The sequence below is a fragment of the Schistocerca nitens genome, chromosome 2, assembly GCF_023898315.1.
Source record: "Schistocerca nitens isolate TAMUIC-IGC-003100 chromosome 2, iqSchNite1.1, whole genome shotgun sequence".
Classification (NCBI taxonomy): Eukaryota; Metazoa; Arthropoda; class Insecta; order Orthoptera; family Acrididae; genus Schistocerca; species Schistocerca nitens.
The window spans coordinates 15,969,118-16,041,206 of NC_064615.1; positions in this window are offsets into that span (position 1 = coordinate 15,969,118).

The window sequence follows — 72,089 nt, forward strand, 5'->3', positions numbered from 1 at the left end:
TAGAACTACTTAAATCTAACTAACCTAAGGACATCACACACACGCATGCCCGAGGTAGGATTCGAGCCTGCGATCGTAGCAGACTCGAGGTGCTGGAACATCCACCAAACAATCCAGACCTGGCTCCAAGGGATTTTCACATGTTTGGACCCTTAACGGAAGCACTACAGGGAAGAAGATTTGAAAGTGATGAAGACGTCATTGCTGTGGTGCAAAATTGGTTACAGATGCAACCGATAAACGTATTTTCTGATGAAATAAAAAAACTCGTAAAACGTCAGGTAAACTGCATTGAAGTCCAGGAAGGTTACGTAGAACGAATAACGCGTGTTTCAGTTTGCTATCATCAGAATAAGTACAGCGTTTCACAAATGTGCCTTTACTTTTTGAATTCCCCTCGTATACCTGTATGTAGATGGTTTTGCAAATAAGCTTTACCTATAATGTACTTTTAAAGATATAACAAGGGATGGCTTTTCTGATAGTGCATACGCGTGAATAGTGAGTTTCGGCATTAACATCTATTTATAAGTAACTGTTTAACCATGGGTAACGCCACGGTCCAAGCTAGAAACATATATAATTATACTAACCCCGTAAGACATCCCCCCCACTGGTAGAAGCACAAATCGCACACTGCCCTCGACACACGTCGGATGAGGATATATTTTATTATAATCGTGCCCGACATTGGTGAGATGTTTCTGTTGCTCCATTACGGCCAGGGAACATCAGCTGGTACGTACTTTTCAATTCGATAAATTTTACCAACAGCCGTACACTGTAAGATATTTTATTTTATTTCGAAAGCAACCAGTTTCGGCAATTTATTTTGCCATCTTCAGTCCCCATGCGCTTTTTTCTAATTAACGAGCTCATCGTATAGCGCCATAAAACTGGATATCGTAATCTCAATCGTTGTGCATCTGATTCATACGAAAGCGTGACATCAGCTGCTGTTTCGTTGACTGGAAAAAAAGCGTATGGGGACTGAAGATGGCAAAATGAATTGCCGAAACTGGATGCTTTCGAAATAAAATAAAATATTTTTAAGTGTACGGCTGTTGGTAAAATTTATTGAACTGAAAAGCTAGTGAGATGTTGTGTTTCAGTTACCTCTCTCCACTGGCGTTCGTTTTCCCTATCCAGGAAGAATTCGAAAACTAGCTATTTTACTAGGGCGTGCTGAAACCGAAATTCCAAAACTCTTAAATTTTTTTTAAGTAAAGCAAACGTTATTAGCATTCTACAACTTTATTCTTCATATCTACATATTTGCAGCCCTCTGCGACTAGACGGCTCCGAATTGTAGCGTGGAACATGGCGGCGTGTACCGTGACCGTGTCAATGAGTGAGGAACAGCGTGCGGCATTCGAGTTTCGAATTAGAAAAGTTTGTTTACACATGGGACACCCTCTCCTTGACCATAACGCTGTCAGATCAGACACGAGCGTTGCGACTTCTGTAACAATGCTGCGCCTTGGGTTCACCATCGTCGATCACCTTCCATACAGTTCTCACTTGACCCCATCCGGTTTTCAGCTGTTTCCAAACCTTCGAGGACCTCGCTTTGACAGTGACGAAACGGTTCAGGCAGAGGTGAGTTTGTGGCTCCGACAACAGACGTGCTGCAGTGACATTATCAAGAAACTGGTCTCTCGTTGGCAGAAACTTGTTCGCAGCCAGCGTAACCATGTTCAGAAATAAACATGAAGACATGAGAAATAACGGTGCAGGATGCTAGTAGCGTTTGCTTTCTCTAAATAGCTTTAAGAGTTTTCCCATAAGAAATTAGGAGGGACTACTTTTCAGCACGCACTCGTAGTACGAATAATTAGTGTATGGTATAAACGGTGCTTCAAAAATGTATTGTTGCAGAGGTGTAACAATCGGGAATACAAATGTCCTGAATTAGCTTTGTTTGCTCTGCGCTGAAAACCCAATGACGACCTTAGTGTTGTAATGTCCTGCAAAAATTGTTGAATATGCTATATGCAGAGTGTTGTGAGCGTCCACTGTGCGACATGGCAGAGAGTGAAGGTACGTCCGCTGCTTGAGCAGATTACGGAATCTGGTCGTACAAGCAGAATACAACAACAGCGTTTTCAACTTGTAATCCTCCAGACGTATACGGTTGCAAATATCAGGTTGCTACACTAATGCTTATAAATGAAGGATAATGCTGATACATGGTGAAACAACGCTTTGGTGGGCGGTTTGTGGGTTTAAATCACCTCGGGGTATGACCATGCAGTGCATTTGACCTGCGGCCGTCGCACGGTGGTGCTGGCAGCAGTCCACATACGCAGAGGATGTTAGAGTATGATGCAGGGAGTAAGTGTGCAGACGTTTTAAGAAGTGCTAATGGTGACTGTGAGTTGAAAATGGCTCACATATTGACGACATTATCAGGGTTGGAATACTAGGGCGACTGGAGGCTGGTCAAACACAGCGGGTCATAGAACAGGCCCTCCGTATGCCACAGAGTGTGATCTCAAGATTATGGCAACGATTCCAGCAGACAGGAAACGTGTCCAGGCGCTACAGTACGGGACGTCCACAGTGTACAACACCACAAGAAGACCGATATCTCACCATCAGTGCCCTCAGACAGCCACGGAGTACGGCAGGTAGCTTTGCTCGGGGCCTTAGCGCAGCCATTGGAACAGTTGTCTCCAGACACATAGTCTGCAGACGACTGAACAGCTATGGTTTATTCGCCCGGAGACCTGCAAGGTGCATTCTACTGACCCCTGCTCACAGGAGAGCCCGTAAAGCCGGGTGTCAAGAACACAGTAAATGGTCATTGGAACAGTGGTCCCAGGTTATGTTCACGGACGAGTACCGGTATAGTCTGAATTCTCGCCGCGTTTTCATCTGGCGTAAATCAGGAACCAGATAACAACCCCTTAATGTCCTTGAAAGGGACCTGTATGGAGGTTGCGGTTTGATGGTGTGGGGTGGAATTATGATTGGTGCACGTACACCCCTGCATGTCTTTGACAGAGGAACTGTAACAGGTCAGGTGTATCGGGACGTTATTTTGCACCAGTATGTCCGCCTTTCAGGGGTGGAGTAGGTCCCACATTCCTCCTGGATGATAACGCACGGCCCCCACCGAGCTGCCATCATGGAGGATTACCTTGAAACAGAAGATATCAGGGGAATGGAGTGGCCTGCCTGTTCTCCAGACCTAAAACCCATCGAGCACGTCAGGGATGCTCTCGGTCGACGTATTGCTGCACGTCTTCAAACGTTACGACGCTTCAGGAGCTCCGACAGGCACTGGTGCAAGAATGGGAGGCTATACCCCAGCAGCTGCTCGACCACTGATCCAGAGTATGCCAACCCATTGTGCGGCCTGTGTACGTGTGCATGGTGATCATATCCCATATTGATGTCGGGGTACATGCGCGGGGAACAGTGGCGTTTTGCAGCACTTGTGTTTCGGTACGGTATCCTCAACTTATCACCATTACCGTGGACTTACAGATCTGTGTCGTGGGTGTTCCCTGTGTGCCTATGCTATTAGCGTCAGTTTTGTGTAGTACCACATTCTGCAATTATCCTTAATTTATGAGCATGAGTGTAGATTGCCTTTGTTATTGGTTTTATTTAAGATTTATGATTTTGCTAATACTCTTTATTTTACTTTGTTGTTTGATTTTGGTTCTTATTATTTTATGTTTCAATAATATTGGCTAGGATGTTGCTCCATTATTTAACCACTCTGGTTGGTCTTCAGTCTTTGTTAAAGACCAAGTTTCTCTTCCCGAGTGGAAATCACCCGCCTTCGGCTACTCACATACCATAAACGTCATTGGCCGACAAGTACTCGAAGCGTAAACAAAACAAGTTCACTGAAGTCGGATTGCTTCGCGCTGCTGCAAATTGTGGGGTGAACGACCTCAGAAGCCATTCGCATCTTGGCTGAGAGTTAGGGAGCGGCGGTTTAATTGCCTGTAATTAAGAGCTGGCAGCTGATGCGCGCCGCAGAACCCCTCCTATCCCCCCCGCCCCCCCTCCCCCCCAGCTCCCTTTGCTCGCTACTCCACTCCACCTCCACCCTCAGGGTCGCGCGCTGCACTTCAGTTACCCCATCCCCTGGCGCGCTCTCTTCAAACACTTTATGCCACCCTTCGGATCTCTGGGGGCAAAGCGGAATGCAATTTGCTGGCGTATTTACAATTAACGCAGGCCGCGGAAAAAGAAATCTCGCTTCTGACGAGTGTCCCTTTAACTGGTAATGAAAACACTGCCGGACGCCGTCCCCTTGGTGGCTGGCGCACAAAAGCCGCCCCGCTCTCCGTTCAAGACTTGATGAGAGGGTCACAGAGGAGAAAAAATTTTCTTTTATTTTTAAAATCCTTTGGTTCACGCTCGACTTTTTAATTAAAGGACTTAATCGAAGCGACGCCTATTTGCGGCAGGCGACCGGAACGTTTATATTTGTTATTTCGGCAGAGAATTACACGTATGGACAATAAAAAGTATGTGAGGTTAATTCTTCATATACCAGAATAACGACAAAAAGTGAAGTCACAGTGCTTGATGTCCCTGGTAATTCCAGATGCGAGGGTTGGTCAGTTATATGCAAGACTTCTTAACACACAGCTTGGAGACGTTGTGGCTGTTCCACCGGCTTTTATTTCTGCGTTTGTTGTCCTCGGTGTCGTCGTGCTGCGTTGCTCCACTGGCTGAAAAATGGGTTGTGGATTCCGACACTGACCACTGCAAATAATGTAGCCTACAGGTGCACATTTGCGTTTAACCATACTTTAACTTCACTTTACACAACCCCCAATAATACACAGTTATATGACCAGGCAGTATTGTATAACTTTCGATAAGCCTCATTAATGGTCTTCAGGCGAAACTCCACATACTGCTACAATAGTTTACTGTTGAACATCTACGAGCATACGATGTCAAAGTTAGCGCTATGCGTGAAGCGTTCAATGAATTCGAAAGTAAAGTTCTATGTACCGACTGGACAGAAAATCCTAGGAAGTTCTGGTCTTACGTTAAATCAGTTAGTGGCTCGAAACGGCATATCCAGACACTCCGGGATGATGATGGCATTGAAACAGAGGATGACACGCGTAAAGCTGATATACTAAACAACTTTTTCCAAAGCTGTTTCACAGAGGAAGACCGCACTGCAGTTCCTTCTCTAAATCCTCGCACAAACGAAAAAATGGTTGACATCGAAATGAGTGTAGAAAGGAATAGAAAAGCAACCGAAATCACTCAACAGAGGAAAGTCCACTGGACCTGATGGGATACCAATTCGATTCTACACAGAGTACGCGAAAGAACTTGCCTCCCTTCTAACAGCCGTGTACCGCAAGTCGCTAGAGGAACGGAAGGTTCCAAATGATTGGAAAAGAGCACAGGTAGTCCCAGTCTTCAAGAAGGGTCGTCGAGCAGATGCGGAAAGCAATAGACCTATATCTCTGACGTCGATCTGTTGTAGAATTTTAGAACATGTTTCGCGTATCATGTCGTTTATGGAAACCCAGAATACACTCTGTAGGAATCAACATGGATTCCGGAAACAGCGATCGTGAGAGACCCAACTCGCTTTATTTGTTCATGAGACACAGAAAATATTAGATACAGGCTCCCAAGTAGATGCCATTTTCCTTGACTTCCGGAAGGCGTTCGTTGCAGTTCCGCACTGTCGCCTGATAAACAAAGTAAAAGCGTACGGAATATCAGACCAGCTGTGTGGCTGGATTGAACAGTTTTTAGCAAACAGAACACAGCATGTTGTTCTCAATGGAGAGACGTCTACAGACGTTAAAGTAATCTCTGGCGTGCCACAGGGGAGTGTTATGGGACCATTTCTTTTCACAATATATATAAATGACCTAGTAGATGGCGTCGGAAGTTCCATGCGGCTTTTCGCCGATGATGCTGTAGTATACAGACAAGTTGCAGCATTAGAAAATTGCAGCGAAATGCAGGAAGATCTGCAGCGGATAGGCACTTGGTGCAGGGAGTGGCAACTGACCCTTAACACAGACAAATGTAATATATTGCGAATACATAGAAAGAAGGATCCTTTATTGTGTGATTATATGAAAGCGGAACAAACACTGGTAGCAGTTACTTCTGTAAAATATCTGGGAGTGTGCGTGCGGAACGATTTGAAGTGGAATGATCATATAAAATTAATTGTTGGTAAGGCGGGTACCAGGTTGAGATTCATTGGGAGAGTCCTTAGAAAATGTAGTCCATCAACAAAGGAGGTGGCTTACAAAACACTCGTTCGACGTATACTTGAGTATTGCTCATCAGTGTGGGATCCGTACCAGGTCGGGTTGACGGAGGAGATAGAGAAGATCCAAAGAAGAGCGGCGCGTTTCGTCACAGGGTTATTTGCTAAGCGTGATAGCGTTACAGAGATGTTTAGCAAACTCAAGTGGCAGACTCTGCAAGAGAGGCGCTCTGCATCGCGGTGTAGCTTGCTGTCCAGGTTTTGAGAGGGTGCGTTTCTGGATGAGGTATCGAATATATTGCTTCCCCCTACTTATACCTCCAGAGGAGATCACGAATGTAAAATTAGAGAGATTCGAGCTCGCACGGAGGCTTTCCGGCAGTCGTTCTTCCCGATAACCATACGCGACTGGAACAGGAAAGGGAGGTAATGACAGTGGCACGTAAAGTGCCCTCCGCGACACACCGTTGGGTGGCTTGCAGAGTATAAATGTAGATGTAGTAAAAACGTAGCCACAAAGTTCACAGTTCTTAAAGAATAATCAGGCACGTATGGAAACGGTCTCTGTCATTGTTTTCACACACCGCCTAGTGGCGTAACACATGATCTTCGATCATTTTTGTCGTTCCAATCAACACAGGTTCTTCGTCTGTATCTCGGCCGTGGACTGACCGTTTCGTGACCAAAAATTGAGCCCTTATATATTACCACAATAATCGGTACTGAAACTGCACATTGTTTGAAGATAAATTTACAGAAATTACAATCAAAGTTAACTCATTAAATTAACTGATTACATCGAAAAATTGGTTCTTTTTAGTAGTTTCTTCTATTACGAGGATTATGCCAAATTATTTGTTTAAATCATAAAGATAACAAATATACTTACGCAAACAATACTTATGACAAAACTGTTAATTACTTTGGAATTAATTCAGGGCTGGTTTTGCTAACATGTTTTCGAATATAGCGAAATAGATACTGTAAGATTACTATCATTTCGTCTTCCAAACGTTCATAATCAGTGCAGAATTTACATTTTTTATATGTCAAGAATAGAATTTACGTTACGAAACAATTACTGATTTCTCCCTATGAGAGATACTCCCTAAGAAGGATACTAACTAGGAATTGTCAAAATAAATTTGAAAATCAGTCACATACAGAAAACTAAACGCAAAATTAGATCTGCTGTTATATTCTTTAAAACTGAGGTCCAATCTTTCTCTTTTATGAAATTGCGGATTATATTCACGTATGCTGATGGTAAATAGTTAAAAGTAACAAAAGGAATTTAAGGAGACAGATGACAAAACAAGAGGGGAATTAAAAATATCCCATCTTTCCAGAATGAGATTTTCACTCTGCAGCGGAGTGTGCGCTGATATGAAACTTCCTAGCAGATTAAAACTATGTGCCCGACCGAGACTCGAACTCGGGACCTTTGCCTTTCGCGGGCGGGTGCTCTAACATCTGAGCTACCCATGCACGACTCAAGACCCCTCCTCACAGCTTTACTTCTGCCAGTACCTCGTCTCCTACCTTCCAAACTTTACAGCAGCTCTCCTGCGAACCTTGCAGAACTAGCACTCCTGAAAGAAAGGATATTGCGGGGACACGGCTTAGCCACAGCCGCAATATCCTTTCTTTCAGGAGTGCTAGTTCTGCAAGGTTCGCAGGAGATCTGCTGTAAAGTTTGGAAGGTAGGAGACGAGGTACTGCAAGAATTAAAGCTGTGAGTACCGGGCGTGAGTCGTGCTCTGGTAGCTCAGTTGGTAGAGCACTTGCCCGCGAAAGGCAAAGGTCCCGAGTTCGAGTCTCGGTCGGGCACACAGTTTTAATCTGCCAGGAAGTTTCAAAGTAATTAATATTTACAAATCTTTAGCATAGTGCAGCGCTTCAGAAACCGTGAATTGTTCAGAAATTAAGAAATTCAGTCGTCAGTTGCGGTTCTTAATTTCTTCTAATTAACATTTCAGTTAAGCTGAAAACTTAAATATTTCACTGTGCTTCTGACTCACCAAACACGCGCTTACTGGACCATATTATCACATCAGAAACTGACCACAGACTAACTAGCCTTGGCCCAGTCCGAGGGTGTCCCACAGATATAACAGGAAGTGACCAGAGAGGTAGCTTCCTTTACCAGCTTTAGAAGGAACGGACAGAACCACACCAAGGAGACAAACCTCTTTGCCTTAGGAATCGTACCTACCTACTCAGACGTTGGTACTGCTGTTCTCTAGGAGACATGCTACTACCGAGCATGTGACTACAAATACTCTCACTCATTCATCCTTTCACACCAGAAGGAAAGGAGATGACAATATCTTAAGAACATCATATACACTACGTAAAGGAGGCGGATGTGGATTTCATAGTAAATTCTGTGTGGTAATAATTACATATAAAATGTGTTTGAAAGTGTTGTATGACGAGTTTTTCGTGTTTACATGTCGATATAACATATTCCACTGATCAGTCTCCTCCGAGATAAATGTAGAAATACCACAGTAAATTTAGAGGTGCAAATGTGTGACGTAAATAACAATAAATCTAGCAAAATAGCATGAAAGGAATCTAACAGAGACCTTTCAAGTTTATAGATATGAAGAGCGCTTTCAGAAATTATGTCTCCACTTATTAAGCTGGCAAGACATCTGAAATGTTATTAATTATTTGTTACTCGGAAGAGAACTTCGTATGTCTAACGTATCTCCGATCGGAGGATATGGTTCTGCAAGGAAATACAGAAGTGGTACAATACTGCGTCAAACAACAAAACACAAACAGTGCTTGCGTCCATCTATTGACGTCCCTTACTGACGCAGGGTGGCTAATTTGGTCCCCGATGAATCTTTTAACGTGGCATGCCCCGTACAACCTAAACAAGGAAGGTCGCTAGTGGAGGCAGCTGTTTCGTGCGAAGGGAAAGCGCTCTGTCATGTTTACGTGAGTAAAACAACGACTGAATCGGTCAGTCAAGTTTAACGCTGCGCCCTCGTAGTCAGTACGCCACCTCTCATTGTGACTTGAAACAAACGATAGTTTTCCGGATTACACTTTATGGCGCTTTCTTCTGAGTTATGTCTGCTTACTATATTTGTCTTCTTATTGTAAGATGCTATATAGGGCTATCATTAAAGTGTCATCGGGCTCTAAGAAGGAATCAGTGACGCGCTGACTTAAAACAACATTGCTTACAGACTAAAATGGTTTTCGTTCTGATACTCAAAAGGGGCTCTTTTCCTCCTTTGGATACTTACCCGTTTTTGTTCAAATGTTCAAACGTGTGTGAAATCCCATGGGACGTAACCGCTAAGGTCGTCAGTGCCTAAGCTTAACCTAAATTATCCTAAGGACAAACACACACACACACATGCCCGAGGGAGGACTCGAACCTCCGCCGGGACCAGCTGCAGAGTCCATGACTACAGCGCCTTAGACCTTACCCATTTTTTAAATTTAGTTTTGTGTGCTGATCAGGTATTTCAACGGAAAGAGATATTAATAGGCGTCAAACCTAACATACACTGCCTGACAAAAAAAAAAAAAAAAAAAAAAAAAAAAATGAAGCACTCACAACGAGAGGAGAAGATGAAATAAAACCTCATTGGTTGAGAGATTATGTGATGTTAGAAACTAGAGTGAAATTTACAATTTACTTTAAGAACAGAAAGCAGAAGGTAATTCTCCGCAATATTGAGAGTGGTAGTGATGTTCACTCGCAATGGGGCACTGTTAAGTGGGGCGTTCCCCAAGGGTCGGTGCTGGGGCCATGCTTATTTATATAAATGATATGCCTTCTAGTATTACAGGTGATTCAAAAATGTTTCTGTTTGCTGATGACACCAGCTTGGTAGTGAAGGATCTTGTGTGTAATATTGAAACATTATCAAATAATGTGGTTCATGAAATAAGTTCGTGGCTTGTGGAAAACAATTTGATGCTAAATCACAGTAAGACTCAGTTTTTACGGTTTCTAACTCAACAAGAACCGATATTTTAATCAGACAGAATGGGCATATTATAAGCGAGACGGAACAGTTCAAGTTCCTAGGCGTTCGGATAGACAGTAAGCTGTTGTGCAAAGCCCATGTCCAGGATCTTGTTCAGAAACTAAATGCTGCTTTATTTACCATTAGAACAGTATCTGAAATAAGTGACAGTTCAACACGAAAAGTAGTCTACTTCGCATATTTTCATACGCTTATGTCGTATGGTATTATTTTTTGGGGTAATTCTTCTGATTCAAAAAGGGTATTTTTGGCTCAAAAACGGGCTGTTCGAGCTATATGTGGTGTAAGTTCGAGAACCTCTTGTCGACCCCTATTCAATAGTCTGGGAATTCTGACATTGCCCTCACAGTATATAGTTTCTTTAATGTGGTTTGTTGTCAGCAATATTAGCCTATTCCCAAGAGTTAGCAGCTTTCACTCAGTTAATACTAGGCAGAAATCAAATCTGTATGTGGAATGCACTTCCTTGACTCTTGTGCAGGAAGGAGTGCAGTATTCTGCTGCATCCATTTTCAATAAGCTACCACAAGAACTCAAAAATCTTAGCAGTAGCCCAAAGTCTTTTAAGTCTAAACTGAAGAGTTTCCTCATGGCTCACTCCTTGTATTCTGTCGAGGAGCTCCTGGAAGAGCTAGAAAATTAAGCAAATTCCATTGTTACATTGTTGATTTTCTTTATTTAAACGTGCGACTTGTCGCCTGAATATGTTTTTTATGTTTCATTTTATCTGTTTCTGCTATCGTGTTATAATTTCATGTATTGACTCGTTCCATGACTATGGAGATTTCTCCTTAATTTGGTCCCACGGTACAATAAATAAATAGAGAATTTTGTAGTATGAACCCAGTTATGTGTATGACGCCGCACCCTCTCTGACGTGATTGAAATCCAGTTGAGAAGGCTCTTATGAGGCCGCTGTATCGTACCCTGAGTCGTCACTTGTCATTGATATCTCGGATAATGACGCTGTGGAAGTGTTGACGTCCAATCTGGTTCCATAGGTGATCTCTTGGGGACAGACCTCTGGATCTTGCTAGCCACCAGAGTACATCAACATCACATAGAAAGATCACTAAGACACGTGTAGGTTGTGGGCAAACATTATCCAATTGAAGAGTGACACCAGAATACCGTCCCACAAGGGCAAACACATCAGGAAGCATGCCGGTCGTGACACACCGTTGTTCCATCAGTGTTTCCGCAGTGTATGCCAGCCATGACTTTAAGCCATGCCCAGAGGCTCCTCACGCCGTGGCGCCAAGAGTAAAACTGCGGCGCATCTCCAAAACAATCGACGAAAGGGACCTCTTAAATGGTCGCCGCCATACTTGCCGACGATGGTCATCCGAACTAGAGCAGAAACCGCGATTCATCACTTAACGCAATGGGACGCCATTCATCATTATTCCATGTTTCCCGGTCGCGGCATCACTCCAGACGCAGCCATTTGTGGTGTGGTGTTACGAGCCGGCTACACGTAAAGTTCTTTCTCTAGTCTTCGACCAATGGTGCGGGATGACACTGACGGTTGCAGAAAGCCCATTACTTATTCTCGAATGGCAGGCGCAGACGGGAATGGGTTACGGTGTGTTCTGTGCAGAATTCGGCGAGCCTCACTTGTGATGATCAGACGTTGTCGGTCGGAAATTTGACGACGAGTGTTCCGGGCTATTATGTCATGGGCGAATGGATTTCACATACAAACCCAATGTATCGTCGCTATCTGTGGAGGACATTTTAAGGGGTATCGTAGCTTCTTTGACTGTCAGGTTTACACCCTGGTTCACGACTGACTGCATAAGAAATAAGTTTCCACGTGCTTCTGCCCAGTGACATGAAGTCACATGTGTTGAATACCAAACCGCAATTGGTCGTTGTCGATAGCTGTCTTCTGCTGTTGCTAACACCCCATGATGGAAGATTGGTACACATCATCTTCAACACAGGGGTTCATATCTCATGCAATTTCACTCTCTCTTCCTTCCTACCGAAATTGCTGGGGTATTGTACAATCTGTATGGCTTCTCTGTGTAGCCTTTCGGGGTATCCCCTTGCGGCTGCAAATACTTTCGTCTTATCAAAATGACTGTGGCGGTCTCCTGGCTGCAAATCATGTTCCTCAGCAGCTCCTCTGTCACTCTCATCCATTCTACAACTGTCCTTGTGCTCCTCTAGCCGTTTTTTGACAGTTCTTATTTGTAGTATCCATGTATACGTCCTTAAATCTACACGGAATTCTATAAATTTCCGCTTTCTTCTACGGTTTGGTAACATCCTTGGTCAATTTTAGATAATCTTGTATCTTCCGGGTGGATTTGTAGATTACCGAGATGTTCCGTTTTTCAAGATTTTTTCCTATGCAATCGGTAACATCCTCTTCGCTAAACTTAATCTTCGGGTTAATCAGTTTACCATGGAGAAGGACGTAAGTGGAAGAGTGAATTTTCTTGATGCACCAGTCTTTAGGAAAGAAAATGGTAACTCAGGGCACACAGTTTACTCAAAACGTATGCACACACACGGTTACCTAAAGCGGGATTCGAACCACTACCCACAACAGAAGCTAGGCGCCATAAAAATGTTGGCGGATAGAGCTAGGAATATCTGCGAAGCAGACGTGCTTGACGTGAAATAAAAGAATTTCACCAAAGCGTTGCTCAAGAACGATGATCCGTCCGCTGAGATAAAAATAGTGTTGAGACCACAGCGCAGAAATCGTAGCGATGCACAAGCACCTGTGAAATCGAAAGTATTCCTACCTTTCAATAAGAACGTCACCGACCAGGGAAAATCTTGAAGAAACGTAATCTACAAATCCAGCTGGAAGATACGAGATCACTGGTTAAGGATCCTAGCAACTACTGCAAAAAGAACAGTTGAAAGACGACTAGAAGAGGCTAAGGGCAACTGCAGAAGGGAGGACATTGAGAGGTGAGCTGTTGTGGAAAATGTTTTGCAGTCAAGAGACCACCACATTCATTTTGACAGGACTCAATGGCCGCCACAAGCGGATACCACGAAAGGCTATACAGAGAGACCACAGAGATTGTACAACAGCCCAGAAATTTCGGTAGGAAGGAAGAGGGTGTGAAACTGAATGACATTAGGATCAGTGAGTTGAAAATCTGTGCAAGTCTTCCATCATGGGGTGACAGAAAACGCGGACGACAGAAATTGACAACAGCCAGTTGCGTTCTTGCATTAAAAACAAGTGATGTCACGCTACTGCTTGTAAGCACGTGTAAACGGACTTTTGATGCAGCCAGTAGCGAGCCAGGATGTGCATCGGACACTCAAAGAAGCTACGTTACACCTTGAAAATTCCCTCCGCAGATGGCGACAAAATTTTGGGTTTAAATGCGAACGCCATTCCACGACGGCATAATAGCCCGGAATATTTTATTAATTGTGACATTTCCAGCCGTAAAAATTTACATTTTACAATTACGATTAATATACCTGTCCGCATGTTCCCATTCAATCCAAAATCGGGAGACTGTCACAGCCGAATGCCCCACAAATTTTCATATGGCACAATTTCACCAGCTGGCCTGAAGAAGAGGCAAAATGTTTTTCCTTTGAAACTTTCTCAGGTTCAAAAATGGTTCAAATGGCTCTGAACACTATGGGACTCAACTGCTGAGGTCATTAGTCCCCTAGAACTTAGAACTAGTTAAGCCTAACTAACCTAAGGACATCACAAACATCCATGCCCAAGGCAGGATTCGAACCTGCGACCGTAGCGGTCTTGCGGTTCCAGACTGCAGCGCCATTAACTGCAGGGCCACTTCGGCTGGCCTTTCTCAGGTACTACGTAAAACCCCACCCATCACTTATCTGGGTTTGGTGTGTTTTCACCCCAGGTAATTGACTGACAGATCAACAGAGAGTGCAAAACTGCCGCAATGTCGGATAATGCAAAGAAAGTAATATGGCCACATGGCCCTGTGACTCCTGATTGAACTGCGGTGGCAGTGTTGACGTTAATTGATTCATAATTGATCCCTTTTAATCAAAAGGGGTGCACATTGATGTTATATTCAGCTATTGAACACCAGATGCAAATGTTGACCATAAAATTAATTAAGAAAAGTGACTTGGGATTTCAACTACTTGATTGAAAACAGATGCATTCGATTAGCACAGGTTTATTTTTTACTCATGACCTTCAATCATCACATTACATGACTCTCCTAACAGGCAGTGGTAATAAATTGCGTTCGCATGGAGTAAAGCGCGATACCTCAAAAGTAATTCCTATCGACTGACCCAGGCATAATGCGACTTGCGAGAAGAATTCTACAATACACGGCCCATAAAAACCCTCATGGAAACTTTGCCAATGTGATCCAACAAATTAATCAGTGGCCAGAGAGGGCGCAATATCACCGAATACAGCGTGGCGGAGAGGCATCGTCGTGCAGACGTTGGCCGACCTCGTGGTGCTGCAAGGCTGCGCTCGTCTATTCACTCCTAGCTATCTAGCTCAGTATATAGCTGAACCAAAAACTTCCTATCTCTAAGCTCAATCGTTCCATTTGCTAAGTCCTAAACTGCAGAGATGCTCACTCTTTCCCAGGCAAGCTGAGTAAAGAACGCCATGTCCACTCCCTAGGCAAACTGGGAATGGAAGACCCTAGGGAGACTTCTCACAGTCCGCTCTTCGCCTCAGTTTCCCCTCCAGCAAAATTGCTTAGGCCAATTGCAGCGCAAGTCGCGTTAATTATGCGTCGCTTCCTAGTGCTGACAAATGTGTGCTTTGGGAAGTGAACAAATTCCCACAAAATTTCCCTTCCTCTCAACTTCTGCTATTTAGCTCCTCCCAGGCAACCCATCAAGGTTAGCGTCTGCACAAACACCAATTTTTCGGGATTCTGACTCCCAGGAGAGTACTTCTAATTCCTTGGTCCTATGTTCCCATCAGAGGCCGGCGTATTTCATTCTGTCGCTCTTCACCTGAATTACTTCAGGCTCTGCGGACCGTGAATTCAGTGTAAAGTTGCTCTAGTCACGAACACGCATATTTTGGCCTCTGTTGACCGCTCCACCGCAGCTTTGCGCGGCTTTCTCGCATGTTTCACTGAAAACGGGATGACGGACATTTATCAACAGGCGTACAAGTTCTCTGTCTGCTTCCCGGTACACCAGCAGAGGCTCAACCACTGACTCACTGTCACTCATCTTAAGGCAGCCGGAGGCCGTGCCCCGTTACCGCTTTCTCAGAGCTTGAGCCGCCCTAAGCTGCCTATTGTCGCTTCCCTTCGCTGCTCCCCTGCTGGCCGGCCACGGTCACTCCGTATACTTCCCTGGGATAAACTAGCCTCCAGTAAATTGACGCGTTTCCACAAAGTTTTTCATGTTGTGTGAATTACTTTAAAACCATCACCTGACATTAATTATTCCAATACATCCATACTGTACCCTCTACAAGATGCATTGTGCCTTTTCAGTTATTTTTGTTCAGCCCTGGTGTTCGCTCAACATGAGTTAGGTGATCATCTAAGGGGCATAGTTCTTGCCATCTTACAACTAATAACGCATTTCACGTAAGTATGCAGAATGTTCGTGTACTTCGTAGTAATCACTCAACATGTGACGCTGTTCACGTTCTTTATGTACCCTACAAGGTTTGATAACAATACTAAATACGAAAATAACTAATGCACAATGATGAACACTCTACCTCTATTGAAATGCAGCTATCATCGTTTGGACTCCCAACAACTTTGGATACTTGTTTGACATTACATTGACATCCAACCCTGTCTTCCAGCTGCTTCAATTTTTTTCTGAAGTAGTGTAAATACTTCTAATCCTGTACGTCTTTTACACAAAAATAACTTTCATTTGTCTTTTGCAACTGATATTTACCCCTCCATTTACTGATACATGTTTCATCTAACTGCCGGCCCTAGTGGCTGTGCGGTTCTAGGCGCTACAGTCTGGAACCGCGTGACTGCTACAGTCGCAGGTTCGAATCCTGCCTCGGGCATGGATGTTTGTGATGTCCTTAGGTTAGTTAGGTTTACGTAGTTCTAAGTTCTAGGGGACTGATGACCACAGAAGTTAAGTCCCATAGTGCTCAGAGCCATTTGAACCCTTTTTCATCTAACTGCATTATACATTTTCTGTGGGCAGGAAACATATGAGACATAAATGATTTTTAGGTTATCTTGATAATTTCATCAGTTAAAAGTACATGAATGTGATGGTAGAAACTGTCTCCGTAATACTGTCATAGATGCATCCATGGCGTGTTCTTCAGCATCGTCCTTAAGTAACCGAAACCTCATGCGTCACAAATTACAACTGAGTCTCACAATAAATGTTTAAAACAATCTGTAATTTATTCTTCGTCATTTCGTACTTCACATAAAAAACTTTGACACGTCTGCACTGCCATACCGGTTTACACTTCTTGTGCTTCCACGATCCGTATTTGATATCCAACCAGCGTCTTCTGTAATGTACTGTTTTAAAAACCACTTCTTTCACCTCATTTTGATCTGCCACTTTAGCAGAGCAATTATGTTGAAGTGTTGAGTGGTACTTAAGTAAATAAATTAGTGAAATCAAAGTGAACTAGAAATTAGAATATAAATGAAAAACTTGGTTTAGTTTAGAGAGTTACATACTGGCAAACAGCGGGCAAAACAGCAGAACAGAAGAGACAATGACCGTGAAGTCAGCAAGTTCCACATAAGCGGGCGCTGTCGATTCAGCCGTCAGGGCATCGCCAGACCGGGTCACGTGTTTCTCAGTTGTCACATGTGAGCAAAGGCCCTCGCCTACATTCCAAGAGCCAATGACCGACGTTAAGAAGATTCTTCGAGAAGCTTTTCAACGTGACAGAAGAGGTAATGACTGGCTCACGTGTTTCTCAGTCGTCATGTGTGATCAAAGGCCCTCGCCTACATTCCAAGAGCCAATGACCGACGTTAAGAAGATTCTTCGAGGAGTTTCTCAACGTGACAGAAGAGGCAATGACCGTGAAGTCGTTCACCTCCAGTAAATTGAAGTGAATAAATACGCGAGACGCAGTGGGCCAGACGGACGAAGACGGAGACGGAGTCGGAGACGGAGACGGAGACGAAGACGAAGATGGAGTCGGAGACGGAGACGAAGACGGAGTCGAAGACGAAGACGAAGACGGAGACGGGGACGGAGACGAAGACGAAGACGAGAGACGAAGGAAGAAAAGAACAGTAGCCATAGTTTTCAGTCAGTTTCGGTGCTGAAGACCGTCATGCAAGAAGAGTCTGCATCATGCACAGACGAAGCAAGTCCGCCGCTGTAATGGAATAGCAAGCAGCAGCCGCGGCGCCAGAAGACAGAAGTTAAAATGTATTTGAAGTCTGATTTTTATGTACCTGGGTGACTCGTGAGGACGGGAAGGAGACGGCCTCACCTCAGCAGTCACCTGTGAGCTGGAATGAAGACCTGACAGCCGAAGACTGGCAAGCGGGAGTCCGTGGTTCGAGTCCGGGACACTGGCCTTCCCCCGCCGCACCGCTCCGGTGGCCGACGCACAACACCCGCGGCCGCTTAGAGAAGAGAAACACTGGGACGCCACATCCAAGGCATTACCATCCAATGCACGACTTCGCTCGCAATAATTAAACGGGCCACCTCGCGCTGCGCATCTCCAGTCAACTGGGCGAGACGGCGACACGAGATACACACCGCTACGCGTAATCAGACGCCGCCGCCGCCGCTGCCGCAGCAAAAGACTTCACAAACGACACAGCTGCCGCTCTCCGAACCAGAACATCCCGTAAGATACAGTTGTACAAATCTTCAATAAAAGTTATCTTATGTAAAAATGATGTTTCATTCGACCTCATACCCGAGCCAAGGAAGAACCCACCCTGCCCACATGTTGTTAAGAGAGAAAAGTTAATTTATTTAATATTTTCACCCTGACAGAATGCTTTAGAATGCTCATCCTGACAATTGACAGCATCAAAAGAGAAAACCCAGTTAACATTTAGTGACAGAAGTGTCACATTTAGTATCACAATTGTTACAAAAGATATGTGACAATTTACTACTTATCTCTTCTTCAGTCCGTCCTCCAGATAGCAGACAGTTTCGGCTCCGCCCCGTCAGAGATTCGAGTCCTCCCTTGGGCATGGGTGTATGTGGATGTGTGTGGGTGTTGTCCATAGCGTAATTTAGTTTAAATTAGATTAAGTTGTGTGTAAGCTTAGGGACCGATGACCTCAGTAGTTTGGTCCCATAGGATCTTACGACAACTTTTTTTTTTTTCTGCAGACAGTTTTCGTTTCCTATAGTAGATCAATCCAGTGGGATAAAGGAGAAAGAGCCATGTTTAACTTATCGTCAACGTCACCGGTATCGTTAGAGGCGATACACTAGTTTGTACTAGACTGAGACAAAGAAATAGGCCATGCTCTTCTTTAAGAATTTATCCCAACATTAATGTAGAGCAGGGGTGCTCAACCTTTTTAAGATCTAGTACATGACGTTTATACGACTTAGAGATCTATTGACTTAAAAATTCATAAAGCTCTAAGCACGAAACAATAACGGAACCAAAATGAAGCATTTTATTTACACAAAAATTTTCTCTCCATCAAACGTTGTAGGCCTACTACTCAGTTTTCAAGATATTACACATGTGGGAAAAAATTAAAATATACACAATCAAAAGTGTTGAAAAAATCTTAGTGGTCTTCCGAATCATTAGCAATTTTATTATAATCTGGTGAATAATTTTTGAGAGTGAACCTTATAATGACTGGAACATAAAGATCAGTTAGTTTATTTCTACACTTGGGCTTCACTAGCTGTCTCATATAAGTAAGTCTATCCAAGGAAAACGATCAAACATGTTGTTTGTTGTTGTGGTCTTCAGTCCAGAGACTGGTTTGATGCAGCTTTCCATGCTACTCTATCCTGTGCAAGCTTCTTCATCTCCCAGTTGTTACTGCAACTTACATCCTTCTGAATCTGCTTAATGTATTCATCTCTTGGTCTCCCTATACGATTTTTACCCTTCACACTGCCCTCCAAGGGTAACTTTGTGATGCCTTGATGCCTCAGAACATGCCCTACCAACCGGTCCCTTCTTCTTGTCAAGTTGTGCCACAAACTCCTCTTCTCCCCTATTGTATTCAATGCCTCCTCATTAGTTACGCGATCTACCCATCTAATCTTCAGCATTCTTCTGTAGCACCACATTTCGAAAGCTTCTATTCTCTTCTTGTCCAAACTACTTATCGTCCATTTTTCACTTCCATACATGGCTACACTCCATACAAATACTTTCAGAAACGACTTCCTGACACTTAAATCTATACTCGATGTTAACAAATTTCTCTTCTTCAGAAACGCTTTCCTTGCCATTGCCAGTCTACATTTTATATCGTCTCTACTTCGACCATCATTAGTTATTTTGCTCCCCAAATAGCAAAACTCCTTTACTACTTTAAGTGTCTCATTTCCTAATCTAATTCCCGCAGCTTTACCCGACTACATTCCATGATCCTCGCTTTGCTTTTGTTGATGTTCATCTTATATCCTCCTTTGAAGACACTGTCCATTCCGTTCAACTGCTCTTCCAAGTCCTTTGCTGTGTCTGACAGAATTAAGATGTCTTAATCTTTCTTCTAAGATAAGGCGTAAGGTCAGTATTGCCTCATGTGTTCCAACATTTCTACGGAATCCAAACTGTTTTTCCCCGAGGTCGACTTCTACCAGTTTTTCCATTCGTCTATAAAGAATTTGCGTTAGTATTTTGCAGCTGTGACTTATTAAACTGATAGTTCGGTAATTTTCACATCTGTCAACATCTGCTTTCTTTGGGATTGGAATTATGATATTCTTCTTGAAGACTGAGGGTATTTCGCCTGTCTCATACATCTTGCTCACCAGATGGTAGAGTTTTGTCATGACTGGCTCTCCCACGGCCGTCAGTAGTTCTAATGGAATGATGTCTACTCCCTGGGACTTGTTTCGACTCAGGTCTTTCAGCACTCTGTCAAAACATACCATGCCACGACATTAGGGTAGGTATCTAGACTCACTAATTTCCCTAATTTCCAAAAGTTATTCCCATTTATTCTGACTTTAAGGAAAACTCATTTTGAAATAGAACTATTTCCTTTTCCAAGTTCAGTCCCGCAATAAGAGAAAAGAGTGCTCACGTTACTTGAGATACCTTCCACATTCACTTTTTTTTGGGAAGGTTGAGCAGTGAAAGCTGAAAACGGTTTCATTGCCTTGAAATCCGGAAACTGGTTCTATTCTTCCCACTTACCATACAAGTCTTCCCCCATGAACCATGGACCTTGCCGTTGGTGGGGAGGCTTGCGTGCCTCAGCGATACAGATGGCCGTACCGTAGGTGCAACCACAACGGAGGGGTATCTGTTGAGAAGCCAGACAAACATGTGGTTCCTGAAGAGGGGCAGCAGCCTTTTCCGTAGTTGCAGGGGCAACAATCTGGATGATTGACTGATCTGGCCTTGTAACATTAACCAAAACGGCCTTGCTGTGCTGGTACTGCGAACGGCTGAAAGCAAGGGGAAACTACAGCCGTAATTTTTCCCGAGGACATGCAGCTTTACTGTATGGTTAAATGATGATGGCGTCCTCTTGGGTAAAATATTCCGGAGGTAAAATAGTCCCCCATTCGGATCTCCGGGTGGGGACTACTCAAGAGGATGTCGTTATCAGGAGAAACAAAACTGGCATTCTACGGATCGGAGAGTGGAATGTCAGATCCCTTAATCGGGCAGGTATGTTAGAAAATTTAAAAAGGGAAATGGATAGCTTAAAGTTAGATATAGTGGGAATTAGTGAAGTTCGGTGGCAGGAGGAACAAGACTTTTGGTCAGGTGATTACAGGGTTATAAATACAAAATCAAATAGGGGTAATGCAGGAGTAGGCTTAATAATGAATAAAAAAATAGGAGTGCGGGTTAGCTACTACAAACAGCATAGTGAACGCATTATTGTGACCAAGATAGACACAAAGCCCATGCCTACTACAGTAGTACAAGTTTATATGCCAACTAGCTCTGCCGATGATGAAGAAATTGATGAAATGTATGACGAGATAAATAAATTATTCAGGTAGTGAAGGGAGACGAAAATTTAATAGTCATGGGCGACTGGAATTCGTCAGTAGGAAAAGGGAGAGAAGGAAACATAGTAGGTGAATATGGATTGGGGGGAAGAAATGAAAGAGAAAGCCGCCTTGTAGAATTTTGCACAGTGCATAACTTAATCATAGCTAACACTTGGTTCAAGAATCATAAAAGAAGGTTGTATACCTGGAAGAATCCTGGGGATACTAATAGGTATCAGATAGATTATATAATGATAAGACAGAGATTTAGGAACCAGGTTTTAAATTGTAAGACATTTCCAAGAGGCAGATGTGGACTCTGACCACAATCTATTGGTTATGAACTGTAGATTAAAACTGAAAAAACTGCAAAAAGGTGGGAATTTAAGGAGATGGGACCTGGATAAACTGAAAGAACCAGAGGTTGTAGAGAGTTTCAGGGAGAGCATAAGGGAACAATTGACAGGAATGGGGGAAAGAAATACAGTAGAAGAAGAATGGGTAGCTCTGAGGGATGAAGTAGTGAAGGCAGCAGAGGATCAAGTAGGTAAAAAGACAAGGGCTAAAAGAAATCCTTGGGTAACAGAAGAAATATTGAATTTAATTGATGAAAGGAGAAAATATAAAAATGCAGTAAATGAAGCAGGCAAAAGGGAATACAAACGTCTCAAAAATGAGATCGACAGAAAGTGCAAAATGGCTAAGCAGGGATGGCTAGAGGACAAATGTAAGGATGTAGAGGCTAGTCTCACTAGGGGTAAGATAGATACTGCCTACAGGAAAATTAAAGAGACCTTTGGAGAGAACAGAACCACTTGTATGAATATCAAGAGCTCAGATGGCAACCCAGTTCTAAGCAAAGAAGGGAAGGCAGAAAGGTGGAAGGAGTATATAGAGGGTTTATACAAGGGCGATGTACTTGAGCACAGTGTTATGGAAATGGAAGAGGATGTAGATGAAATGGGAGATAAGATACTGCGTGAAGAGTTTGACAGAGCACTGAAAGACCTGAGTCGAAACAAGGCCCCGGGAGTAGACAACATCCCATTAGAACTACTGATGGCCTTGGGAGAGCCAGTCATGACAAAACTCTACCATCTGATGAGCAAGATGTATGAGACAGGCGAAATACCCACAGACTTCAAGAAGAATATAATAATTCCAATAGCAAAGAAAGCAGGTGTTGACAGATGTGAAAATTACCGAACTATCAGTTTAATAAGTCACAGCTGCAAAATACTAACGCGAATTCTTTACAGACGAATGCAAAAACTGGTAGAAGCGGACCTCGGGGAAGATCAGTTTGGATTCCGTAGAAATGTTATAACACGTGAGGCAATACTAACCTTACGACTTATCTTAGAAGAAAGATTAAGAAAAGGCAAACCTACGTTCCCAGCATTTGTAGACTTAGAGAAAGCTTTTGACAACGTTCACTGGAATACTCTCTTTCAAATTCTGAAGGTGGCAGGGGTAAAATACAGGGAGGGAAAGGCTATTTACAATTTGTACAGAAACCAGATGGCAGTTATGAGTCGAGGGGCATGAAAGGGAAGCAGTGGTTAGGAAAGGAATGAGACTGGGTTGTAGCCTCTCCCCAATGTTATTCAATCTGTATATTGAGCAAGCAGTAAAGGAAACGAAAAATTCGGAGTAGGTATTAAAATTCATGGAGAAGAAGTAAAAACTTTGAGGTTCGCCGATGACATTGTAATTCTGTAAGAGACAGCAAAGGACTTGGAAGAGCAGTTGAACGGAATGGACAGTGTCTTGAAAGGAGGATATAAGATGAACATCAACAAAAGCAAAAAGAGGATAGTGGAATGTCGTCAAATTAAATCGGGTGATGCTGAGGGGATTAGATTAGGAAATGAGACACTTAAAGTAGTAAAGGAGTTTTGCTATTTAGGGAGTAAAATAACTGCTGATGGTCGAAGTAGAGAGGATATAAAATGTAGACTGGCATAGGCAAGGAAAGCGTTTCTGAAGAAGAGATATAGATTTAAGTGTCAGGAAGTCGTTTCTGAAAGTATTTGTGTGGAGTTTAGCCATGTATGGAAGTGAAACATGGACGATAACCAGTAATTAAAACTTCCGGGCTAAGAGGCCGTGGTCCAATAGTAGAAATACTTCTCCCTGACGTTTCGTTGCCAGCTGCGGGCAACATCATCTGAGGTGAGTCTACGACTGGCTGCTAGGCCGTGGAGGTCCTGTTTATATAGAGCGCGTAGAGGGAGCCACCACTCGTCACGTGTTGTCAACAGTAAAACTATCTCTGTCTGGCGTCATTACTCTCGATCGAAGGTAATCGATTGTCACATCTTTGGTACAGAGTCGAGAGTAATGACGCCAGCCAGAGATAGTTTTACTGTTGACAACACGTGACGAGTGGTGGCTCCCTCTACGCGCTCTATATAAACAGGACCTCCACGGCCTAGAAGCCAGTCGTAGACTCACCTCAGATGATGTTGCCCGCAGCTGGCAACGAAACGTCAGGGAGAAGTATTTCTACTATTGGACCACGGCCTCTTAGCCCAGAAGTTTTAATTACTGAAGACGCCGGCCGTGAAAGCCTACACGCTATGATGGACGATAACCAGTTTGGACAAGAAGAGAATAGAAGCTTTCGAAATGTGGTGCTACAGAAAAATGCTGAAGATAAGGTGGGTAGATCACGTAACTAATGAGGAGGTATTGAATAGGATTGGGGAGAAGAGAAGTTTGTGGCACAACTTGACTAGAAGAAGGGATCGGTTGGTAGGACATGTTTTGAGGCATCAAGGGATCACAAATTTAGCATTGGAGGGCAGCGTGGAGGGTAAAAATCGTAGAGGGAGACCAAGAGATCAATACACTAAGCAGATTCAGAAGGATGTAGGTTGCAGTAGGTACTGGGAGATGAAGAAGCTTGCACAGGATAGAGTAGCATGGAGAGCTGCATCAAACCAGTCTCAGGACTGAAGACCACAACAACAACAACCATACAAGTGGTATGTAGCTGCACTCATTTTTCATCAAAACATTGGTGCTCGGCGCCAGCGTTAAAGGCTGTGAAATACAAATGGAGAGGAAGGGGCGAGACAGTGTTGTCAGATTTACCGCTTACTGACACCGTGCAAATTACTCGTTGTCAACAGACTGGTATTTTACAAAAACAGCTCATTTAAATAGATTCCGGACAAAGCCTTAGGAGAACCACATCAAATCATAAAGCTTGGCGGTCGACCGGTCGATCGCGACCGACGGTTTCAGCTCCCCTGACGTAGGAAAAACATTTGAAAACCTGGATCTGAATGATGTTAATTACATTCGTTCCAAATATGAATCTGTCTTAAATACTACGCGACTTCGTTCGGTTTTAACATCTAGTACACCTTATTTCTTCTGTTGTCCGTCAGTTCTTATTTGTTACAATTTTAAAAATATCTAGTAGGTCTAATTTCTTCTTTCTACTGCTGTCTCTCAGTTCCTATTTTCATCAGATTCTTCTGTGCTTTGTTTGTCGTCGCACCTGATTGTGGATTAAGCAATACTTCTTCCAAATACACTGAAGAGCCAAAGAAACTGGTACATGCTGACATGCAAAGTCCATGGGTTCATGAGGTTGTCTCCATTCCTGTACACGTCTGCCCGTTCGATACAATTTGAAACGAGACTCGTCCTATAAGGCAACATGTTTCCACTCATCAACAGTCCAATGTCGGTGTTGACGTGCCCAGGCGAGGCGTATTTGTGTCGTCCCGCTCTTGCAAGATGTTTTTCTGGCTGCAGTGATGTCGGAGATTTGATGTTTTAACGGATTCCTAATACTCACGGTACAATCGTGAAAAGGTCGTACGTGAAAATTCCCATTTCATCGCTACCTCGGAGATGCTGTGTACCATCGCTCGTGCGCCGACTATAACACTACGTTCAAACTCTTGTTGTCTTGCACTGGTGTTGCCGCCTGCAGCGCCGTATTCAGCCTGTTTAGATACACTATGGGATCAAAAGTATCCGAACACCCCCAAAAACATACGTTTTTCATGCTAGATACATGCAGCCACCTACTGCCAGGTACTCCAAATTATCGATCTCAGTAGTGATTAGACATCGTGAGGCAGCAGAATAGGGCGATCCGCGGAACTCACGTTCTTCGAACGTGGCCAGGTTTTTGGGTGTCACTTGTGTCATACGTCTGTACGCGACATTTTCACACTCCTAAGCATCCCTACGTCCACTGTTTCCGATTTGATAGTGAAGTGGAAACGTGAAGGCGCATCCACAGCCCAAGAGAGTAGAGAACAACCTCATCTGTTGTCTGACAGAGACCGCCGACAGTTGAAGAGGGTCGTAATGTGTAATAGGCAGACATCTATCCGGACCATCACACTGGAATTCCAAACTGCGTCAGGATTCATTGCACGTACTATGACAGGCGGGAAGTGAGAAAACTTGGATTTCATGGTCGAGCGGCTGCTCATAAGTCACATCACGCCGGTAAATGCCAAAGGAGTGTAAACATTGGACGACTGAACAGTGGAAAAACGTTGTGTGGAAAGACGAATCACGGTACACAATGTGGCGATCCGATGGCAGGATGTGGGTGTGCCGAATGCCTGGTGAACGTCATCTAAATAACGGTTCAAATGGCTCTGATCACTATGGGACTTAACTTCTGAGGTCATCAGTCCCCTAGAACTTGGAACTACTTAAACCTAACTAACCTAAGGACATCACACACATCCATGCCCGAGGCAGGATTCGAATCCGCGACCGTAGCGGTCACGCGGTTCCAGACTGTAGCGGCTAGAACCCCTCGGCCACCCCGGCCGGCGAACGTCATCTGCCAGCGCGTCTAGTGCCAACAGAATAAAATTCGGAGGCAGTGGTGTTATGGTGTGGTCGTGTTTCTCATGGAGGGGGCTTGCACCCCTTGTTGTTTTGCGTGGCGCTATCACAGCACAGGCCTACATTAATGTTTTAAGCACCTTCTTGCTCTCTCAGGGATGGCGATTGCATCTTTCAACACGATCGAGCACCTGTTCATTATGCAGGACTTGTGGCGGAGTGGTTACACGACAATTACATCCCTGTAATGGACTGGCCTGCAGAGAGTCCTGACATGAACACCTCTGAGATGTTTCGGAAACCGGACTTCGTGCCAGGCCTCACCGACCGACATCGATACCTCTCCTCAGTGCAGCATTCCGTGAAGAATGGGCTGCCATTCCCCAAGAAACCTTCCAGCACCTGACTGAACTTATGCCTGCGAGAGTGGAACCTGTCATCAAGGCTAAGGGTGGGCCAACATAATATTGAATACCAGCATTACCGATGGAGGGCGCCACGAACTTATAAGCCATTTTCATCCAGATGTCCGAATACTTTTGATCACATAGTGTACCTTTGTATTTAAATATACGCATGCCTATACCATTTTCTTTGGTGCTTCGGTGTACAACGCCTCAGTACCCGAATGGTTCGGTAGCTCAGTGTGTTCGTCAGGGGACTGGAAACCCTCTCCAATAATTAAAAAGGTAGGTGAAGTTAGTATACGTGAAATTTGAAAGAAGTCATGCGATATCTTCATAGAACCGTTGACGATAAACGACGAAGAAACAGTGAGGAAGGTTGACGGTAAAAAACAGGAGAGGGAGGGGGAGAGACAGACAGGGAGAGAGAGAGAGAGAGAGGAAACGATTATCGTTGCTACCTTGGTTGCGGAAAAGCCCGGGTTCGAATCCCGATATCTCCTCAAACTTCTTATGAGGCGGGGAGCTCTCACCCTCTCATCGCTTGTGAAGCCAAATCAGGAGATATTTTAATAAAAAAAGCAGCGTCATCTTCAGGACTGCGTGCAATAACGGCTAGAGTGTTGGCGACAATGTGCTCACATGTTCCACGATCATAGATCGCTCTCGTTACTGCATAGGAGGTGGCAGTCGACCACTCGGAACAATGATAAGGCTAATCCATGAGTGATGTTTACGTAATTTACTTCTTCCATATGTTACTTTCGTCTCGTTAGAACACGATGTTATGTTGATACTGGTTACCTATATAATTGATTAATGACGAGTTCGCTGTCTGCACTCGTTTACGGACGATACGTATAGTACATAGCTTTTCCTACTAGGTGCTTACGTCATGTGTAGAGCAGTTGATTCTGCGGCAGTAAATCCACTGCAAAATGCTGACTTGGTTTTCAGAGGCAGTTTAAGTATCTAGTGCGGTTCGCAAGAATTAAACTAGTTTAGTGTGATTAAGAAACAGAACTGTTAAAAGTTAGTTTACTTACTTGTAGGATGAATTGCTGACGCACACATTGACAATTTAATTTAAAACGCCCTTTGTCTAGGATGGAGAACTTCGGTATTCTAAGGAAAACAATTCAGAGATATTTCTTTTTGGGCAACGCTAGTGCGTTACGTAAGAAAAACTTCAGTGTATTTTTAATGTTAATGGTTTGCGACGTGACGTGATTAATGCCCAGAAACTGCGATAAAAGTCAGGCAGCGCACAATCGGTATTCTGCACCATCATAAACGACCGCTGAAGTTAGTAGCTTTGCATTGCAAATCAGCTTCTAATCTCTGTTTGCCGTACATGGGGCAGTAACGGCAGTGTCTGCCAACTTGCGTTATTGCGCTTTCATACGCTGGTCTTTTTTTCACCCAGACTGTATTTACGGTAAGGCAGCTACGTGTTCCTCGGCGATAACCACCCCCTACACCAATTACAGGGCGAAACCCGGATTAGAGCGCTAACAATATATTCGGATGTGTAATTGAAATGTATAAGCTTCAGAGGACTACGAGCCGCTCGCACACGGAAACTCTAAATAATTGCGGAATGGCAATTTTGGCGATATCCCCAAATCTATGTGTGTGAGACTGAAGGCGAATATCCACATATGAAACAACGTTGTTTGCAAGCTACTATCCACGCTGCTGATGAATAGAATCACAACGTTATTTGAATTTAATTAAACCATCATTTTATCCCGGTTTTGAAAAGTTGTATAGTCATTATATGTTTGCCTCGGCAGCTTAGTAAGTGCCGTACCAGAAAACCAAACGTCCAAGCATCGAACCCCTGTCGGTGATAGAACTTTTCCTATCTTTTACCGTTTCTTTTACCTCAGACCTTATTTTATTAATGTATAAAATTTGAGTTTCATCCATGGTTTGAGAGCATCTTAAATTGTACGTTGTAACGGACCGCCTCTGACGACTCTAAATGCGTAATTTTGATCCTAGTGAGAATCATTCATATAGGAGAATGAATTAAAAAGTGTTGTCGAGCGGACAGGCCAAACAACAAATAGGGCATTTGCCTTGTGTTAAAGCGTGTGTAAAATAATTATATGAGGTAATGACGGCCCGCAGTATCCATAGATGCCAGGAGGTCGAGGAGACTCCGCTGCGGAACAAGAAACACGAAATGTTATATTGTACCCAGTCAGTCTTGCGTTTATTTACTTGGTAAACTGATGTATTACCTTATACTGCACCAAAGCAAAACGCTTATAGTAATTAAGGTTTTCTTACACCTGGACTACCAGTATGCAAGATAAAAAAATGGTTCAAATGGCTCTCAGCACTATGGGACTTAACATCTGAGATCATCAGTCCCCTAGAACTTAGAACTACTTAAACCTAACTAACCTAAGGACATCACACACGTCCATGCCCTAGGCAGGATTCGAACCTGCGACCGTATCGGTCCGCAATTCCAGACTGAAGCGCCTAGAACCGCTCGGCCACACTAGCCGGCAGTATGCAAGATAGATGGGTCTAACACAACGAGATGACAGAATTCATAGGATAGCAATATCCACATATACTGAACGAGATCTTCACTCTGCAGGGGAGTGTGCGCTGATATGGAACTTGCTGGCAGATTAAAACTGTATGCTGGACCGAGACCCGACCTCGGAACCTCTGCCTTTCGCAGGCAAGTGCTCTACCAACTGAGCTACCCAAGCACGACTCACGCCCCGTCCTCACAGCTTTACTTCCACCAGCACCTCGTCTCCTATCTACCAAACTTCACAGAAGTACTCCTGCGATCCTTGCAGAAATAGCACTCCTGGAAGAAAGGATATTGCGAAGACATTGCTTAGCCACAGCCTGGGGCATGTTTCCAGAATGAAATTTTCGGTCTGCAACAGTGTGTGCGCTGATATGAAACTTGCTGGCAGATTAAAACTGTGGACTGGATCAAGACTTAAGCTCGGGACCTTTGCCTTTCGCGGGCAAAGGTCCCGAGTTCGAGTCTCGGACCGGCACTCAGTCTTAATCTGCCAGCAAGTTTCATGCACATATACAGATGGCAGAAGTACCACGTACACAAGGTATAAAAGAGTGGTGCATTAGTGAAATTGTCATTTGTACTCAGGTGACTTATGTGAAAAGGTTTCCGGTGTGATTTTGGCCATACGACCAATTATTCCATTTCTGGAATCGTTAGGGAATTCAGTATTCCGCGATCCACAGTGTCAAGACTGTGTCGAGATTACAAAATTTCAGGCGTTAGTTCTCACTATGGACAATGCAGTGGCCGACGGCCTTCACAGGACGATCGAGAGTTTCCATATGCCTCTGGGTAGAGTTTTCTTTGTTAACACTGCATGATACAACAGAAATGAATGTGGGACGTGAACGATTGAATAGCTTAGGACAGTTTGCGAAATATGGCGTTGATGGGCTATAGCAGCAGACGATCGACTCAAGTACCTTTGCTGAACAGCACGACACCGCCTGCAGTGTCTCTTCTGGGCTCGTGACAATATCGGTTAGACCAGGGCTTAACAACTGGCTGGTTTTGAGCGCGAGTACTCGCGTCTGCTCAGGCGCGTGCTCGCGAGCAGGTGGATGGTCGCGGAGTAGGGAGGGAGGGGAGGGAGGAGAAATGCGCGCGCACGTTTCAATAGGGCCGCTGCGTGCCTATTGAATTCGCGCTGACTGTGTAACGTTCAAAGTACTACGATCAGCTCTAACAGTCACTTCGCTGGTTAAGAATCATGTCAAGTCACCGTTGTGTAACCCCAACCATGCTTTCGCAGTTCAACCCCCATTGGGAGGAATTTTATCTGTTTACAGAAAAAGATGGTGTTGAAAAATGTTTAGTATGTCACAAAACGCAGAATTCTTTTACGAAATTTAATTTGCAGCGACATTATATGTCGTACCACGCGAAAGACTACGGACGTGGAAAATGTCATGGACCAGATCGTGCACAGGAAGTTATTAAACTTAAAAGGAAGCTATCCGAAGAAGATCTGGACGACGAAGAAAAATCAACTGAGGCAGCTCTCAGAGTGAGTTACAAAATTGCTTTGCTTTTAGCAAAATCCCTGCGCCCCTTCACTGATGGCGATTTAATAAAATAATAATCAAAATATCCACGGGTGTACTGCCGGTCTACAGTGTCCAACGGTCACAATATTTCGGCGATCATACATGTCGCCATCATCAGGTGAACTGACGGACTGAGCTCCTGTGAACGTGCCGGCACGGAGATCCGTACACTATGGCTGCTCAGGTGGAACTGGGTTCGGTCGCGGCGGCGGAGGATTTAAATACCCTCCGCCCGCGGCGCGCTCACTCCGCCGTCCGCGCCCCGCGCCACGGTCGCGCGGTGGAACAGATTGCGACGGCGTCTGAGATGACGTCGGTGTGATGGCTCCGTCCGCCGTGGTCGTCACAACTATACATTTGCTCGATTTACTCTTGATTAACCCAATCGCTGGTTCCCAAGCCTTGCTAAGATTATAGCCACAGTCACGATTTATGAGGTCGTCATTGGTGCGAATTTCGATGGCCTCTCTAACAACGCTGTCCCAGTATCTCGATGTCTGTACCAGAATCCTCGTGCGTTCATACTCCATAGCGTGATTTTCCGACAAACAATGTTCAGCGACCGCCGACTTGCTCGGATACATCAGTCGAGTGTGCCTCTGGTGTTCACGGCATCGATCCTCGACGGTACGCATCGTCTGACCAATATACGACTTGCCACATTGACACGGAATCTGGTACATGCCGGCCTTCCTCAAACCGAGGTCATCTTTGGCGCTCCCCACCAGTGCACGAGTTTTATTCGGAGGACGAAACACCGTTCCGACCCGGTGTTTCTTCAAAATGCGGGCGATCTTTCCCGAGAGTGCGCCTGTATATGGGATAAACGCAGTGCCTACCTCCTCCCTCGTGATTTCATCCATATCCACAGGTTGTGCTGTAGTGGTTGGGCGGAGAGCACGTTGAATCTGCCACTCTGAGTACCCATTTTTTCGAAATACAGATCTCAGATGTTCCAATTCCTGCGGTAGACTCTCTGCGTCAGAGATAGTGCGCGCCCTATGTATTAGAGTTTTAAGTACCCCATTCCTCTGTGAAGGGTGGTGGCAGCTGTCTGCGTGCAAATGCAGATCAGTGTGCGTTGTCTTCCGATACACCCCATGACCTAGGGTGCCGTCAGGCCTTCTCTTGACCAAGACGTCAAGAAAAGGTAGGTTACCCTCCGTTTCAGTCTCCATAGTGAATTTGATGTTGGGGTGTATGGAGTTTAGATGTGTAAGGAAGTCAAGGAGTTTATCCATACCATGTGGCCAGATGACGAAAGTGTCGTCCACGTAACGGAAAAAGCAAGTAGGTTTCCATTCGGATGACGACAGGGCTTCCTCCTCGAAGTTCTCCATGTACAAATTCGCTACCACCGGTGAGAGTGGGCTACCCATGGCGACTCCCTCCGTCTGTTCGTAGTATTCTCCATTAAAAAGAAAATACGTGGAAGTCAAGACATGCCTAAAAAGTTCAGTGGTCTTCTCGTCAAACTTCTGACTAATCAATTCCAGTGACTCTCGCAGGGGTACCCTCGTGAACAAGGAAACGACGTCAAAACTCACCATGATATCTGACTCACCCAACGTGAAGCTATCTAGGCGTTTAACAAAATCCACGGAATTACGGATGTGATGAGGGCATTTACCCACGTAAGGACTTAATATTCCCGTCAGGTATTTGGCCAACAAATATGTAGGTGCCCTGATGTTGCTGACAATGGGGCGTAATGGTACCCCCTCTTTGTGAACCTTCGGGAGTCCATATAGTCTAGGCGGTACCGGACCTTGGGGTAACAATTTCTTAGCGTCACCCTCCGGTAAATCTGCGTCCTTGAGAAGCGACCTCGTCTTGTTGTCCACCTTCTTTGTAGGGTCAACGCTGATCTTCCGGTAGGAATCGTCATTTAGCAGGCTCTGCATCTTATCAGTGTAGTCCTTATGGGAGACAACAACTGTAGCATTGCCTTTGTCGGCCGGTAAGACAACAATTTCAGAGCGCTCCCTCAGATCACGAATGGCCGCCCTCTCTTTACTAGTGATATTTGACTTCATCGGCTTGGATTTCGTCAACGCACGACAAGTTTCACGACGTATTTCCTCAGCTGATTCAGGCGGAAGTCGAGCTGCAACCTGTTCAACAGCACTAACAATTTCTGCGACCGGAGTGAACTTGGGGGTGGGAGCGAAGTTGAGACCTTTCTGCAAAACCGAGACCGCATCATCACTCAACACCATGCCACTCAAATTGATGACAGTCTTGCCCGGAACCTGCAGTGATGGTTTGTCAAGGAGACGTGAGAACTTAGCTGTTTGACGTCCCGTTGCCTTCTTATGGGCGGAATCAGCTGCAACCCAGGTGACACCATCAATCCAATCCCAGGAAAAAGAAGTGAAATTACTAGCCAGTTGCAAATGTAGTTTGAGTAATTCCTGTGAGATAAACTCAAGGCTCCGGCGGGTGAATTGCACTCTCTCACGTACCAATGCGAGGCTGGCTCGTTTCTTGATTCTCTTAGCTGCTGCAGAATCGATGTGATGCATAACCTTAGCAAAATTTGGAACAACGTTCTCGGAACGACATCTCTTTAGAAAGGCAAGAGTACTTAGCAAACGACATCTACGGTGGCGCAACTTTTCAAATTTCTTCATGCTGCGATACATCTCCTCCCCGTAAAGGTGTATGATGTGATTCTTGAGTTTCTCCCGGCGTATTTGATAATCAAAATATCCACGGGTGTACTGCCGGTCTACAGTGTCCAACGGGCACAATATTTCGGCGATCAACATGTCGCCATCATCAGCAGGAATTGGAACATCTGAGAACTGTATTTCGAAAAAATGGGTACTCAGAGTGGCAGATTCAACGTGCTCTCCGCCCAACCACTACAGCACAACCTGTGGATATGGATGAAATCACGAGGGAGGAGGTAGGCACTGCGTTTATCCCATATACAGGCGCACTCTCGGGAAAGATCGCCCGCATTTTGAAGAAACACCGGGTCGGAACGGTGTTTTGTCCTCCGAATAAAACTCGTGCACTGGTGGGGAGCGCCAAAGATGACCTCGGTTTGAGGAAGGCCGGCGTGTACCAGATTCCGTGTCAATGTGGCAAGTCGTATATTGGTCAGACGATGCGTACCGTCGAGGATCGATGTCGTGAACACCAGAGGCACACTCGACTGATGTATCCGAGCAAGTCGGCGGTCGCTGAACATTGTTTGTCGGAAAATCACGCTATGGAGTATGAACGCACGAGGATTCTGGTACAGACATCGAGATACTGGGACAGCGTTGTTAGAGAGGCCATCGAAATTCGCACCAATGACGACCTCATAAATCGTGACTGTGGCTATAATCTTAGCAAGGCTTGGGAACCAGCGATTGGGTTAATCAAGAGTAAATCGAGCAAATGTATAGTTGTGACGACCACGGCGGACGGAGCCATCACACCGACGTCATCTCAGACGCCGTCGCAATCTGTTCCACCGCGCGACCGTGGCGCGGGGCGCGGACGGCGGAGTGAGCGCGCCGCGGGCGGAGGGTATTTAAATCCGCCGCCGCCGCGACCGAACCCAGTTCCACCTGAGCAGCCATAGTGTACGGATCTCCGTGCCGGCACGTTCACAGGAGCTCAGTCCGTCAGTTCACCTGATGATGGCGACATGTATGATCGCCGAAATATTGTGCCCGTTGGACACTGTAGACCGGCAGTACACCCGTGGATATTTTGATTATCAAATACGCCGGGAGAAACTCAAGAATAATAAAATAATGTTTGGAAGTTGCAGCGGAACATTTGTGTCCATCTCAAGTTGAACAGTTTCGGATTGTGCCATTATCTAACATGAACATTATGCGTCGCATACAGGACATGGCAGACGACGTCCAGAGCCAGCTTGCAAATGTCTGTAAAGATTTTATGGCGTATTCTCTAGCTCTGGACGAAAGTGTTGATATCACTGGAACAGCGCAGCTTGCCATATTTATTAGAGGTGTTAATACAGATCTTCAGGTGAGGGAGGAGCTCCTCGATGTAGTAGCCATGAAGAACACTACAACTGGAGGTGATATTTTAAGTAGTGTTGAAGAAAGTGTTGAAAATATAGGATTGTCGTGGAATTCTTTAGTTTCAGTGTCTACAGATGGTAGAGGCATACACTAAGCTAATAAAATTATGTGGCACGTATACATTCTCCTTTATTTGTTTCGTTTGTCGCAGTAATAATTCGTGAGTGATATCCCTGCAGGTGGCCGCGGATTTACATCGACTGGCGGCAGCTGTTGTGTACCCCATGTGACTCTCCCCACTCTCCGCTCTGGTCCGGTAGTGGGGGTAGCGTGCTCGCGCTGCTCCGTGCTCGTACCTTGCTGCTCACAGCTTGCTCCGCGAGCACGTATGTTGTGAAGCCCTGGGTTAGACGCTAAACGACAAAATCGAGAGATCATCTCATACACAAAATACTGGACCGGAAATTGTGGACGGCTATAGAGGCACAGCATTGCACAGTATTGGTGCTGAGGACTTCCAACAACTTGTGGAGTCCACGCCACGTCGAACTGCTGCTCTATGCCGGAAGAAAGGAGGTCCGACACGATGTTAGGAGGTACCCCATGACTTCCGTCACCTCAGTCTACTCCGTTGTAGTAAATGACATCTCTTATAAGATATTAAAACAATGTGGAGCAATTACAGCTGATGTTCTGAGCCACATATGTAATGCATCACTAACTCAAGGTATTTTCCCAGACAGGTTGCCATTGTCAGGCCTCTCTACAAAAATGTTATTAATTATCGGCCAGTATCCTTGCTTACAGCATTTTCAAAAATCTTCGAGAAAATAATATACTCAAGAGCGGTTATCCATCGCAACGGCAATGGAATACTTAGTAAATCACAGTTCGGATTTCAAAAACGCTATTCCACTGAGACAGTAATATACAATTTCACTGTCCACATAATAGAGTCTTTAAACAGTAAAATTTCACCAATAGGAATTTTCTTTGAGTTGCCCAAAGCATTTGATTGAGTGAACCATGTCATTGTGTTACAGAAATTACAATTCTATGGGATAAATGGAATAGCATGAAGTCATACCTACAGAATGGGAAACAAAAAGTTTCTTCATATGTATCATTTGATTTAAATAAGTTTACCACTTCATCTAACTGGGGTGAAATTACATTAGGTGTTCCACAGGGTTCGATCATGGGGCCCTTTCTGTTCTTGATATATGTGAACGACCTCCCTTCTTATCTGAAACAAGAAGCTGAACTGACACTGTTTGCTGATGATACAAGCATCATTATTAATCCAGTAAAAGAAACTCCAATTGAAAATGATACAAATAAGGTCTTTGGAAAAGTCAATAATCGGTTTTCTGCAAATGGGCTTGCTTTAAACTTTGAAAAAACACAGTACATACGATTTTCTGCTGCAAGAAGTACAGTTCCTTCAATAAACATAAAACATCAACAGAAGTCAGTAGACAGGGTAGAGCATACTAAGTTTTTGGGTGTACATATAGATGAGAATCTTAATTGGAAAATTCATTTTTTGGATCTTCTAAAGTGACTAGGTTCAGCAACTTTTGCAATCAGAATAATTGCCAATTTTTAGGATATAGAAAATATCTTTCACTCTCTGATGTTATACAGAATAATATTTTGAGGTAACTCAACACTTAGACAAAAATTATTCAAAGCTCAAAAGAAAGTGGTTAGAATAATATGTGGTGTTCTTAGTCGCACATCTTGTAGGCATATTTTTAAGAGATTGGGAATTCTTACAACAGCCTCACAGTACATTTACTCACTAATAAATTTTGCTCTCAACAACACAGACCAGTTTAAAAACAACAGTGACATTCATGATTATAATACCAGAAAAAAGAAAAACTTCCACTATCCTTTACTCAACCTATCTTTGGCACAGAAAGGGATAAAATATGTTCCTTTAAAATTTTTTGACAAATTACCAGATGAAATAAAACGTCTGACAGACAGCAGTAATAGCTTCAAAAATAAATAGAAATCATATCTCCTTGATAACTCCTATATATATATATATATATATATATATATATATATATATATATATATATATATATATATATATTATTAAAAAAAATATTGTTTCATGTGTGCATTTCCCTCCCCCCATGGACCATGGACCTTGCCGTTGGTGGGGTGGCTTCGGTGCCTCAGCGATACAGATAGCCGTAGCGTAGGTGCAACCACAACGGAGGGGTATCTGTTGAGAGGCCAGACCAACGTGTGGTTATTGAAGAGGGGCAGCAGCCTTTTCAGTAGTTGCAAGGGCAACAGTCTGGATGATTGACTGATCTGGCCTTGTAACAATAACCAAAACGGCCTGGCTGTGCTGGTACTGCGAACGGCTAAAAGCAAGTGGAAACTACGGCCGTAATTTTTCCCGACGGCATGCAGCTTTACTGTATGATTAAATGATGATGGCGTCCTCTTGGGTAATATATTCCGGAGGTAAAATAGCCCCCCATTCGGATCTCCGGGCTGGGACTACTCAAGAGGATGTTGTTATCAGGAGAAAGAAAACTGGCGTTCTACGTATTGGAGCGTGGAATGTCAGATCCCTTAATCGGGCAGGTAGGTTAGAAAATTTAACAAGGGAAATGGATAGGTTAAAGTTAGATATAGTGGGAATTAGTGAAGTTCGGTAGCAGGAGGAACAAGACTTCTGGTCAGGTGACTACAGAGTTATAAACACAAAATCAAATAGGGGTAATGCAGGAGTAGGTTTAATAATGAATATAAAAATAGGAGTGCGGGTAAGCTACTACAAACAGCTTAGTGAACGCATTATTGTGGCCAAGATAGACACGAAGCCCATGCCTACTACAGTAGTACAAGTTTATATGCCAACTAGCTCTGCCGATGATGAAGAAATTGATGTATCATGATATAAAAGAAATCATTCAGGTAGTGAAGGGAGACGAAAATTTAATAGTCATGGGTGACTGGAATTCGAGAGTAGGAAAAGGGAGAGAAGGAAACATAGTGGGTGAATATGGATTGGGGGAGAGAAATGAAAGAGGAAGCCGCCTGGTAGAATTTTGCACGTAGCACAACTTAATCATAGCTAACACTTGGTTCAAGAGTCATAAAAGAAGGTTGTATACATGGAAGAATCCTGGAGATACTAGAAGGTATCAGACAGATTATATAATGGTAAGACAGAGATTTAGGAACCAGGTTTTAAATTGTAGGACATTACCAGGGGCAGATGTGGACTCTGACCACAATCTATTGGTTATGAACTGTAGATTAAAACTGAAGAAACTGCAAAAAGGTGGGAATTTAAGAAGATGGGACCTCGAAAAACTGACTAAACCAGAAGTTGTACAGAGTTTCAGGAAGAGCATAAGGGAACACTTGACAGGAATGGAGGAAAGACATGCAGTAGAAGCAGAATGGGTAGCTCTGAGGGATGAAGTAGTGAAGGCAGCAGAGGATCAAGTAGGTAAAAAGACGAGGGCTAGTAGAAATCCTTGGGTAACAGAAGAAATATTGAATTTAATTGATGAAAGGAGAAAATATAAAAATGCAGTAAATGAAGCAGGCAAAAAGGAATACAAACGTCTCAAAAATGAGATCGGCAGGAAGTGCAAAATGGCTAAGGAGGGATGGCTAGAGGACAAATGGAAGGATGTAGAGGCTTATCTAACTAGGGGTAAGATAGATACTGCCTACAGGAAAATTAAAGAGGCCTTTGGAAAAAAGAGAACCACTTGTATGAACATCAAGAGCTCAGATGGAAACCCAGTTCTAAGCAAAGAAGGGAAAGCAGAAAGGTGGAAGGAGTATATAGAGGGTCTATACAAGGGCGATGTACTTGAAGACAATATTATGGAAATGGAAGAGGATGTAGATGAAGATGAAATGGGAGATACGATACTGCGGGAAGAGTTTGACAGAGCACTGAAAGACCTGAGTGGAAACAAGGCCCCCGGAGTAGACAACATTCCATTGGAACTACTGACGGCCTTGGGAGAGCCAGTGCTGACAAAACTCTACCATCTGGTGAGCAAGATGTATGAAACAGGCGAAATACCCCCAGACTTCAAGAAGAATATAATAATTCCAATCCCAAGGAAAGCAGGTGTTGACAGATGTGAAAATTACCGAAATATCAGTTTGATAAGTCACAGCTGCAAAATACTAACGCGAATTCTTTATAGACGAATGGAAAAACTAGTACAAGCCGACCTCGGGGAAGATCAGTTTGGATTCCGTAGAAATGTTGGATGGTGGTGGTTAGTGTTTAACGTCCCGTCGACAACGAGGTCATTAGAGACGGAGCGCAAGCTCGGGTTGGGGAAGGATTGGGAAGGAAATCGGCCGTGCCCTTTCAAAGGAACCATCCCGGCATTTGCCTGAAACGATTTAGGGAAATCACGGAAAACCTAAATCAGGATGGCTGGAGACGGGATTGAACCGTCGTCCTCCCGAATGCGAGTCCAGTGTGCTAACCACTGCGCCACCTCGCTCGGTCGTAGAAATGTTGGAACACGTGAGGCAATACTGACCCTACGACTTATCTTAGAAGCTAGATTAAGGAAGGGAAAACCTACGTTTCTAGCATTTGTAGACTTAGAGAAAGCTTTTGACAACGTTAACTGGAATACTCTCTTTCAAATTCTGAAGGTGGCAGGAGTAAAATACAGGGAGCGAAAGGCTATTTATAATTTGTACAGAAACCAGATGACAGTTATAAGAGTCGAGGGACATGAAAGGGAAACAGTGGTTGGGAAGGGAGTGAGACAGGTTTGTAGTCTCTCCCCGATGTTATTCAATCTGTATATTGAGCAAGCAGTGAAGTAAACAAAAGAAAAATTCGGAGTAATTATTAAAATCCATGGAGAAGAAATAAAAAGTTTGAGGTTTGCCGATGACATTTTAATTCTGTCAGAGACAGCAAAGGTCTTGGAAGAGTAGTTGAACGGAATGGACAGTGTGTTGAAAGGAGGATATAAGATGAACATCAACAAAAGCAAAACGAGGATAATGGAATGTAGTCGAATTAAGTCGGGTGATGCTGAGGGAATTAGATTAGGAAATGAGACACTTAAAGTAGTAAAGGAGTTTTGCTATTTGGGGAGCAAAGTAACTGATGATGGTCGAAGTAGAGAGGATATAAAATGTGGACTGGCAATGGGAAGGAAAGCGTTCCTGAAGAAGAGAAATTTGTTAACATCGAGTATAGATTTAAGTGTCAGGAAGTCATTTCTGAAAGTATGTATATGGAGTGTAGCTATGTATGGAAGTGAAACATGGCCGATAAATAGTTTGGACCAGATGAGAATAGAAGCTTACGAAATGTGGTGCTACAGAAAAATGCTGAAGATTAGATGGGAAGATCACATAACTAATGAGGAAGTATTGAATAGGATTGGGGAGAAGAGAAGTTTGTGGCACAACTTGACCAGAAGAAGGGATCGGTTGGTAGGACATGTTCAGAGGCATCAAGGGATCGCCAAATTAGTATTGGAGGGCAGCGTGGAGGGTAAAAATCGTAGAGGGAGACCAAGAGATGAATACACTAAGCAGATTCAGAAGGATGTAGGTTGCAGTAGGTACTGGGAGATGAAGAAGCTAGCACAGGATAGAGTAGCATGGAGAGCTGCATCAAACCTGTCTCAGGACTGAAGACCACAACAACAACATATGCGTTTCTTGGGCACTTGACACGTTCTGCATCATAGAGGCTACCATACCATGCAATTGATCAATGGAACATGCAACCAACAAACTAAGTAACTACCTGTATTTCAGTATTTACCAGAACTACATTAAGGAATTTAACCTCTTTATGATTTATAGTTTGTAGTTAAAACAGGGAAAGGGTTTCAGTATGATTTCTAAATCAGAGTTTGAGATATTGATGATATTACAATAAAAGCATGAAAAATTATTACTAATACTGCAGAGCATTTATTCTTTGTAAATTTTGGAAACTGTTATAGAAGTTTAACTTTTTCATTACGCTTGAAGGGAAGTAAAATATCTGACAGTAACTCAGTCAGATGCAGAACATTTTAGTCACTGCCATAATTTTAATTAACCACTGCGCATTTGCTGGGGATTTATTTTAAGCCCCTATTGTGGATGATCTCATCAGCGCCGGAATTAACGATTGCACGGCTAGGATCGATACTGTATGAAGGTAGACAAATAGCGTAAGACTTTTCCGATAGGCTGACCGCCAGAACGTCCTATTCTAGCTGCACAGGGACGTCAGTTGAAGGTAGAGGAAGAAGCGTGCTACCTTCAACAGGACCACACCTAATAAAGCACTCTGGTTGAACCTTCAGGTTGATGACAGATTCATCTTTTTTATAGTAATGATAGGGGCCTATAACAAATAAATGCGTAATGGTTAATTAAAATGATGTCCCCGACTAAAATGTTCTGCATAAACACCGTGCAGACACGATGTGTACTGATGCAGAAGGGGCCTGATCGAGAGAGTTATTGCGTGGCAATACTTTAGGAGCTGTTCAATTGTAAAGCGCAAATTTAATGAACATAATGGAAGTTTTTTCCTTGTTTGGCATACAAACGGACTCGCCCAAGTTGGTTTGTGAAGTCCTAGCCAGTCGCGGTAGTCATAAGAAGATGTTAATTTCAGTGATGGGGCAAAGTCCGAGAAACAACTTTATTGCTAGCTCCGAGCTGGGTCCAGAGAGAGGGTCTATCGTGGAAGCGACACTCCGCGTGGCGTTCAGCAGTTAACAAGTGGGTTCTCTTCCTCTTAGCTACCAGCGAGGACAGGTACCGAGAGAGCTGGCTGTCAGCAGATCAGAGGAACAACCCGCCTTTGCTGAAGTGACGATCCTATTCGGCAAGTAGGAGACAATGAATTCTACTTGAACATTACAGGAGCATTTTAAAGAAAATAAAACAATAATTTTTAAATGCCAGTTAGTTGTTTCGCGTCCTGGACAGAGGTGGGTGAACTGTGAACAGATCAAAATAGGCCCAACGGTTTCGAAATGCCTGAAGATACTTTTGAAAACTACGTAGTGTGTTGCTCCAGAGGAAACATTTACTGTATATACTAGAAATTGGTGAAGTACTGCTTACCTTACCAGCCAAACGAGTAATTAACAAGTCAGAGTTGGTACCGCAAAATTCAGTAACAGAAGAGATAATTTTTAGTACGTCTACCTCATGGAGCGGCAGCGGAAATCGCTCAATAGAGCTTGCACTGACGGAACAGCAGTTCCATTCTACCCAGAGTGTACCAAGAAGCTCTCCTCCCTTCTAGCACCAGTGTACTGTAGGTCTCTAGAGAAGCGAAGCAGCCCCAATAATTGGCAGAAAGCGCAGGTTATTCCCGTTTTCAAGAAGAGCCGTCATCGGAGAAACGCACAGACCAAAATGCTTACATAAGTCTGTTGTAAAATCTTGGAACGTGTTTGGCGCTCGCATATTATAACATTTCTGGAGACCGAAAATCTCCTCTGTAGGAAACAACATGAATTCCAAAAACAACGATCGTGTCAAACCCAGCTCACTCTTTTCGTCCACGAGGCCCAGGAACCAGTAGATACGGGCGACCAGATAGAGGCCATGTTCCTCGACGTCCTGAAGGCGTTCAGTACGGTTCTGCACTCCAGCCTAATGAACTCGTACAAGAATTTGGAATGTCAAAGCAACTGTGTGATTGGACTAAGGAGGTTCTGGCAAACATAACACAACACGTTATTCTCAATGGGGAGAAGCCTTGAGGCATGAAAGTAATTTGGGTGATGCCTGAAGGAAGTGTTATACCACCATTAGTTTTTATAATACACATATGACCTATTGGATGAAAAGGGGAGTTCCATGAAGCTTTTCGCTGGTGGTGATGTTGTACACAGAGCAGTCGCTACCTTAGAAAATTGAAGCGAAATGCAGGAACACCTGCATAGGATTGACGCTTCGTGCGTGGAAATTGACCCTCGACATAAAAAAATGTAGCCTATTTCGAATACATAGACGGAAGGTGTTGTAGTTGGCAGAAGAGCCAACACCGTGTTACTAGAGGAGGCCGAAATGCACGCGTTTTAGCTCACGCAGACTGGCGTGAGGAGGGAAGAACTATACTGACGTGAGGTCTGGAACATGACAAGGAATTAGAATTCAGAAAGCGGACGGAAGTAGTTTGATACTTAACTTTAATCCATTAATAATGAACGTCGCTCTTGACGGTACATGATTCACAATATCAATATCAATAGTAACCGAATATGGCGCCTTGCTGGGTCGTAGCAAATGACGTAGCTGCAGGCTATGCTAAACTGTCGTCTCTGCAAATGAGAGCGTAAGTCGTCAGTGAACCATCGCTAGCAAAGTCGATTGTACAACTGGGGCAAGTGCTAGGGAGTCTCTCTAGACCTGCCGTGTGGCGGCGCTCGGTCTGCAATCACTGATAGTGGCGACACGCGGGTCCGACGTATACTAACGGACCGCGGCCGATTTAAAGGCTACCACATAGCAAGTGTCGTGTCTGGCGGTGACACAACAGAAAGACCCTTCATTGTAGGATTACACGCTTCTAGAACAATCACTGGAAGCAATTCCTTCCACAGAGTATCTATGAGTTATGGAGCGATTTGCAGTGGAACGACCAAATTAATCGCTACCCAGCGAGATGGCACAGTGGTTTGCACACTGGAGTCGCATTCGGGAGGACGACGGTTCAAACACGCTTCCGGTCATCCCGATTTAGGTTTTCCGTGATTTCCCTAAATCGCTCCAGGCAAATGCCGGGATGGTTCCTCTGAAAGGGCACTGCCGACTTCCTTTCCCATCCTTCCCTAATCCGAGCTTGTGCACCGTCTCTAATGACCTCGATGTCGACGGGACGTTAAACACGAATTTCCTCCTCCTCCAAATTAATCGCTGGTAAGTCAGACTTTGATTCAATGGAAGAATCCTCAGGAAATGTAGTGAATCAACAAAGGGAGTAACTTACAAACACTCGTTCGATGTACTTGACTATTGCTCTTCACTATGGGAGCCGCTCCATCAGGAGGGGCATAGTAAACTCTTAAAAATCGGTTAATGCACAGTCCTAGAAATGTCAATAATTTGTATCTCGCGAAGAGACCATGAAGATAAAATTAGCGAGATTTGACCCCGCACGGAGAATCAGCAGCAGCTATTCTTCTTGTGAACTACACACGACTGTGGTGTGTATTCCCACTACGAATCTTTCCTCTTCCTTCTCTCAATCCCCCCTTCTAACTTACACACGTAACTAGCAGAGTATCCTAGATTCTGAGCAAGACAGGGGCAATAACACACTAAATCCAAATCTAACACGTCAAAAAATATTGCAGTCAACATACAGATAGGTTTCCTCAGTTGTCACCAGTTCGCTGATCCTCATGTTGATTCAAATTACCTTGACAGTGATGCTTCTTAACATTACAAACTTTTATAAACTATGGCAGCGAGCAGTTACCGTCTGCAAACATCTATAGCAGCTTCCGTCTAGAGAACTTTCCATTAACCCGCAGGAGTACAGAAAACTTTTAATTTCCTCTTGAGGTGATGCGAATGTTCAGTAAGGAAGGCGAATGCACTAATATGACACAGAAACCTGCAATCCAATAACGACTGAGTCGAATGTGAAGCCAAACGTGTTGTGAGATAGCTCATCCAGTGAAAATCATAAAGTTACCACGTAATAAAGTGATGTAATGTACATCTACTCGTTAACTACGTACGATAGGCTAACACAGCCAAAAAGTAGGTAAACACAGCCACAGCTCTAGTGATTATAAATTCCTGCTAGCTTAGGACTTGGTGTGGGGTTGACCCAGTTGATACTAGAGAGATTTATGATGGATCTTATTTTCTGCATGTGAGTGGTATAACTGTGAGGGTTTCGGTCCACTTAAGAATGCAAGGATGGAATCCCATGACGTCATAGTCTCCATCCCCTTGTCAGTGACGATTTCAGCCTTATCGATGACGTTCTCATCATGTAACAGGCTATGCCCATTTACTCACTCCACCACCATCATTCCCCACTGGCCTAGTGACAGCCAATCGTAATGGAGTAGCAGCCATTAAGTCTCAATTTCGAACTTTGGAGTAAAATAAGATTATATTTTTTCTGAAAATATGCAGGATTTGGAACACAAAACACTTTTCAAGCACAATGGACTTCAAATTAAATATTTGTACATCTTAATTGTCGTATAACTTATTAGAATACATGCAGCTCGCTTATTGACACTACTGGATTATATTATACCTTACACGACAACCATAGTTCGATCTTTGTACCATGCCTTGGATTAAGCAAAATCCTTAAAAATAGGTAGTAAAACACATATGGGCAAGACTGCAGATCTAAGTTACAGCTTAAAATACACTTATTGATGAGAACTAGAGGTTGTTGAGACTTTCAGAGGGAGCATTAAGCAGCGATTGATTAGCAGTGAGGAAAGGAATGCTGTAGAAGAGGAATGGGTAGCTTTGAGAGACTAAATAGTAAAGGCAGCAGAAGATCAAATAGGTAAAGAGAAATGGCCTAGTAAAATCCTTGGACAACACAAGGGGTATGGAATTTAACTGATGAAAGGAAAAATATAAAAATGCAGCGAATGAAGCAGGAGAAAGGGGATCGGCAGGAAGAGAAAAACGGCTAATAAGGAACGGATGGAGGAAAATGTAAGGATTTAGAAGCACATATCACTAAAGGAAAGATAGGTACCTCCTACAGGAATATTAGAGAAGCCTTTGGAGAAAAGAGAAACAACTGAATGAATACCAAGAGCTCACATGGAAAACCAGTCCTACGAAAAGAAGGGAAATCTGAAAGGTGAAAGGAGTATATAGAGGATCTATACGAGGGAGATGAACTTGTGTATTGCGGTAATATTCAGTTTAAGTGATACATCATAATAGAATCGTCGAAACACTTTCCTCCTTCATTCCTGTAGTTGCATTTTTCCAGTTTCGTGTGTGCGATTGTGTGTTTTAACATGAGATATTCTTAGAACATGTCAGTATTATTTAATAGTTGATTATAGGAAACGCATGTGTATACATTTTAGAAAGCTTTGCCACCAAAGTTCCGATTGGTAAATATTTCAACCCTTACTGGAAGTTTAACGTCTAATATGCCTATTTTAAATGCAAATAAAAAGTAACATTATGCTATTGATAATTATATTTTCTAGTGATAGAATATCTTTGCTCTCCCTAAAATGTCTCTTCGTAAGCTGAATCATTACTTAAAAGTTTGTAGAAACAATTGGTGGTGGTAGCATGTTTTATGAACGACCAGTAACTTTTCGTTGGATTGAAATGACAACACCGCTCAAATATTTCATATTTGGTAACACCACAGTAGCACTTGACGAGTACCATAGAACAATTTACATGTGGAAAGGTATAATTTAAGGGTTCATTATGCCTTACACCAAGAATAGGTCTAAGTAATGGAATCAATTATCTTCTTCCACTAGGTGGAATAAATTCAGACTATCTACTCGCTTGAGTGTTTGTCTGATTGACATAGTATTTTTGCTGATTTGTGCTTTCTGCAGTTAGCCTGGTCAGGTTAATGTTACTACATCGATCATTCTGAAATATCAGTTGTCTGTTTCATACGTTATGTATAAAAAAAATTACGCATGGAAATAGGATTGCGGGCACTTACTTTAGAGTTTACGATCAGTTTCAGGCATCAATTCGACGAATATGTGCAAGTGTGGAACACAATATTCTGACACTTGATGTAAATACTGCAATTTTTTATGTGTTGCTATTGTATTGTTGCGTACGTTTAAGAGGAAAATTAACACGGTGACACTTTATAAACATCATAGAACATTTCAGATGTGGAAAATAATTAATCTGAACTTGTGTTGGCCATCAAGTATGGTACATAGGTCATACTTTACGCGCTTACTAGTACTGTTTAACCTGTAAGTATGTGGTACAAGGAGTATGTTTGTGTGTGTTTGTGTGTGTGTGTGTGTGTGTGTGTGTGTGTGTGTGTGTGTGTGTGTGTGTGTGTGTGTGTGTGTGTGTGTGCGTGTGTGCGTGCGCACGTGTGTGTGTGTGTGTGTGCGCGCGTGTGTGTTTCTGATGTACACTCCTGGAAATGGAAAAAAGAACACATTGACACCGGTGTGTCAGACCCACCATACTTGCTCCGGACACTGCGAGAGGGCTGTACAAGCAATGATCACACGCACGGCACAGCGGACACACCATGAACCGCGGTGTTGGCCGTCGAATGGCGCTAGCTGCGCAGCATTTGTGCACCGCCGCCGTCAGTGTCAGCCAGTTTGCCTTGGCATACGGAGCTCCATCGCAGTCTTTAACACTGGTAGCATGCCGCGACAGCGTGGACGTGAACCGTATGTGCAGTTGACGGACTTTGAGCGAGGGCGTATAGTGGGCATGCGGGAGGCCGGGTGGACGTACCGCCGAATTGCTCAACACGTGGGGCGTGAGGTCTCCACAGTTCATCGATGTTGTCGCCAGTGGTCGGCGGAAGGTGCACGTGCCCGTCGACCTGGGACCGGACCGCAGCGACGCACGGATGCACGCCAAGACCGTAGGATCCTACGCAGTGCCGTAGGGGACCGCACCGCCACTTCCCAGCAAATTAGGGACACTGTTGCTCCTGGGGTATCGGCGAGGACCATTCGCAACCGTCTCCATGAAGCTGGGCTACGGTCCCGCACACCGTTAGGCCGTCTTCCGCTCACGCCCCAACATCGTGCAGCCCGCCTCCAGTGGTGTCGCGACAGGCGTGAATGGAGGGACGAATGGAGACGTGTCGTCTTCAGCGATGAGAGTCGCTTCTGCCTTGGTGCCAATGATGGTCGTATGCGTGTTTGGCGCCGTGCAGGTGAGCGCCACAATCAGGACTGCATACGACCGAGGCACACAGGGCCAACACCCGGCGTCATGGTGTGGGGAGCGATCTCCTACACTGGCCGTACACCACTGGTGATCGTCGAGGGGACACTGAATAGTGCACGGTACATCCAAACCGTCATCGAACCCATCGTTCTACCATTCCTAGACCGGCAAGGGAACTTGCTGTTCCAACAGGACAATGCACGTCCGCATGTATCCCGTGCCACCCAACGTGCTCTAGAAGGTGTAAGTCAACTACCCCGGCCAGCAAGATCTCCGGATCTGTCCCCCATTGAGCATGTTTGGGACTGGATGAAGCGTCGTCTCACGCGGTCTGCACGTCCAGCACGAACGCTGGTCCAACTGAGGCGCCAGGTGGAAATGGCATGGCAAGCCGTTCCACAGGACTACATCCAGCATCTCTACGATCGTCTCCATGGGAGAATAGCAGCCTGCATTGCTGCGAAAGGTGGATATACACTGTACTAGTGCCGACATCGTGCATGCTCTGTTGCCTGTGTCTATGTGCCTGTGGTTCTGTCAGTGTGATCATGTGATGTATCTGACCCCAGGAATGTGTCAATAAAGTTTGCCCTTCGTGGGACAATGAATTCACGGTGTTCTTATTTCAATTTCCAGGAGTGTATTTTACACAGGGAAATACTGTAATGTAGCCCCTTTGCATATTACTTTGGATAAATACAACTGAATACAGCACGAAAAATTCAGATCGTTTGCATAATTCTGAGCACAGTCAAGATGCCTGCCCAGGGGCTAAATTGTGATTCTATTTTAATACCTACCGAAATACTAACCTGTGATTTATTTAAATTACTAATTAATTATAATAATTTAAAACATGAATTGCAGTTGCAGGGTTCATTGATTGTGATGAATGGAATTGAGTTAGGTATCGATAATATGCTCATATTTTCCAGAGAGGAGGTGGAGAGGTGTGAGTGGGTGGGGGTTACAAAACAAGAACTGAACTGGTTTCCCCATCCTGGATTTTTCCGATTTTTAATTTGTTTTTAATTCACCACTAGCAAAACTGGTTTAGTCCCTCCATCTTTGATTTCGATTGTCAATTTCCTTTTAATGGCTGGTTTCATTTTAAAGGCTGCCGCTACACTACAGTACACTGCTTTATTCTAATGGCTCCTAAAACATTAGACTGTGGGAATGGCAGTGGGAAGGGGGGTAACATGATTTGTCACACGATAATAGCATCAATGGTAAGGCTGATTGATGACTTCACCGACAAGAGTGGTGACATCACTCACAATGAGATTGGGGCATGCGACTTAATGGGATTGCAGTTCTTTTATATCAAAGTGGGCTGTAGTCCTCATAGATATACTACTTGTATGTCCTTTCTTCTGACGAAATCTGTTTTAAGGCTGCATAGAAGTCCGAAATACGCATCTGAGCTCTACAGTTTTAATGGAACTCTTATCAAATGACATCCAAGGAACTGATCATGTATTTGAGTTGCAATAACAACCTAAATTTCAGTGAATGATCAATTCTTTCGACATGTCGATTCTTATAAATAGTAGAGCTAGACGGGCACAGCACTGTTAAGCACGCTGGATCTTTGTGTATCCTGATCATGGTTGATTTAAGGCTGAAACGGGTAGGGTAATAAAGATGACTAGTCTGAAGGTATGAGGAATACAAATATGTCTTAAAAAATAGTAGCTCTTTGGGTTTCTTTTATTTTCGTGTTGACCACCTAGACTCGAATAACAACTTCAGCTCTCCATTCTTTTTTGTTGTTTCCTATTTTTCCAGTACGCCTCCACCTTCTCCCCACGTTCTCTTTTCCTTCTGTCCATGTTGTTCACGATGACGTTTTTCTTATGCCTTGAAAGGCTTCTAAATTTAATATCTTCTTTAAAAAGATGTTCTTCTACTCTTTCTGATTACTGTATTTGTTATTTCTTTTTAGTTATTCTCTTACTTCGGTAATCCGTGATATTGCGTATTCCTTTTTCCGTAAATAAAGGAAAATTTGTTACGCTAACCTCTTCTCATTCATTCAGTAGAGGTATACAAAGAAGATTAATCTTCGCTTCGCTATTATTTCTGAAATTTTGTCTGTATTTTAATTGCTCTCCTCGTTACTTCTCGTTTTCGAAACATCTGTAGCTTGCATTGCACTCAATGCTTTTTCTAATAATCCGTATTTCAAGTATCTCTGTTCTGTCGAGCATATCATTGATCTTTAAGCATGCATATAAACATTCTGCTCTTGCCAATGTACTTTTAGTTTTGTTTTTACAGAGATCCATTTCTTGTTGTAGATATCATATATTTTTCCATTATATTAACTCTCATATATATCCCAAATTTATCTAGTCCATTCTGCGGCATAGTTTCTCCGAGAGATATCTTAAATTTACTAAGTAGTTCTATCTATTTGTATTGTATGTATTTTGGTAAATTTTTGATTTTCCTAACGATTTTGTTTTCTGCTAATTTTCCAGAAGATTTGAGTTACTGCTTCCGTCAGATTTTATGAAAGCATAGCAGAATCGTCTACAGCAGCAAGAGATTTTACCTTAATTCTATTTGCCTTTCAGCATTATTTGTTCAATTTTGTTATTATTTAACTCCAAATTACATTTGTTTCTAAAATGCAGTTAAACAGAAAAGATGATAAGCTGCCCCATTATCCAACACCAGTTTTCATTTCAAATGGTCGAGGTATTTCATTCTCAGATTTAACTTTATATACAGTCTTTATCAGAGTTTTTATATATTTATGGTAACTCTGGAGAGCTATGTGCAAACACTGGACAGCTATGAGCAAATAATTCGCGTAATGTAGAGAGTCGCTTCAGCTCTTCCATTTTTCATGATACTCACTGCAGATCTCACATCGGCGTCTTTATTGTGTGTGTATGTGTGTGCGTGTGTGTGTTTCACGTAGCTCAATTTCGTCCTAAATCTACTCTTGCGGACTCTTTCACGTCGCGTATCTTATCCCTGCCGGGAGCCTCTATCTGTAATGGAAAGCTCAACGCGATTTCGGTGTCGGATGGAGTTTATATTGCGTTCTGTGCGAGTGCTGTTCCGGCGTGGCCCTTGCGCCCTCCCCCCTCCCCTGCCCCCGTCCCATTACGGCAGAAACGACGCGATGGCGGGACGGCCATGCGGGCTGCCCATCAGCAGGGGAGACCAGGGCTCCGGAGCAGTGCGCCGCACATGGCGACACACCTCATCACATCACATCACGCCACGGGGCACTCGCCGTTCCACGCCCTGTCTCACTGCCGTAGTATTCCTACAGTTCTGCCCTGTCCTGTCCAGAACGTCAGCAGGTGTCTTGTTCTGCCTTCTAGAATACTAATTTCAGGCCCTGTAGTAATTCACTTCTGCCATGTAATCGGTTTACAGCTGTGAGGTATTTTACACGCTTATCTTATTTTTATTTAGCGTTTGGCTAATACAGACATACATAAAATTAAATTAGGTATACATATGTACATATTCACCCACAAGAAACTTAAGTTTGTCTTTACAACTGAATATCCAGTCCTTCAACCCAGCGCACTAAATCTGGAGTTGGTAGCAGGAAGTCGTCTTCAGCACCGTGATAGGCTTGAATCCTGCATTCACTGACAATGTGGTGAACAGTCTGGTATGGAGCCCCGCAGTCACAGGATGGATTAGGCAGCTTCTTCCACTTAAAGAGAACCCAGTACGTTGTCCTCGATGGTGAGTGTTCATCGGAGGTGAGGGTATCATCTGGAATGCCCCAGGGAAGTGTGGTAGGTCCGCTGTTGTTTTCTATCTACATAAATGATCTTTTGGATTGGGTGGATAGCAATGTGCGGCTGTTAGCTGATGATGCTGTGGTGTACGGGAAGGTGTCGTCGTTGAGTGACTGTAGGATGATACAAGATGACTTCGACAGGTGTAAAGAATGGCAGCTAACTCTAAATATAGATAAATGTAAATTAATGCAGATCAATAGGAAAAAGAATCCTGTAACGTAGCGCTTGACACAGTCACGTCGATTAAGTATTTGGGCGTAACATTGCAGAAAGATATGAAATGGAACAAGCATGTAATGGCAGTTGTGGGGAAGGTGGATAGTCGTCTTCGGTTCATTGGTAGCATTTTGGGAAGATGTGGTTCATCTGTAAAGGAGACCACTTATAAAACACTAATACGACCTATTCTTGAGTACTGCTCGAGCGTTTGGGATCCCTATCAGGTCGTATTGAGGGAGGACATAGAAGCAATTCAGAGGCGGGCTGCTAGATTTGTTACTGGTAGGTTTGATCATCACGTGAGTGTTACGAAAATGCTTCAGGAACTCGGGTGGGAGTCTCTGGAGGAAAGGAGGCGTTCTTTTCGTGAATCGCTACTGAGAAAATTTAGAGAACCAGCATTTGAGGCTGACTGTAGTACAATTTTACTGCCGCCAACTTACATTTCGCGGAAAGACGACAAAGATAAGATATGAGAGATTAGGGCTCGTACAGAGGCATAGAGGCAGTCATTTTTCCCTCGTTCTGTTTGGAAGTGGAACAGGGAGAGAAAGTGCTAGTTGTGGTACGAGGTACATTCCGCCACGCCCCGTATGGTCGATTGCGGAGTATGTATTTAGACGTAGATGTAGATGTAGAAGAGAGCATCCCTGCATCGGCCATGGCCGGTACGCATTCTGTTGAGAGTATTCCAGGTCTTGCGTGGTAGGTCGAATCCACTTGGAAGTTTAGCACCTGAGAAGATGCTATGCAGGCGCACATCTGTCACTGCTCTCCACTGATCTTTCCATTCTTCAGGAGGTTTGGAATCCTTAGCAACCATGTCAGCAGCATCGCACAGAGTTGGATGGCGTGATTTCAGTCTCTTACGATTTAAAAGTGGCAGGCCACTATGCACGAGTATGTCAGAATTGTGGTGTCACCGCCAGACACCACACTTGCTAGGTGGTAGCCTTTAAATCGGCCGCGGTCCGGTAGTATACGTCGGACCCGCGTGTCGCCACTGTCAGTGATTGCAGACCGAGCGCCGCCACACGGCAGGTCTAGAGAGACTTCATAGCACTCGACTCAGTTGTACAGCCGACTTTGCTAGCGATGGTTCACTGACAAATTACGCTCTCATTTGCCGAGACGATAGTTAGCATAGCCTTCAGCTACGTCAATTGCTACGACCTAGCAAGGCGCCATTATCATTTGTTATTTATCTTGGGATGCATGTACAGTCAGACCGATGTTCACCAATTATGGATTAAAGTTAAGTATTCCAGCAGCTACGTACTTTTATTGATAGTATAATTACTTTACCTGTTCCAGACCTCACGCCAGCCTGCGTGAGCTTAAACGCGTGCCTTTCGGCTTCCTCCAAACCCCGTGGATTGGCTCCTGCTAATCCACAACAAGAATTCCTGGAAATCTTATGGAATTCTCTCATAAGGGCAGTACATCGCATAGATCAGGTGGAATTATACCGATTAACACTGGAAGCCAATAAACTGGAGTAGATCTGATTGTGTCAGATATCATGCGCACTGTCTTATTCAGCTTGGTGTCAACAAGCCTTGTATGATGATCCAAACATGTGCACAATACTCAGCACTTGAGTACACAAAGCCCAGAGCTGATGTGATAGACACAGTCTTTGACTTCCCAGCAACTTTCGGTGAAGTAGTAGTGAACGTTCTTCTATTCAGGTGAATTATTTCCATTTATATGCATCATACTTGGACGAAAAACCCAGCATTCTTCTTTAGGTTCCCTGAGCTGTGTTATGTAAAGTTGCTGCCTGGTCTCCAACCGTGCAGCGATTACTTTGTATTACAACACAGTTCGCAGCACCTGAAGAAAGCGACATGGTCGTAGTTGAAATAGCGTGCATAAAATGGAAATAACTCCAAAAGTACACTATTAACTACATGGAAAAATTCTGGGAGACTAGTGACTGTATACTCGAGGCATGTTCACAAAAAATATGGGATGCGCTCTACTATTCTGTATGGTTTTGGTGTGTCTGGTGAGGGACATTAAACATTTGTAAAAGATAAATGAACACTTTGATCCTAAACGTAACTGTAAAAATACCTCGAGTTTTATGTGCTTGCATGTAAAACATACACCCATGTAAAATCGGATGAGCCTTTTGAAAACAAAAACTTAGTAGTTCTATGCGTCAGGTACAATATAGCCTCATTCTTATCCTCATTAAGCAGAAGATACAGTCTTCTGAAATCGTATTAATATTTTTGAAACAAACTGTATTTCTTTGCAGATTCACAGTAATCCGGTACTATTTACTTAGTTCTTAATTTATTAATAAATTATGAGTTTGTGATTACTTACTGAGTAGACCGATAGTTATGTTACAAATCGGGGAAAATGTAGACACATTCTGAAGACGACCATCATTATGAAACTGTTTGATGCGCTCGAATAACTATTATGAAAGTGTCATTGTGACATTATGAGAAGCCATCTTTGGACGCCAGAGACGGTGAATATTCAATGGCTTCTTTGTAAGTACATACTTGTAATAGATACTTACAACAACTACGTCTGTTCAATATGAAATGAAAATTGGGACATTTGCAGCCGTCTCTTTTGGACTAATTTATTTGTGCAACTAGTTTCACTACACCATTTCAGCTCCTGCATAAAGAACGATAATTAAACTCAAGTCAACAAACCCAGTAGTAAAAGGACGGTGTAAAAACTGGGAGATCAGTAATATACAAAATAATTTGCAGTAGATACTTACCAACAGCTAAATGGTAAGGGATGTCACGTCAGTGTTAGTGAATCATTCAACATTAAAAAAGAGAACAGAATAATTACAATTTTTTATGAATGTTAAAAATTTTATAAGTGTTCCCTTTTTGCTTTCGAATGATTCACTAACACTGATGTAATATCCCATACCGTTTGGCTGTTGGCAAGTATTTACTGTAAATTACCTTACATATTATTGATCCTTTTACCAGTAGATCTAATAACTTGAGTATATTGTCGTGGTTGTCTTTTATACAGGGGTTGAAATGGTGTAATAGAGCACAGAAATTAATTGCTCAAATAAATTAATGCCACAAAGATGGTTACAAGTGTTTTAATTTAAAAAAATAGTTCAAATGGCTCTGAGCATTATAGGACTTAACTTCTGATGTCGTCAGTCCCCTAGAACTTAGAACTACTTAAACCTAACTAACCGAAGGACATCACAAACATCCATGCCCGAGGCAGGATTCGAATCTGCGACCGCTGCGGTCGCGCGGCTCCAGACTGCAGCGCCTAGAACCGCACGGCCACACCGGCCGGCTTTTTAATTTTCATTTCAGTTTGACGGCTTAGTCCGACCAGCCGGCAGAGGCAAGCGAGCAAAGCCAGGAATTCACGTATAGTTGATGGCTGAGTGGAGGAAGTGGGCTCTTCCTGGCGACTGGAGAACACACGCTGGAAGCTCAGATGGCCAAAATAAAAGATGGAATACATTTCAAGTAAAATACGTTGCAGACCCTGCATAAATAACACAGAAAAACTAAGTACACCAGAAAAATTGTGATGCGACGAACTCATTACAGTTTCAAGCATGACTTTCTGATTAATACTATAAAAGTTAACATTGTTTCAGGTATGTCAGGTTACAAAACTGAAAACAAATGAACAACTGGAACAATCTGACCATGTGGTGCATCATATGACTGTTACTATCAAAAACTACATTTCTATCAGGCATGTGTAAAATAATTATAGGTGAGTTTATTGAAAGCTAATATGCAAGTTATACATAATAGGTAGGCAGCATGGATGAGAAATCACAGTTCAAAAATCGTTCAAATGGCTCTAAGCACTAGGGGACTTATGATCTGAGGTCATCAGTCCCCTAGACTTATACCTACGTAAACCTAGCTAACGTAAGGACATCGCACACATCCATACCCGAAGCAGGATTAGAACCTGCGACCGTAGCAGCCGCGTGGTTCCAGACTGAAGCGCCTAGAACCACGCTCGGCTTCAACGGCCGGCGGGCAGCAATCACACTCTACTATTTGGAAAGTGTTTTGAGTTTTATGTTTAGTTTTTGTATTGTGGCAGGACCAGGTTTAGGCATGATTCATGAACTTTATTCATGAGTTATTCAGTACGGTGCTAATTTTTAATGAGAGGTTATAAAATAACCATCACAATTTCTCTGCAGTATAGTACATTAATTATGAATATATGTGTAATAAGATTTAAATTCGAATGGTGATCATTATTTAATGAACTGTCTTAGATTCAGCAGCGTGTGTCATCACATAATATTTAAGTGTAAGTGAAATTGGATGGGAGATCTTTTGCTGGTTGATGGTTCTCTAGGCAGTGTCATTGCCCACTAGCTTTTATTAATGTTGGCCAGTGTTTTTTTGTCGACAGCCAGTGCGCCCATGGAGTTGTGCTAAGTTAAATGCTGTAACAGTTGGGTGAACTGAGAACAATTTCATAATTGCAAGTTATAGACTCAGACTTTTCTACATCTTATGTTATTTGACTGTCGTTCAGTGACTGATTTTGTGTGACTACCCAAACTTTAATTCGGTTTATGGAGTTTGAGGAGACTGTGAACTGTAATTACTTGCTGAAATCTGTTCTTATATTCTCATATTCTCCTGAAGCTCGTTTAAGGGGACAGCTAACTGGGAAAAATAAGGAATAAATTTTCGAAAGGAATTAATCATTCCTAGAAAATAAGCCATGACCTTCACATTTTTAGGGGTTGCGAACGAATAAATGGCATCAGTACGACTTTGGTCAATTTGCACTCCCTTCTGGAAGACAATATGCCCCAGAAAGGATATTTCAGGTTGCGCGAACTTTGTCTTAGATGGTTTGACAGTACATCCAGTTTTTGGAGTTACTCGCGAACATGCACAACATACTCTTCAAAACTCACTAAAAATCACCGTATCATCCAAATAATGGTAGAGACACTCAAACTTAAGATAGGAAAAAAATTGTGTAGGATACCAGACAACAGCCATGAACCTGTCCATAACCCAAACGGAACTATTTTACTCAATGTGACCAGCCGGTCGCAGAGGCTGTCAACAGTTTATATTCTTTTGCTAGACGCACTTGATAATACGCCTGGCTCAAGTCAAAGGTAGTAAATACCTTTGCCTTGTGGAAGCATGAAAACAGGAATGCAAATCAGGAGATATAGAATGTAGCACAATTTTTTTTATTAAGCACCCTTTAATCCAACACCGGACGCACTCCCCCCGCGGTCTGGGTACCACAAATATAAGTGAAGACTGCGGAGATTTGGATGCTCTAATCACTCCGTCCTGCAACATTTCCCGAACAGTTTCCCTTAATGCTTTCATACGAGGCGGGGATAACCTATATGGTGAGCACCTTACGGGAACGTTTTCCGTTAATTCGATCTTATACTTAGATACTTTAATCTCACCTAACCGATCGGTTAGCACATCACTGAAGCCGGCACACAAGTCGAAAATCTGCTGTCTCTGCTCCGGCAACAGATGCTGCAGGTCATACACGGAAACGGTTTCCACTGCTTTCATTACGCGTCGAACCGTTAATCCGGCGATGTACACGATGTTTCCAGAACTTTTAAGGCTTTCCGCTGGCAAATTCGAAATCTTCCTCCGACCCCACTGGGGCACCAGGCCTACCTTTCCGATAAAATCGGCACCCAATATACCTGGTACCGACAGATTACGCGCCTTTTCTTGCGTTTCCTCTGAGTTGGCTTGTAGGCAATAACTAATTTTGTCTGATAAATTTGGCAACTTGCAGTGTCCGCGGTGTGCGGACACCCATCTTTCATCCACTAAAGATGCGGAACTACCGGTGCCCAGCAGAGCACACAGGTTCCTCATTTAGTGCTGCGCAAACAAAAGGAACTCTATCCCTGGGAACCGCTTCAGTTCTCCTACAGAACCCTCTACCTTGCGATCCACTCTTACCATACCGTCGTAAGTTCTTGTCCTTCCCATTCTGAGGGCAATTCGCGGGAATATGTCCCCTCTTCTTGCACTTGAAACACCTTACTGTAGGACAGTTCCTAATAACATGCCTGCTACTCTTACACTCAAAACACTTTAGTCCCATGGAACCCGCCTGTCGTATGAGGCAACAATTATCCAGCTCTTGCTGTTGAGGACCTTTACCCTTACTCGTTGTTGGTCGGCGTAGACGACATGTTGCACCCTACTGATCAACTCATCTAATTGCCTAAAGCTCTGTGGGCGTTCACAAAATAGAGCCTTGCAACGGTTGCTAGGACGCATCCCCTGGAGAATATTCTCGACTACCCCCGCTTCACTATCATTAAGACATAAGCTTCTGGCACTACCTTTTACCCTTTTAACGTACTTCTCTAATAGCTCATTATCGTGCTGAACTTCAAGATATCCGCTACCAATAGCTTCATGTCGTACTCGGGAGGGAAAAATAATTTTGGCAGATTAGCTCTCGAAGTGTACTAAATGACAACCCACGACGCCTAGCGTCCAGTAACAGTTGCTCCAGAGCCCACTCACTATTGGACTCAATAACTGATAAAGATGAAGAACAGTCAACTCAAATTGTCCTCTATCCTGTAACCTTGAGAGCAAATGCAAAGCGCTAAGTACCTGATCATTAGAATCTAATGATAACCTACTTGCCTCGCGTAATTTTTCTAAAGGGTTGACCAACTTAGCGAAAACATCAGAACCTGTTATAGAAGGAATGGAAGGGACCTCGCTCGCAGGTTGTTCTAAGGTAGGCTGAGACAATTCCCCCCCCCCCTCCCCCCCTACCTAATGGCGTCTCCTCCACGTATTAACATCCCGTGGGTACGTCCTAATAATGCGTTTAACTGTTCAGACAATTCTTTACACTCGGTGTTAGGACGGGTTGACAGCACACAGACCCTGCGCCCTACCAGTATAGTGTATAATCCGAGCTTTCAGTCCATTAATCCGTGACGGCTTACTGAATTCAAAGAAGGGCCCTATTGACTATAATAGGTTCCAGGCTCTGATAATGGTCGGTCGATGAGTGTTGTTTTGCTGATCGTTATTTGTCAGACTTTGTGCGACGTAATCTTTTAATTCTATGGTGTTTTGTGTGAATGAGAATCAGGAGTTAGTTGCTCATTGTGTTTACGAGCTATTCACTGTACTATATATATTAATATGCAGGCCCGTTCCTTTCTGATGCGTTGAATCTGAGAATGTATATGTGAAGGGCTTATTTCAATAGTGGTACATGTCCATTACCTCTACTTTTCTCTCTATAATGCTTCTGAAAGTAATGATACAAAAAACAAAAAGAAAGGTTCATCTCTAGCAAGAAGCCATATACTTGAACATTTCTGGTATCTCAAAGGGTTCAAATGGCTCTGAGCACTATGGGACTTAACTTCTGAGGTTATCAGTCCCCTAGAACCTGGAACTACTTAAACCTAACTAACGTAAGGACATCACACACACCCATACCCGAGGCAGGATTCGAACCTGCGACCGTAGCGGTCGCACGGTTCCAAACTGATGCGCCTAGAACCGCTCGACCTCTCCGGCCGGCTCTGGTATCTCAACTACAGATTTTTCAGCGCTCATTTATCTTTAGGACTGTGTATCTCACAATGAACAAGAGTGGACTCGTACCACTATTGAAATAAGCCCTTCATACATGTGTGTGTAAATATTTCAGTTCAACTTCAAGAGGTCAGACAGCGTTTTTCAAATTGTTTTTCTGGGTCATTGGAAGTATCGTTTAGCACATACTGAAAATATCAAGGACTTATTTTCAGAGTTTGATTTCTTTGCTAACACATGTCTTGCAACCTGAGCACATTTTTCCACTGGTCTCGATGCGGACATCACGGGAAACCCCACCATTGTGAACCTGAGGGGACAGCTGCACATTTTCTTACTCACTGTGTCCCATGCAGTCACACTAAACGTGCTGAAAAAGTCTACAATACATGCAAGAAGACAGGTCGAAAGTAACTTTCACATGATGTCTTACTCGCAACTATTGTAACATACCTCGATGAAACTTGGACTATATATAGAAAGAACTAAAACGGTATACCACAGAAGGTAACTAAAACAAATACTCAATGAGACGAAAGTGACACTTTCGTTCCAAGACAAAAATTACACCGAAATCATGGTGATTCGTGATGGTCGCTGGACATCACAAAAGGCTGGACGTGGTTCTTAGTAGGGTGTGTGATCACCACGGACGGTGATGCGTGCTCTGCAACGTGCTCCCATGCTGGCGAGAAGGATGGTAAGAAGTTCTTATGGTTGGGAGTTCCATTCATCCACCATAGCGGCTGACAACTTCTGGATGGTCGGTGGTGCATGTGGGCATGTTGCGACTCTGTGTGTTTCTCCTGTCACTGTGCATGATTAAACTTGACTTAGTTACCGTTACATGTGTAATCTTGATATGGTTCACATGCTATTTCGGAAACTACAGGTTGATTGGTTGATTGATTTGTTGAAGGGACCAAACAGCGAGGTCATCGGTCCCATCATATTAACGAAGGCTCGGGAAGGAAGAAGTCGGCTGTGCCCTGTCAAAGGAACCATCCCGGCATTTGCCTGAAGCGATGTAGGGAAATCACGGAAAACCTACCGGATGCGGGTTTGAACCATCGTCCTCCCGAATGCGAGTCCAGTGTGCTAACCACTGTGGCACCTCGCTCGGTACTGTTTTGTCGGAGTGGATGATTTGAAATGTTTTTGTCTGAGTCATTGGACTTCTGACAGGTTTGATGCAACCCACCACGATTTCCTCTCCTGTGTCACCCTTCTCATCTCAGAGTAGCACTTGCAACCAGAAATTAGTTATCAAATTATAAAGTTAATCTCGCAACTTTGAATATTTATGTATCGAAAAAAAGTAATAGTACATATTATAGTAAACATTATTTAGAACGATACAGATAAACCTCGCATATTTCAAGCCATGTTTAGTATTAGTAGAAGCGGAATGTATAAAGGAAGAGGATAAGATTAGAATGACAGTGACACTGGCACTTTGGAAAGAACAGTATGCAAATAACCCTCCCAACAAGCGTTCTGAGAAGGCAGATTATGGTGAATGAGCTGCACAGAATGTGGGGAAGATGGCTTTTGTGACAGAAAGTGGACCATTAGCTGTCTTGAAATTTGGAAGGAATTTAATTTCTCTGATTTTTTGAGGAAGATTATTCCCAAGGCGAATTCGTGATACAGAAAATGATTTAGAGAATACGGCAGTGCTATGTGTTGGCACACAGAGAATTTTACCATTTTCGGAACGAGTATTTCTGCTGTGCTGTTCATAAAGTTGAGGCTCATTAAATCGACATATGTATTTATATCCATATACGAACATAATATAGAAATGTTTCTGTGTGTGTGTGTGTGTGTGTGTGTGTGTGTGTGTGTGTGTGTGTGTGTTCGACATCTTCTTCTGAACCAGTCGACTGTTTCAGCCAAAGTTGTGACAAATATTCCTTTAGAGTCAGCCAACAATCGCCGTTTAGGTACGAACCACCTACCTATTATAGCTCAGGGGATATGACGTGATGTCATAAACAACGAAATGCGTGAAAACTACCGCATCACGAATGACTTCTAAATTTATTACTTCTGTACTACTAACTCCACTCGAAATAAATTTGCAGATAGTATTTACGTATGCCGCTAAAAGCTCCAACAAAATTCTATCATGGTACCGCACATGGTTCAGGGGATATGACGCCGTAAACACTGAGATGTGTAAGAAACTGCCGCAATGTGCACGACTCTTAATTATATTGCTTCTTTGCTATTTATTCGCAACGCATTTTGCATACAGTATCCACATATGCCGGTCAACGTAACTACAAAATTATATCATTGTATGACACATTGATAAGCAGATATAACGTCATAAACATACGTGAAAAAATGTCGCATCATGCGTAACGTTGAAATTTGTAACTTCTTTGCTACTAATTCTATTCTCAATATATTTCGCAGATAGTATCCACACATGCCACTGAATGTACCCACTCAAATACATCGTACGACCCACAGTTCAAGAGATATGATATTATGAACACTGAGATGTGTGACACCGCTATGTATGTGTACGAACGCTTACCTGGTCCCAGCACCAAACGGATCTGAATTTGATACAAAAACTGCCTGAGGACCAACTTAGGGCGGTTTATAGCACTCTAATACGAGGGCAGTTCAATAAGTAATGCAACACATTTTTTTTCTCGGCCAATTTTGGTTGAAAAAACCGGAAATTTCTTGTGGAATATTTTCAAACATTCCCGCTTCGTCTCGTATAGATTCATTGACTTCCGACAGGTGGCAGCGCTGTACGGAGCTGTTAAAATGGCGTCTGTAACGGATGTGCGTTGCAAACAACGGGCAGTGATCGAGATTCTTTTGGCGGAAAACCAGGGCATCTCAGATATTCATAGGCGCTTGCAGAATGTCTACGGTGATCTGGCGGTGGACAAAAGCACGGTGAGTCGTTGGGCAAAGCGTGTGTCATCATCGCCGCAAGGTCAAGCAAGACTGTCTGATCTCCCGCGTGCGGGCCGGCCGTGCACAGCTGTGACTCCTGCAATGGCGGAGCGTGCGAACACACTCGTTCGCGATGATCGACGGATCACCATCAAACAACTCAGTGCTCAACTTGACATCTCTGTTGGTAGTGCTGTCACAATTGTTCACCAGTTGGGATATTCAAAGGTTTGTTCCCGCTGGGTCCCTCGTTGTCTAACCGAACACCATAAAGAGCAAAGGAGAACCATCTGTGCGGAATTGCTTGCTCGTCATGTGGCTGAGGGTGACAATTTCTTGTCAAAGATTGTTACAGGCGATGAAACATGGGTTCATCACTTCGAACCTGAAACAAAACGGCAATCAATGGAGTGGCGCCACACCCACTCCCCTACCAAGAAAAAGTTTAAAGCCATACCCTCAGCCAGTAAAGTCATGGTTACAGTCTTCTGGGACGCTGAAGGGGTTATTCTGTTCGATGTCCTTCCCCATGGTCAAACGATCAACTCTGAAGTGTATTGTGCTACTCTTCAGAAATTGAAGAAACGACTTCAGCGTGTTCGTAGGCACAAAAATCTGAACGAACTTCTCCTTGTTCATGACAACGCAAGACCTCACACAAGTCTTCGCACCCGAGAGGAGCTCACAAAACTTGAGTGGACTGTTCTTCCTCATGCACCCTACAGCCCCGATCTCGCACCGTCGGATTTCCATATGTGTGGCCCAATGAAGGACGCAATCCGTGGGAGGCACTACGCGGATGATGAAGAAGTTATTGATGCAGTACGACGTTGGCTCCGACATCGATCAGTGGAATGGTACCGTGCAGGCATACAGGCCCTCATTTCAAGGTGGCGTAAGGCCGTAGCATTGAATGGAGATTACGTTGAAAAATAGTGTTGTGTAGCTAAAAGATTGGGGAATAACCTGGTGTATTTTAATGCTGAATAAAACAACCCCTGTTTCAGAAAAAAAAAATGTGTTGCATTACTTATTGAACTGCCCTCGTATTAATGGAGATATAGCATGTGTGTTTTTTTAAGCCCTCACCATGTAGGCCGCCCTTCATGATAGGCGTCTTGTGTGGGATCAGTATGAACCCACTTTATCGGCCTGCATTACAGGGTAGCTTAAACGTCAGAGCAAGAATAGGTTCCCCAGCTCACAATGAATAGGCTGTCCACCACAAGAGGCATGTTGTGTTGCACTGGTGTCAGCCTGCTTTAACAGCCGGTTTTGCATCATGGATACCACGACCTTGGCATTTAGGCTGTGTTGTCGGAGATGCATTTTGTGGGAGTACTACCTACCTTCTTCATCGATTTCTTTTATAGGAGCTACACATGTAAAGGGACATGCCTGGGGCAGGTTGAAAGTGATAGAGGAGGAGAGAGGGGGAGGTGGCTAGGTGGAGATCGCTGTGTAAACATGTACGAAGCTGAGCACACGTATGATTGTGTGAGAACTAATCGCAGAACCAAACTTGTTTCCAAGAACCCAAAATGTAAGCATATTATTTTGGAGTAATATCGATTCATTTTTATCTATCTCCGTTGCAGGGTGGCGTACACAACCAGAGTAAATAATGCTTCTCAAGCTCATCACGAGCAGATTGCCCTGAACGACTATCCTGTTGTGAGAATAGTTTTGGTTTAATTTCTCAGTCTTTCTTGCGGAGACTACACGTACAGATTATGTATGGTCACGGCAGATGAAAGACTGAGATGGATAGAGGAGGGTATGGACAGAAAATGGGGAGTTTCAGGAGAAGGGGCAATGGGAGGGAAAGGTCAGATGGAGAGGGAGCAGGAAGGAATGGGAAGCAAGAAGGGACAGGAGGCTGTATGGCGGGGATGGAGTAGGAACAGGGGGTGGGGAGAGAAATGGAGACAGTGGGAGAGGAGAGTGACAGGGTGAGGGGAGATGGAGGGAGAGACAGGGAGAGAGGGAGTAAGAGATGGATATGGAGAGAGTGGAGGATATGTATAGGGTAAGATGGGCTGGAGGAAATGGACAGCAAGAGTCTGTAGGATGAGACAAAAAAAATGGTTCAAAATGGTTCTGAGCACTATGTGACTTAACATCTGAGGTCATCAGTCCCCTAGACTTAGAACTACTTAAACCTAACTAACCTAAGGACAGCACACACATCCATGCCCGAGGCAGGATTCGAACCTGCGACCGTAGCGGCAGAGCGGTTCCGGACTTAAGCGCCTAGAACTGCTCGGCGACAGCGGCCGGCTAGGATGAGACAAACAGCGGTAACATCCGTGAAGTATCTGGGTGTGACTGTTCGAAATGATCTCAAATGGGATTATCATATTACACAAGTAACGGGCAAGGCGAACTCTAGATTGCGGTGTATTGGTCCTGAAGCGATGCAGTCATTCAACAAAGGAAATAACTTACAATACGTTAGTTCGTCCAGTCTTGGAGTATTGTTCGTCTGTATGGGACCCTTACCAGTTGCGTCTGATTCAAGAGATTGAGAACGTCCAAAGAAGAGCGGCAAGAATCGTGACTGGTATATTTAGCCATCGCGAGAGCGTTACAAATCTCATAGAAAGTTTGAAGTGGGAAACACTTGCAGATAGGCGGCGCGCTAAACCGAAGAGACTGCTCACTAAATTCCGAAATCCGATCTTCGCCGAGGATGTAAACATATATTACCACCAACTTTCAAATCGCGAAATGATCACCATTCGAAGATAAGGGAAATCAGAACTCGTACTGAGGCTTTCAGTCGTTTATGCCTCACGCGAACCGCGAGTGGAACAGATGGGGGAAATATAACTTCGGCGCGAATTGTGCCCTCCTCCACACACCGCTTGGTGGCTAGCAGAGTATAGATGTAGATGTAGATAGAAAAGGGGCAGGAGTATTTTGGACATACGTGGGAGAGGAGGGGTAGATGGACAAATAGGAGAGAGAGATGAGATGGCCAGAGAGGCATAAGTGAAGATTGCGAGAGAGAAGGGGGAGGCAGGAGAGGATGGGGTAGGCAGAGAGGGAGGGAAGAGAAGGGCACAGAGATGGAAAGAATGACTAGAGATGGTGGCAGGAGGAGATGGCAGGGAGGGGGAGGGGATGGCAGGGAAGGGTGAAGAAGATGGGCAGGAAAGGGGATGAGGAGGAGAAGAGCAGAGTGCAGAGTGAAGAAGAGATGGACAAAGAGATTGGGGAAGGAGGCGTTAGTAAGAGAGGGGAGGAGAGAAGAAGTAGATGGTCAGAGTGAGGGGCAGGAAGAGGTGGCAGATGGGGTAGAGGAGAGGAGGAGAAAGAGTTTTCTGCATTATATGTGTTGAATACATATGCAATTGAAGCCTGAACCTTGGGAAAAAGCTAGTGTATAAGGGTTGGTAAGGAACAGTCTGAAAAGCTTGTATGGGTGTTGCACGGTTGGTTATGCTGAGAAGTAACTGTTGAAGAAAATTTTCGATACGTTCGCCGTTTCAGAGTTAATTAGCATTGAAGTGAGTCAATAATGCTGTCGCGTAAGCCAGTTCCAGCGGCGCACCAGATACAATAAGTGTCAGTGGTTCTCATAGCGTAGATGACAGCGCACGAGACTGCTCAGCCTTTGGCTCGGGTTCCAACCTTGCTGCAGTCCCATGTCCTATTTTTGTATCGCTCTCTTGTTCGATTTAAGAAAACCAACTGCTAACACGTTTGGCAACAACATCTCTGGCTGGGCGCTTGAATTTGCGAGCGCAATAAACTCGTTTGAGAATTTCAGCACTAATGAATTAGGAAACGGCGGGACATATTGAAATTTTTTCTCTTAACTTTTACTTCACAGCCTAACCTACCTTGTAAAGCCCTTACAAGATTTTCACACTATGCCACCCTTGGTGGGTGTGAATCAGTTGTGGCTGTGCATCGGAACTGATGTAAGTCCCAACGGGAACTGATAAAACTCTTTATAACAGAAAACGCGTTCATATATTTGCCTTTTCGTAATAGTAAGGAATGGCGTCTGGACGCAGTTGGAAGCACCTTCCTGTCATGTACGGCTTTCCGTTCCGCCGCAGGTTCGCCCGGCATCTAAACGGCACTAAACAGTTAAACAGTGCCCTTCACTGACATCAAGGCCCCGTGTGGTGTATGAAGTAAACATAAAAGACGTACACGCTTTCCAGTGTTTTCAGTTGTTATCTTTCTTTTTTTTTGGTCATCAGTCTACTGACTGGTTTGATGCGGCCCGCCACGAATTCCTTTCCTGTGCTAACCTCTTCATCTCAGAGTAGCACTTGCAACCTACGTCCTCAATTATTTGCTTGACATATTCCAATCTCTGTTTTCCTCTACAGTTTTTGCCCTCTACAGCTCCCTCTAGTACCACGGACGTCATTCCCTCATGTCTTAGCAGATGTCCTATCATCCTGTCCCTTTCCTCATCAGTGTTTTCCACATATTCCTTTACTCTCCGATTCTGCGTAGAACCTACTCATTCCTTACCTTATCAGTCCACCTAATTTTCAACATTCGTCTATAGCACCACGTCTCAAATGCTTCGATTCTCTTCTGTTCCGGTTTTCCCACAGTCCATCTTTCATTACCATACAATGCTGTACTCCAGACGTACATCCTCAGAAATTTCTTCCTCAAATTAAGGCCGGTATTTGATATTAGTAGACTTCTCTTGGCCAGAAATGCCTTTTTTGCCATAGCGAGTCTGCTTTTGATGTCCTCCTTGCTCCGTCCGTCATTGGTTATTTTACTGCCTAAGTAGCAGAATTCCTTAACTTCATTGACTTCGTGACCATCAATCCTGATGTTAAGTTTCTCGCTGTTCTCAATTCTACTACTTCTCATTACCTTCGTCTTTCTCCGATTTACTCTCAAACCATACTGTCTACTCATTAGACTGTTCATTCCGTTCAGCACATCATTTAATTCTTCTTCACTTTCACTCAGGATACCAATGTCATCAGCGAATCGTATCATTGATATCCTTTCACCTTGTATTTTTATTCCACTCCTGAAAATTTCTTTTATTTCCATCATTGCTTCCTCGATGTACAGATTGAAGAGTAGGGGCGAAGGGCTACAGCCTTGTCTTACACCCTTCTTAATACGAGCACTTCGTTCTTGATCGTCCACTCTTATTATTCCCTCTTGTTTGTTGTACATATTGTATATGACCCGTCTCTCCCTATAGCTTACCCCTACTTTTTTCAGAGTCTCGAACAGCTTGCACCATTTTATATTGTCGAACGCTTTTTGCAGGTCGACAAATCCTATGAAAGTGTCTAGATTTTTCTTTAGCCTTGCTTCCATTATTAGCCGTAACGTCAGAATTGCCTCTCTCGTACCTTTACTATTCCTAAAGCCAAACTGATCGTCACCTAGCGCATTCTCAATTTTCTTTTCCATTCTTCTGTATATTATTCTTGTAAGCAGCTTCGATGCATGAGCTGTTAAGCTGATTGTGCGATAATTCTCGCACTTGTCAGCCCTTGCCGTCTTCGGAATTGTGTGGATGATGCTTTTCCGAAAGTCAGATGGTATATCGCCAGACTCATATATTCTACACACCAACGTGAATAGTCGTTTTGTTGCCACTTCCCCCAATGATTTTAGAAATTCTGATGGAATGTTATCCATCCCTTCTGCCTTATTTGATCGTAAGTCCTCCAAAGCTCTTTTAAATTCCGATTCTAATACTGGATCCCCTACCTTTTCTAAATCGACTCCTGTTTCTTCTTCTATCACATCAGACGAATCTTCACCCTCATAGAGGCTTTCAATGTATTCTTTCCACCTATCTGCTCTCTCCTCTGCATTTAACAGTGGAATTCCCGTTGCACTCTTAATGTTACCACCGTTGCTTTTAATGTCACCAAAGGTTGTTTTGACTTTCCTGTATGCTGAGTCTGTCCTTCCGACAGTCAAATCTTTTTCGATGTCTTCACATTTTTCCTGTTTTTTCATTCCTCAGCGACTTGTATTTCTGTATTCCTGATTTTCCCGGAACATGTTTGTACTTCCTTCTTTCATCAATCAACTGAAGTATTTCTTCTGTTACCCATGGTTTCTTCGCAGCTACCTTCTTTGTACCTATGTTTTCCTTCCCAACTTCTGTGATGGCCCTTTTTAGAGATGTCCATTCCTCTTCAACTGTACTGCCTACTGCGCTATTCCTTATTGCTGTATCTATAGCGTTATCTTTTACTGAACCAAATAGACTAAACTATTTTACCATGTATTCTGGAAGTGACAGAATTGGTAGTGAACCAGCTTCCAAACTGAATCACTACATGGTCCAGTACTGTTATGGTACTATCATCATACGATTAATATTAATAAATGAGTAATTTAATACTTATGCTTTTTGCCTGTCTTTTTATTTTCAAAACCTGACTGATGTTGGCAAGATGGTTTGGAACAATCCTTGACTTTAACGGTGACCAGAATCTTTTAGAAATTTCTATCATCCTTAGAGAGAACTTCCATTATCAACATAATCTTTGCTGTTTGATTTCTTGTTATTGAGTCGGAGGATAAATTCTTAGCTTCTTTTCAAAAGTTTAATATACGCAACAGAGTGGCAATTGAAATGCTTATTGAAATGCAGACTTCCCTCCATGCAGATATTCTGACTCATAGTAGTTTGGTTATTAGCAATTTGCCTTACCACTGTACATCTAGCAGTGTACTACTGAGAAATTATATCTTCAAAAAAGCGTATTTTAAAATCAGAAAATTAACGTAATTCTGTCTCTTTGGAATATTCTGTGTGCCACATGTAGTTGCGTGTGAATCGTCCTATTTAGTTTTAGATTAATAAATTGAGAAGAGTTATTCGAAAATTTCGGTAGGCGTTTGCGTGTTCCCTCTCTTATACCTCATTCCCCACAGCAGCTTGGCGCTGTTCGCCCGTCGATCAGTCTGCCAGGGGTCGGTGTAAAAGTGCGCCAGTAATCCCGACCGTTAAATCGACTAGCCGTAATTAGCCGCTCAAGTCGGTATAAGAGCATTATCAATATTACAAGAGTCAGCGGTTGGCCCACAATTTCGAGAGGCCGCTAACAGATCCGTTTTTGCCCCAGGAACGCGCGTGCGCGCGCACAAGCAAGACAGACAGCAGAGGTCCGAACGACTGCAGCGCCACGCGTTAGCGGTGCGCAGAAACTAATTTCCGCGGGAATCAATCGCAGCCACGGCGGCCGCAGCGTCACCACATAATTGTCCACGAAATCTGTCCTGATTGCCCTAATCCATCATGCAGACGGAACGACTGTGAATTTTTGGTTAAAAAAAAGTAATTGCATTTCCACCCACATTCACAAATTGCAGGTCAGAGCCTCTCCATATATTCTACCCGTAAATAAAATTTTTTGTTGTTTCACCTTTCTTCATTTTATCACTTTCTAGTTTCCCTTTGTATTATTGATAACATGCAGTAAGACTTTAGTTTAAGAAGTAACCGGTTTGATTCACCGAACATAAAGTGTCTAAAGATCATTGACTAGATTTTAGGTCAGAAGGTGACATATTGGCATACTACTGATAGCAGTCGTAGTGTACTTCACAACAACTTTCATCGGAGTTTATATGCCTTTTGTATCATATTCTACTCAAATCACTTAATAAATGCATGTCTTCTGGTCCAGACTGTATACCAATTAGGTTCCTTTCGGAGTATGCTGATGCATTAGCTCCATACTTGACAATCATAGACAACCGTTCGCTCGACGAAAGATCCGTATTCAAAGACTGGACGGTTGCACAGGTCACACCAATATTCAAGAAAGGTGGTAGGATTAATCCACTAAATTACAGGCCCATATCGTTAACGTCGATATTCAGCAGGATTTTAGAACATATATTGTGTTCGAACATTATGATTTACCTCGAAGGAAACGGTCTATTGACGTACAGTCAACGAGGGTTTAGAAAACATCGTTCCTGTGAAACACAACTAGCTCTTTATTCACAGGAAGTGTTGAGTGACAAGGTATTTCAGATCGATTCCGTATTCCTGGATTTCCGGAAGGCTTTGACACTGTACCACACAAGCGGCTCGTAGTCAAATTGCATGCTTATGGAATATCGTCACAGTTATGTGACTGGATTTGCGATTTCCTGTCAGAGAGGTCACAGTTCGTAGTAACTGACGGAAAGTCATCGAGTAAAACAGAATGATTTCAGACGTTCCCCAAGATAGTGTTATAGGCCCTTTGCTGTTCCTTATCTATATAAACGATTTGGGAGACAATCTGAGCAGCCGTCTTCGGTTGTTTGCAGATGACGCTGTCGTTTACCGACTAATAAAGTCATCAGAAGACCAAAACAAACTGCAAAACAATTTAGAAAAGATATCTAAGTGGTGCGAAAAGTGGCAGTTGACCCTAAATAACGAAAAGTGTGAGGTCATCCACATGAGTACTAAAAGGAACTCAAACTTCTGTTACATGATAAATCACTCTAATCTAAAGCCCGTAAATTCAACTAAATACCTAGGTATTACGATTACGAACTACTTAAATTGGAAAGAACACATAGAAAATGTTGTGGGGAAGGCTAACCAAAGACTGCGTTTTATTGGCAGGACACTTAGAAAATGTAACAGACCTACTAAGGAGACTGCCTACACTACGCTTGTCCGTCCTCTTTTAGAATACTGCTGCCCAGCGTGGGATCCTTACCAGGTAGGACTGACGGAGTACATCGAAAAAGTTCAAAGAAAGGCAGCATGTTTTGTATTATCGCGAAATATCGGAGAGAGTGTCACAGAAACGATACGGGATTTGGGCTGGAAATCATTAGAAGAAAGGCGTTTTTCGTTGCGACGGAATCTTCTCACGAAATTCCAATCGCCATCTTTCTCCTCGGAATGCGAAAATATTTTGTTGACACCGACCTACATAGGGCGGAACTATCACCACGATAAAATAAAGGAAATCAGAGCTCGTACGGAAAGATACAGGTGTTCATTCTTTCCGCGTGCTATACGAGATTGGGATAATATAGAACCCTCTGCCAGGCACTTAAATGTGATTTGCAGAGTATCCATGTAGATGTAAATGTATATTTATAGAAATTGATTTATAGAAATTGATCTGTGGGGTATGTATTTTATTTAATCCTGTCTTTCCCTTTATGATCAGTAGTCTCTATTTCACGAATACTCCCCGTCTTGCATGGGATGCATTCTGTTAGTCTGCGTGTTGGCTAAGGCCAACTTCTTGTGTACTCACAAACGAAGAGCTGCACCGTTGGAATGCACAGGACCTTAGCAAGGGGGAGGCGTACGATTTTTCCCACCGAATCCATGGGCGAATGTTTCCATTGGTTGCTGGAGTTTCGCGGGAGAAGCTTCGAATTCTTTCTAGAAAATCTGTCAGTTAAAAAGGACAAATAGAGGATCCGTAGGATGTGCTTCTTGACGCGAGCCGATTGATACAGTGTGTTTAGCTCGGAAACAATGCCCGCTATTGTCCGGAAAGTGCGCCAGCGCGGATGCTGAGGAGGGTACAGTGGGCAGTTGAAGACAGCGAGCTACAGTGTGGACGTGTTGAAGATGCTACTGGTCGGTGGGGGGACACGCTGTGCAGCTGTACCACGAAGCAATGGCGCTGAGATGCGATGCTGGAGTACTGCTAGTTACATCGTCATCAGGACTTGAGCGCAGCCTCAATTCTTAGCACAGATATCACTCAGAATTGGTGAAATCTTTACCATGTGTGTGTGTAGTAAGTTAAATCCTTTACACTGCCCTGTTTTAGAGTGACCATTACGCCCGTTATCTTGCCTCAGTAACTGGAACTCATATTCATTTTTTCCCCACTTTGCTCTTGTCATGGGCAGTTGTAAGTTTATCAGCCCCGCATATCTCGGTGAATGGGCTATAACAATTTTCTCTCTTGTTCTTTGCCATCAGCAACGCTTACCTCTATTGCAGCATATTGGATCACGTACAAGCTCATAAATTATTTCCCCTGTTCACGTAGAGACAACCCCCATGCT